This window comes from Cryptomeria japonica, chromosome 6 (genome assembly GCF_030272615.1).
Source record: "Cryptomeria japonica chromosome 6, Sugi_1.0, whole genome shotgun sequence".
Taxonomy (NCBI): Eukaryota; Viridiplantae; Streptophyta; class Pinopsida; order Cupressales; family Cupressaceae; genus Cryptomeria; species Cryptomeria japonica.
Genome location: NC_081410.1, coordinates 26,898,796 through 26,970,884, shown reverse-complemented (window position 1 = coordinate 26,970,884; position 72,089 = coordinate 26,898,796).

Below are 72,089 nucleotides of genomic sequence, written 5' to 3'. Positions count from 1 at the left end.
CTTGGGATTTTGGGACATAAGAGCCCAAAATGGATGATGAAGGTGATGGAGGAATAGATTTGAGAGGTTTGGATGGAGGAATAGCAATTTTAGATGCCAATTTTGATGCTTCTTTAGGCCTTTGTACTTCAAGGGGCCGCTTAGGGATCCACATGGTTTTTGATTTTTTATGCTTTTGTGGTTCCTTGGAGTGCATTGCTTGCATAAGGGATTTAGGAACCCATATATATTTTGACTTTACTTTATTTTGCTTAGTGGGCCTTTGTGGCCTTTTGGATATATTTTTTTCTTTATAGATCATATTGTTCTTTGTTTTGACATGTCGATTATATTGGACATGTTGATCATTGAATACATGTGGATTTCTAGACTTATGATGTTTATACTTGGCATCCAAATTGCTTGGAGGGGGAAAGGAATGCATGGATGGATATGAATGAAATGGACTTCTTTTGGATTGATGAAATTTACTCAAGGATGTGTGCCTTTACTGACCTTTCATAAAGGATGAAGGGATATAAGGACCTAAGATGGATGGAAAGTATGATGGGGAAGGTGTATGTTTTGATTTTGATGGAGGGATACCAACATCTTGAGAGTGAGTTGTGTAGACATGACCCTTAAGATCTTCTTTGATATGGAGGGGTTCTTTCTCATGAAGGTCTACTCCTTTGCCTTTATGAATATCTTGACTTGTAGGATACTCTTTTCTTTGGGAAGAAGATGCGAGTCCATTATGAGGTGGATATGATATGAGAGAAATAATGAGATCTTGAAGTGGATTGGATTGCACCAAAGTGGAAGAACCCATTATGCATGTCGAGGGTTCATGAACATCTTTCACTGACACATTAGAATCATGAAGGGGATTAGGATCATGAGGGGGACTAGGATTGTGTGGTGGACATGGTTCAATGACAAGCTCTTCAAGAGATGGAATGGGAGAAATAATGGGATCATCAAAATAAATGAGACCTTGGAGTGTATATGGAGTATTAGGACAAGGAGATGGAGAAACAAAAGGATGTTGTAGAGGATTTAAAGGAATAATTTGATCTTGACAAGGAGGAAGATCATTGGAATCCTCTTTAAAGGTGCTTTGCTCTTGACTTTTAATGGGATCATCAGAAAGGATGGAAGGGATATCTTGATCTTTCTTAGGAAGTGGAATGTCAATGGGATTTGAAAGGACATTGTGCTCTTGGATAGAATTGACAGGAATAAGTGAATCATTGCGAGTGTCTGGGGAAATTGGATCTTGGTCAAGAATTGGATGGGATGATAAGGTTTCAAGATCTTGATCTTCATCTATTTCAAGACATGTTTCTTCATGCTTTAAATTATCCTCTTGACATGGGGTTGGACTTTGGATATGCATGGGGGATTTTGGCAAGGGATTAATGCTTTGGCACGAAGGGGATGGAATTTGAATGGGACTCTCTAAAAGAGAAGCATTTGATGGCATTAACTCTTGCATTTCCAAATAGTGCAAAGGATTTGTATAAATGAATTGATTAGCATATATTTCTGTGGCAAACAATCCTTGGGAGGATGGTGTAAATTGCTCTTGTGAAACTTCAAAATATGATGGAATGGGAGGGGAAGTGGAGGCAAATTGAGGGTGTTGTTGATATTGCACAGACATCAATTGTGGTTGCGAAGTATGATAATTTGTTTGTCTTGGCACATATTGAGGCACATGTTGTTGTTGATGCTAATGAATCAGAATTTGCTGACTTTGTGCCAATTGTTGTTTTCTTGATGTAAATCCCATCATTTGCAAAAAACTTTGTTTGGGAGGATTTTGTTGTATCTCCTTGAGATGGGGTATGGCACTTGCATTGACTTGCTGTGTTGTTTGTCCAATCCATTATGGTGGTTACAAGTTTGAATTAACTTGTAATGGTGTAGAAGACACTACAATGTGTTGTTGAATGCGATATTGTTGTTGTTGTGCATTGCTTGTTTGCACATTCGATTGTGCCTTTTGTGTATTACTCAATTGTTGTAACACTTGTTGTTGGTGCAAACCACTATTTGTGTCTCTTTGTGTTGCCATTATTGAAGGATCTATCACAATATTTTGCACAACAGGTACTTGAGTATTTGGCAAATATATTGAACTTAATGGGACATAGGAACTTTGCTGCATTGTGGAATTGTTTTGGACATTGGTAAGATTAGGCATTCCAGTAGCTTTCTTGCATCTTAGATTTTGATCCACTTGTAATTATTTGAGGAATCATTTCTTGTTGAGGGACAACTATCAATATTTGTGTGGCCCTTATTTGATCTTGTGTTAAAGGTGTTGTATTATATAATTGATTGTTTATTGTTTCAAATGATGACTTTTGAGGATTAGTCACTGTCAACATTTTTGAGGCATGTTTACTCATCAAGGTGTGTTGAGTTTCTTGTTGCACATTTTCTTCGTTTGGATGTGGAGAGAAACTTAACAGTTCACCACCTTGTTATTTTTGCACCTGAAGTTGCTCACTTGAGGAGGTCACATTACTCATCATGTCAAGATATTTTTGTGGGAACATCTTAAAGACCTTATTCAAGAATTTATCCATCTTTTTTGTCAACTTTGGATCTTTAAGGAACATATCAACATCATCGGAAGCATCAGAATCTAATGAAGAATCTAGTAAAACATTTGGATTTATTTCTTGTTGAACACCTTGATCTGAACCAAATCCTTGTGAAAGAGTTTGTTCCTCATGTAATGTTTGAATTTCATGTTGTAGGTTCGGTTGATTCCAGTCAAAAGGTACATTTTCTCTTGGTGTTGGTGGAACACTCCCATATCCCAGTTTCATGGGTACAGACAATGGCTCATATAATGGAGGCGGTCCAGGTTGAACCATTCCATATGGTGGTAATGATGTGTTTGACGAACCTTCAATTTGTAATGTTTGAGTGGGTTGAAACTATGAGTTTGATATGTTGGTTCACCCATCTTCTTAGACTTTGACCTTGTTTCAACAGGCATATCACTATGCAAATGCAATATTTTTGGGGATTTTTTGATTTTAAAAGAATGATGTATGATATGCAACCTAAATAAATGAAAATGCAATCTATGGCAAGAATGCAACCTATGTTTTTGTTGTTTTTCAAGATTTGGACAAACTTTTGGAATGCAAACCTAAAGACTCAACCTTGGGAAGTTGAAATGAAGCCAAGACCTTGAAGGACAAAGGACCAAATGACAATAGTACAAATTGACAATGTCTCACCTATATGCTTGGATACTAAGCTAGGTTTTACGAAAATGATATTAATGAAAAGACAAATTTTAGACAAGGTCAAGACTCCCTAACAACAACTTAGGGTATTATCTAAAGTGTTTGATTTTTTAAGTTTGACAAACCCAATTTTTGAGACTAAATACAAGAAGGCAATGATTATGACAATGACTTAGGATATCATAATGAAATGCAAACTTAATTAAATGATCTTGGACCTAAGTGCAAAATGAGGACGCTTGCAATGAAAAGGACTAAAATGAAAGGAGATGACAATATGCCCTAGGACCTAAGTTGGACTATGCAAAACCTAGCCTAAAGTGACATGAATGTTGAGACAAAGTTTTTTATTTCAATGAGTTTGAAATCCATGTTTTGAAAATGTTTTGAATTTTGTTGGATGAATGTTCTCCTTTTACAACCTTGTTTGGACAATGTTTTGACTTGTTTGACAAATGATGTTTTGTGACAATTGTATAATTCAACTTTTGACAATCACAAAAGACAAGATGTTTGGACTTAGAGCCAAGACAATCATGCTCATTCACAACAAATCCTATGGCTGGCAAGGGCAATATCTATTGAATCCTCTAACCATAAAATACAACACTTAGCTGGATAGCTAGATGCTTGGTAGCACTGGCTCCCCCTTACAATGCACTCACTTCTTAGGCATACCAAGCTTTGAGTTCAAGGGGCATCACTTCCCAAGAACTTGCTATCTCTAACTAAGGAGTACATGAGAGGTGTCTTCGGCATGCGCGTATCACAATGCCTGAGCCAACAGATAGAAGGATTTTGGCCTCTAAAAACAAGAGATTCTAGTAAGGGCATCTGTTCAGGTGGGTATTGATCCGGCTAATAAATTGTTGCAATACCATTCCAACACCCATTGTCTACAACTTTCATTGCATCCACAGTTATTTAGAGTGGTTCAAAAGAGCTTGGTTTTAGCCTGTCACCACTTTGGGTCGTTCCCTCTCACCAATGCCTGTGCGAAGTGCCAAGCAAATCAGGAGGCAAGCCCAACTCTAAGGCTTAAAACATACAATCAAATTGAAAACAAACAAAGCATGCATGGTGTTCATTATCCTTTAAGAAACAAAATGTGCAACTACATTAAAAATCACATGCAAGATGTTTTTAATAAAAGTCTTTGACTGTGTCCTGCATAAGATTTGTTACTAGTTTCATTTTCAGTCTTCGTCACATGTAATGCCAAGGTGCTGCACATAGAATCAGTACCAAAGAAAAACCAAAATATAAGAACAGAATGAAGACAAAATAATTTGCAAGTAAAAACACTAGTTTCACCTCTATTTCTGGCCTTACACAAGTACAAAATGTCTCAATACAGGTGCAAAATGCCTTGACACAGGTACAGAATGCCTTGACATAGGTGCAGATCTCTTTGACATAGGTGCAGATCTCCTTAACACAAGTGTAGATCCCTCCTACACAGGCGTAGAAGTGTCCAGAAAGCCCTGAGTTGCCCTGTTTCTTGGGTTTTCACCTACAAATCAGCTCAAAAGCACTCAAAAACATGGTTAAGGGGTTAGTTCACACCGGGTTCACCAAAAAATGTAGATAGGAATTTGGAAACCATCAAAGAAAATAGATATTAAACTAGCTCAATCACAAAAACTAGATTGCAATGATAAGAAATCCTAAAAACATTCAATAGAGATATGAAGACAAGATAATCAAACCAAATGCAAACCATTACAAACATGAATATCTCCTCCATAATTCTCCATTGTCCTTCTTTCTCCTTCAAATTACTTTGTTTGTGCATCTCACCTACAAGTGCAAAAGCATAGTATGAAAGCAAGATTGACAAGATGAAATGGCAGCGTAAGGATACTAGAAGCGTGATTGATTCTATTGAAGAAAATCATCCAATTTATAGACAAATTGGAGAGAGGACAAGATTAGCATGAAGAGATTTGAAAGGAAATTTCAAATCAAGAATGTCAAATATGACAAATTATGACAAAATTGACACTTTCTATGCAAGATTGATTGATTGACAAATTAACAAAATTGAAATGCCATTCCCATGAAATTAGGAGAAATATTAGAAAAATTGAAGAAAATAGGAGAAATAGAAAATTAGGAATTAGGAGCAATTAATAAATAAGGTTAGAAATGATGAATTGGAAATTAGGAAATTAGAAATTGATGAAATTAGAAAATTAGGTGAATTAATTAATAATTTTTCATTCATTAATTAATTCACAAAAAGAGGGGGAATTAATTAGCCAATTAAATAAATATTTAATTGTGAGAAGAAGACCTAGGATAAATAAATAAATTATTTAACCTAGAGGGAAAATGACAATCAAGATGAAATGAATAAATCATAAAATCCTAGAAATAAGAGGACAAGGAATTAGGTCAAGACAACAAGAAATTAATGTCAATTCGATCATGATTTTGATTGACAAAGGACCAATGTTGATCAATGATTGAGATTGGTTGACAAATTGACCAAGATTGATAAAGAGACCAAATTGATAGGTTCCAATTGATGAGTAACAATGACTAATTGATCCAAATTGACACTATTGAAAAGGACAACGATCGATCACAAAATGACAAGATTGACAAGGTCGAGGATAGATGACGAATTGATCGCAAAATGACAAGATTGACAAGAGGACAAAACCCTAATTCGAAAGCGATAAAAATGAGGAATGCAGAAGAAGGACTCAATGCTCACAAATGATAAAGACCAAGTGCGCAACATAGAAGAAATGTTAATGCGATGCAAGAACCCTAAAATAAGGCAATGCGCGAATGTTAAAGTATGACTCCATAAGCGTTGACCATTTTTAGACATCTACAAAACTATTAGAGAATTTGAACAAAATCAAAGGTGATAAGAATGGAACCTTCAAATTTGGAAGTCTGATAGTATGTTTAATTCTTCACTTTTCAAAAGAGATTCCTAGTATAGGACACAAGGATTTTGCCTATGATATTTCTGTTGGAAAATAGATAAAGGAGGCAATCATTGGTATAGGATTTAATGGTGATTAGTTGGTTAAATACTATTTCAATAATTTCCAAACTAAAATGAGACAAAGGGAAAGGATTCCCCAAAGCATTGTGGATAAATATGATAAACAGATATGCTTTGTAGTGAAAAGAGATGAAATTTGGATGGAGGCACTTAGACCCAGAACCATCTAGATTACTGAAATGGGATATGAGGTGGATTCTCATATCTTAGATTCATATGCTAAAATACTCCTAGATTCTCCACTGGAACCAACAAAGGAGATATTTGGTAATGCTGAAACCATTGAAAGTTGTGTTGCTATGATAAAGTAGAGGAAGAAAAGAGATAAATTTATGAAAGATGTTTCTAAGATGGTAAAGGATGTTACAGAAGGATTGATGAATCTTGGTGTTATTACTTCTAGTGTGAATGTAAGTTAATTAGAGAAAAAACCGGTAGCTCACATTTCCCCTATGACTACTTCATTTGATTCTGACAGTGACAGGGCAGCTAAATTCAAGAGAGTGGATAGGAAGAAAAGAAAACCCTCACCAATGCTTGCTCCATCTCCCAAGAGGTCAAGGATACAAAGAAAGAAACAATAAGCTCTAAGAGAGCCTAGTGGTCTGAAGAAGAAAGTGACTCCAAAGAAGAAACCAAAACATAAGGCACCAGATACTCTTTCACCAGAAGAGTTGATCAATGAAATCACGCAAGATGGTAACCTTGGTAATGTCGATAAATTTTATCATTCTTTCAAGGATTTAGATAAGGAAACCATAGAAGAAAGTATTATTTTATTCCTAGAAATATACAAGAAAGTTCTTATTGAGGTTGTAGATGTTTTGCCAAATGATTTGTACTTAAGGTTAGAGGCTAAGTGGATGTCTATAAAGGAGTTAGACAATAAATTAAAGATATAAGCTCTACTTGATGTGCATCCTATTAAATCCAAGCAGGAAATTGATGATTTAATATCAAAGGCAAATAGAATATTTTTTGTGAGTGGTCACCGACCAGTTAGTCTTATGGCCGACAAAGTTAAGGAAATTGCAGAAGAGACAACAAATAAGTGGGATATTTTTTTTGTTGAAAGAGAAAAAAGAAGAGAAGGATAGATAGAAAATGGATGTCTTTTGCTAAGGTATATCAAAAAGATAAAGGTAAAGGGAAAATTGGAAGTGTACATGATATCACAATCAAGGATAACCTTCCTCCATCGGCACAGGACACCCCACCAATAACTACAGAGGCACCGACACAAACTGATAGTCAATCTGAAGAGAAGGTAGAGGAAATGGCAAGAGATGACACTAATCCAGAGTCTGACATTCTTTTTACCATGAATGGGGACACTTAGGACTTTAACGTTGTCATGGATAAGGAAACAACTGAAGTTAAGAAAACTGAAACCATCCCTGATGATACTCATCTTAACATTGAGAAACCAGTAGAAGCAGAAGTAGAAGCATAAAATGAATCTGGAATAGGGCATGAACAAAGTATATCTGAACCGCCAATCAGTAAGGATAATAGTAAGGATGAAAATAAAGTTGAAAAATAGAGTGAGCATAAGGAAGAAACAATGAATAAAGAAGAGGTTAATGATGGAACCAAGATAGCATAATTGGTTAAGGAATCCAGAGATGAGAAGAAACCAACTGCAGAACCTCACACTCTGCCTAGCACTTCCACCATGGATTAAAGACCTACTAATGTGATAGATGTACTTTTAGATTCCATAAAGAAGATCACTGAATGCAATTCCTTAGCATTTAAGGCCATTGATGATACTTTACCTATTTTTTAACTGATTGCACCAAATTGTAAGATAGATCATATTTATGTATCTTTAGGTAAACTGGACACATTGTCCAAATTCATTGCTTCAAATACTTTAACCGTAGATAAAATTAATGAAGATACTATTAAGGAAAGGGTGAATAAGGAGAAAGGGTGATAAGACTATTAAGGACTGTACAAAGCATATTGATTCTTTATTACCGACACTTAATTCCACTATTTTGGAATATAAAGAATTGTATAAGGAAGCATGCAAGCCTCACCACCTAACATAGGATATTGATGAGGAGATAAGGAAAACACAAAAGTAGATTGATGATATAGAAGATAACATGATAGGTTCTTTGGAACTTCAATTTTGGATCAAGAAATGGCAGCTTTTGAAGAAACAATTGAAAAATTAGAAAAGAAAAAAGCAAGGATAAAAATGAAGGCCTAGGAGTTGAAAAAAAACTTGGTCCTAGATTGGAAAACCTTCTAACATAATGTTTTGAGCTATCTAAAGCAACCATTCAAGGAGAAAGATCACCAAAGCAATAGATGCGTTATCTGACTGAGATGATCAAACAGACTGAAATGATTATTTTTGACACCACTAAATTTATGCAGTCTTAATCTAATTTTAGCGGATATCTTTCAGATTGTACATAATTGGTTCCAAGCTTTAAGGTAGAATTTTGAATTCTTTGATTCTTTTTGACATTGTTTGTCATTTATGTCAAGGGGGGAGTAGTAGTGTGGGAGAAAAATGTACAAAAGGGATCATTTTCTCAGGGGGAGCACTCTTATTCTTGGATCAGTTTTGGACTTCATTTTTGGATATCAGCTTTTGGATTTTTCTCATGAGTGTTACCATTAATGCCAAAGGGGGAGATTGTTGGCATTATACACTCAGATGAGAATAGTTGATGTTGTCATTGATGGCAACCAACTGGTGACATGGTTCACATGTTACACTGGAAAGTGACATCATCTACCGACACTGATAGGCACTACAAGTCTATTCTCATTGGCATCCAACCTACACCGATAGAAGATCTTATCGACACTCCTAGCCGACATGGAAATTATATTGTTTTATATTGTAATATTATTTGTATAGCTGACATGATGTATTGAAAAGACTCATATATGTATGAGATCTTTTAGATCATTTTAAAATGTAATTAGGTAATGAATGCAAGTGGTATATGAGAGCGAATAACTATATATGCATTATGATGAAACTATTTTATGAGTGAATAAGAGCAGAGCAAAGTGAAGCAAGGTTTATGGCAGAGGTATTTGACAAAGCTTAAACTGGTACTAAATCTAACATTGGAGATGCTATTTTGAGTAGTACATTGTCATTGTATTTAACCATCCAATCGTAGTTAGTGGGACTCCATTTTTGTTGTTGAGCAATGAGCTCTAGGTTGTTGGCCTTCCTGTATGTGCAAGCCCCTATTGTATAAGTAATATTTATTCATATTGGACAGTGAGTAAATATTGTGGGTCACAAATTCTACCGGGGTTTTTCCCCTACTGGGTTTCCTCGCCAAAAGTATTTGTGTTACGGTGTTTATTGAAGGTTATACTTCTGTTTCTCTTTACTACATTATTATTTTCTTACCACTATATTAATTTGGGTTATAAAGTTGCAAACAAGTTTAAATATTTTGTTTACTGGTTAGACAATGATTCACCCCCCTTCTCAGTGTCTTTGGGACTGATCAATTATCTAATAGACCCACATCATCCTTGAGCAATCATCAGTGAAGATCATAAAATATCTGTCACCTTGAATACTTTTTGTTCTTATTGGTCCACAAAGATCCGTATGAACCAAATATAACAAATGTTCTGTTGAAAAGGATTTTCTCTTGAAAGTTGAGGATGTCATCTTTCCCAACTGACATTCTTTGCACAGAGCATTAACCGGTTTGTCTAACTGAGGCAAACCTCTCACTATATTGGACTTACTCACTTTAACAATGTTATCAAAGTTTATATGAAAAAATATCCTATGCCAAATCCAAGTATCATCTATCTTTGCAATTAAATAGTTGTTGACTTTAGGATTAAGGTGAAACAAGTTACCTTTAGTTTTCTTCCCAGTTGCAATCAATTCACCTTTGTTGTTATAGATTTTGTACATACCATTTTTAAACTCTAATGGGTATCCTTTGTCATTGAGTTGTGCCACACTCAAAAGATTATGCTTTAAACCTTCAACCTAGTAGACATTATCTGCATTTCTCTTTCCATTAAGAGAAATAGTTCTCTTACCTTTAATCATGTAGGGTGATTCATTACCAAATCTTATAACTTTGCCATCAAATTCCTTTAGAGATAGAAATTTGCTCCGATCATTGGTCATGTGATGTGAACAACCACTATCAATGATCCAATCATCAGTCATGTGATGTGAACAACCACTATCAATGATCCAATCATCATAATTATCCATCCTGGATACTAATGCCTTCCAATTTGACATCTCTTCTTTAATGTCTACAAACACAATGTCTTCATTAGCATCACCATAATATTCCTCATCAGTGATACCACAATTAACAACAATAAGACAATCTCTCTTGCCTTTACCCTTATGTTTCTTTAATTTCTCTCGTTTGTGCTCATTATCACCATTAGGACAATGAGCAGCAATGTGTCCAATCTTGTTGTATGAAAAAACATTTCAAAGTTAATTTACCTCTATATTTACCTATACCTCTAGGAAACCTCTCGGCCAAAAATGCTTCAAGCTCAACTAAAATTTCTTCATCATAAGCTTCTCTAATAGATCTAGATTCATAACTATGACTGTCATCTCTACTTTTCCTCACAGATGGGTTAGAAATAGAATCTCTAAATGTAGACTCAGATTTCTGTACACTACCATCATAACCATTTAATTCAAAATCAGTAAGCTTGCCAATGATGGAGTCAAGAGTTACCTTAGTTTTGTCAATGGACTTCAGCTCCTGAATAGCTGCAACTCAAATAGCGTAGACTAGTAGCAGGGTTCTCAGTACCTTACTGATCACTATGGAATCTTCCACTTTACCTCATGCACTCTTAATTTCACTGACTATCTCTTTTATTCTTTGACCATACTACTGGATATTCTCACCTTCATCCATCCGCATGTCATCAAACTTTCCTCTTAGACTCTCTTCTTTAGAAATATTAACATGTTCATCACCACTATAAATCTCTTCAAGTTTTTTCCATACCTTATATGCAGTTTCAAGACCATGAACATCTACATACTCTACATAAAACAAGAATTGATAATAGCCTCCAATGCTTGATGTTTTTCTTGTTTCTCTTTCTTCTGATCATCAGTCAACATCCCAGTAGGTGCAACATACTTAGTATTGACATGTTCCCAATACTAGCTTCCCAAACTCTTGATATAAATTTTCATTCTGTCACTCCATATTATGTAGTTCTCTCTATTAAAATTTGGACCTTCCTTCTTCATCATGATTTGTAAGATCTTTACCTTAACCTGTTAGTCTTAGACCCTAGAGGACCTGAAATGCTTCGATACCAATTGATGGTATGATGAAAGAATAAGTATCTGGTCAACTATTGAGAGGGGGTGAATCAGTAGATAGAAAAACTGATACAAACTTCACCGATCTCAAAAATCAACCTCTCAAATTAAATTTATAACTAACAATGTGATACCTTTGTCAAGATAAAAACTCATCAGATAAACTGGTTCACTGTTACAATAAATTAACAGTAAACAACTTCTTCATTTCTCAATGCTTCCAGTTATCATGAATTATAAAAATAGATAAGTAGTTAAGTAAATCAACCATGAAAACATAACCACAAAAAAATTCACCACTTGACACAAATATTTTTGACGTAGAAACCAAAATAGGTAAAAATGACGGTGAGATAAGACTCACAAGATAACTATCTAAACTCTTCTGAAGTTCGCCCTGTTAGGAGCCTAGCCTGTTAAAGCTTTACAAAATGTCCTATTAAGAACTAATCCTATTAGGAATCTCTTGATTAAAGGATTGACTACAAATGCCTTGTTAGAAGCAATACCCTATAAGGAGTAACCTTGGTAGAGGATTTGAAAGTCCAATCTAATGGATCACCTTGTTAGAGGATTTGAATAACACCAAGCTTGTTAGAGCTTACTTAGTTAGGGGATTTCAATTATGCTATAAATGTTAGAAAATAATAGGAGTTTGTTGATCTATTTGAATAGAAATATACTTGCTTGATCAGATCCATTTCATGCTCCTATCTGCCTTTATTCAAACTATAGATACATCATCTGGTTCGACAACCACACACTCAATTGATCTGTGACAACTCTTTGCAAACTCATTGAACTAAACAACTTCATCGACCTTATAAACAAATCAATCAGGTCGGTAACACAATAAAAACCTAATTCTCATAAAGATTACAAACAAATCGGTTCAAGCATGGCCATTGGATTACATAGCAATCTCTACACATCAATCATGAAAACATTGATCGCTCTTTGATCACCGCTTCATCAAACTTAGTAACTCATCACGCGCTTTGCATTAGATGCAATACATTTTCTCATTCCCTAGACAAAAACTGTTACAACAACTCACCAAAATATCTTGGAATTGTCTTCATACAATAATCATACATGTCATAATCAATACCACTCATCATCAGATCAGAAACCAATATAACCAATTCACCAAACTTAATTGGTTAGGGTTGATAAAAAATAATAGGTAGGGTTTACTAGTTACATCAATAGATAAGGTTTACACTGGTTACCAGTTCACTCCAGAAATTATTCCTACCGGTTAAGGTAACAATATTACAACAATATCATTATCGGTTAATTGGCATCAATGACAACATAACATATCATTAATGCAATCTTCATGCAAATACCAGTAGGCAGTTCAAGAGCAAATATCTAGATGAACTCTGTGAAAAATTCAAAATAAAACTATACTGGTCATCCATATACTACCCTCAAGGTAATGGACAAGCAGAAGCATCTAACAAGAATCTGTTGACTATCTTACATAGAACAGTAAATAAATCTAGAAAGGATTGGCGTCTGTAGCTCAATCTTGCACTATGAGCTTATAGAACAAGTATTAGAACACCTACTGGGGCTACACCTTTTTCTTTGGTGTATGGGTTTGAATTAGTCTTAGCTATTGAGGTGGAAATATCATCTTTAAGAGTTTCTTTGCAAGGTCTTGTTATTGATGAAGACTATAGAATATCTAGATTGCAAGAACTCGAGTTGTTGGATGAACGTCAGCAAGTGGCGTTTCACCGTCTGTGAGCATATCAAAAGAGAATGTCTAGAGGTTATAACAAAAAAGTTTGACAATGGGAGTTTCAAGTTCGTGACCTTGTTTTGAGAGAAAATCCTAAAAATCAACAATTTCGAGATAACAAAGGGAAGTTTGAACCCAACTGGATGGGTCCCTACATCGTTACTATAGTCTTTGGCTCTGGTGCCTATCAACTCTCAACATTGGAAAGAGAACAACTCTGTGAACCGATCAACACCATCCACTTGAAGAAATTATTCACTTAATATTTTCTTCTCTAGTAACCTGTACAACTAAAAAGTCCTGAAGAAATCCTTAAAATCATAAAAAGTCCGAAAAAAATCATAAAAATCATAAAATATCTTGAAAAAAAAAAAGAGAAAGGATCTTTGCCAAGCAGGTGAAAACCTGGTAAACAGACGCCTCTTGTATTCAAGTGCTCCATCTATCAATGAAATGTTGGCATTTCCCATTTTCATTCCCACTTTCCTGAATTTTTGTTTTTGCTTGTACGTATCTTTTGGTCACTTTCATAACATCCTGGTTCTTTTGGAACCCTCATGACTGGAAACCTCTCAATGTCCTAGCCTTAGGGTAATCGACTATGTAGTTTACATGTCCTAAGAAGTATCAACCAAATCATCTTTCAGTCAGTGGTACCCAGTCATCTACTCTGAGTCAGTCATCCGTCTCCAAACTACTGAAGAGTTTTATCACTGAGTATACAAGAAAAACAAGATTATTGAAAAACAATCACTAAACAGTTTGAGATATGCATGAAATTTTCTTTGTGTTTTGTCTTTTACATTGGCTTTTGCTTATTATTCCCTCTGAGTAACTCGTGGAAGTCTATCTTGACTAAGAGGAGCAACAATTGGGGCCATAATACTTTTCTTTGTTTTTTGCTTATAGGAATGAATCTGATGATTTGGAAACATCTAATTAGCTGGGTGTCTATGATATGTTCCTTCACATCAAGGTTAAATCGCCACACATACCTTGACTGCGTATTTGTATGCTACAGGGAGGTTGGAGTCATTTCTTTGTCTATTTTGAGGGAATTTTTTTAATGTGCAATCTGGATGCATGCGTAATCTGTCCAAGGATATAACGAAAAAAAAGTGTCATTATGGAAAAAATAATTAATATCACATGTATAAAGGAAGGAACTCTATTTTTCCTGCTATGTTTTTAAAAGCTCAGTGATGAAAATCAAGCATACCAAAATCCAGTGACTAGGTTTAGGTTGCATTCATTCTAAATTTTTTGCATTTCGAGTGATTTTGACATGATAACAATGACCTCTTTATCTTTTGAATAAGAGTTTGAAGCATCATCATTTCTCAACTAAGTGGACTCTTTTTCATCATCATTTCTATGATTGAGTACTTGTGTATTGAGATGTTAGCTGCATACATGAGCATCTTATATAGATCCATACATTTCATTATTACTCATTTTCATTCATATTATTGCATGAAGACAAATAAACATTTGTATTACTAGTTACTCATTTTCATCATCCATTTGCATATGAAAAAGAAACAAAAATAAACATCCATATTCATCTCCATTACATACATCCATACTGAAAATATATGCATACATATAGAATAAAGCATATAGAAAGACATCTCATAATCATTCAACACAAGTATGATGAAATCAAATGAAGATCTCATATATATTATCATAATCTCAATGTCTTAGAGTACAAATGATATCAACTATGAAATACAATGTCTCATTGGAGCAAGAATCATATAAGCTACAAAAAAAATGGGGTCTATAACAAAATCTAGGAGATATAAAAATGTAGCTCTCTGCCTCTCCCTCATCGCTAGGTGGAGGAGGTGGTGCCTGTTGACCGACATCCTATCTGGGTGCCCTAGCTCCCTCAAATCAAGCCATATATTATGAATATAGGACAACCTGCTGCGCTGCTAAGACCGCTACACTATAAGCTACAATATAATACGTTGCCCAGCTCGTTTGATGTAACACCTCTCACTGAAGTGCATCTCACTCTGCTCTAACTCTGCAAGCTATCAATCACGCTCTGATCTAATCTTAGTAAGTTGTAGATCATGCTCTACTCTGACCTCTACAAGTTGTCAGTCTCGCTTTGCTAGTTGCATATGTGCTACTATCAACTGTGACTGCAAGATTACCACCCTTGATCTCAATGACCGTGCTACAGCTGGTACCCCCTTCTCTCCACCTCCCTCTCTGCCTCCCTGCTCATCCCTCTGCTACCTCACCCACCTTGAAGCTTCTCTCTCCTCCTCACCTACACCCTCTACCACTTTGACATTGCCAGCCTCTAGAGATCCACACTCCCCTCTCTGTCGTTGTCTCACTCTAGCTGGTATCTTGCTGCTACTAGCCCCAGGATCACCTTCTTCCCACCTAGGTGCATCCACTCTTGGTCCTTGCACCTGTCCTCATCCCTACACCTTTCCTCATCCTTGTACCTGACTTGGTACTTGTACCTATGCTAGTGCCTCATCCTCGGCCTCCTCTATGAGAGGTACATGCTCTCCAGGATCAATGAATCTAGGAAATGGATGTCTCTGGAACCAATCCCTGTACTAGAGAAATACCCTCACATCTGTAACATCCTCCAAATAATCCCATCTTTGTCATTGTAAACTGACTAACTCCTGCACGCTTAGAGCATATGATAACCTCAAAGCCCATCCTCATCTCTCCTCTTCTCCATTACAAGCATCAGCTGTAAACTCCTGGGATACACCCTATGGTCTCCCATACTACCTCATCACCTTGGATACAACAAACCGCTCAATGATAGACACTGATCGGCTGATGAGAGGTCTAGTCATGAACATATCCTTCCTTTGCACTCTCAAATCATTTGACAGCTCCATACCCCTATACAATCTCCATACTACCACAATCAAATCATCCAGTTGTCTGTTAGGCCCAATATGGAAAGCTAATGTACTGAGAGGGGACGGGTGAATCAGTACTCCAAAATTTTTCTTGAATAATAACTTTACTGTTATGCATAAACAGAATAGTGCAGTAACATAAAATAAAGTTAAAACAAATAGATAACAATCATACATGATTCACTCCATAACACATATATTTTGGTTACGTAGAAACTCTTGGTTAGAGAGAAAAATTGTGGTGGGGATGGCACCCACAACTTCACTACTGCAATAATAAAAAGTGCTCAGTTAGAGCTACATATTAGCTATTTCTGATAGCTTACCCTGTTAGGAGTAATAAGATCTGTTAGATCTACCTTGCTAAAGGATTTTAAAACATTTATTCTAAATGCTACACTTGATTAGAGGCTTTACAATTTATAGACTTAATTAGAGTCTTTTACCCTATTTCTCTTACAACTTCACAATATTACAATCATTACAAATATCTACAACTTTACATCAGAAATGTTATAGCAGATTCTATGTGCTCAAAATAGATTACCTTGCTTATAGAATACCTCGGTAACCCATATAGTAACTCAATAAATCCTTCTGTTTACTCTGTTCTTCGACTGTTCTCTGAAAACTTTCTCGGTGACCTGTGTGTCTCTGTAATAGTCTTCTTACACTCATACATACACCCTTAACTCATGTTGTATAAATAGATCTCTTAAGACGGTGATCTACTTCATTGCTTTGATCTTACAAACAAGATTCCTCGAATGAATAACTTTACAAAATATTTCATTGGTTAGATTGATCTCAAAATCATACACAATCTTCTAGTGCAATTTCCAATGTGATAATGGTTAGATGTGCCTCGATCTTGTAACACGTTTTCATATGCATGTCTAGGTTCAATGTATTTGGTAACATTTTTCACTCGGTGTATATCAACTCGGTGTGTCATCTTTGCTGCTCGGTAGCTATAAAAAGATATTCGATAGACAGCTCAGTGTATACTACGTTCTATGACTGCTTTCTTCTATAACTGACTAGACTGTGCATACCGACTTCTCTGTGTATACTGACTACATGATTCTATAGTGTTAATCGGCTAGAGTATATAGTATGACTTTGAATATAAAAACTAATGGCAACTTGATAAGTAGTAAGTATCTCCCCTTTTGACATTAGTTGAGATGTTTGACAAAAACTACTTTCAAAGTCATAATTCAAAAAATCTATATACTTTGCAAAATGACTATACTTGACAGTATATATAATAGTCAATGAACTAGTATATTTAGATATACTCCCCTTATCATTATACTATATATAACTCTGATTTTGCATGCTCGGTTTTGTGCTTGTGTGCTTTGCTTACTCTACATACTCTACTTGGTATACTCCCCCTGTATAGAATACTCTGAATACTATATCAAAACTATATCACCAAAACTGTATCACTCTCAAGATTATCATATTACTCCCCCTTTTTGACAAATATCAAAAACTTAATTTCCATCCAGGGGCAGGTAACTGGTCAAAAATAGATTTGTACTTTGTCTTAGCATCGGTGAGTGCGACAGAGAGGGCATCTTTTACACTTTCCATTAAAGAATTTTGTGCTTGAATATCAGCCAATAGGGATATTAAGCCATCAAGGGTGCTTCCCTCTTGTGTAGTAGATAGGCATGTGGCTTGGTTAATCTATTCTTGAACTGATGAAAGATGAGGAAGGAATAATGTCTAGAGTGTCATTATATCCATCTTGATCTGGTGTTCTTCATTTCTTAGTTCCAATTGTTGAGCCACGAGCTGTTGAAGCTTGGTATAAAAATTATGAACTGAATTGGGCTCTAGAGTCAACTTATTTGAGAGATTGGTGATCTCTTTCTCAATTGCATCAGTTTTATTCTTGATATCTTTAATGAATATAGAAAATGTACAAAGTTTCTGAAATAAATAAAGAATATGCTTGAGTTGAGGGGACAACTCAACAATGAATTTGACAAGTTTGACTTTGCCAATAGCTAGAGCTTTTTGTACCTCTTCTATCATTTTTGTAGTAAGCTCCTTGTCTTTTAGCTTGCTCAAATACTTAGATGCATCAACTCCGAATGTTTCTATTTGATTAAGGAGTTCATCCAGTTGAATGTAGATGGCTGCATCGGTTGACACTATAGCTGTAGGTAGCATATCTGATAGTAGTATCTTCACCTTCTGAAGTACTTTATTCTTCTTTTGTATGGCCATCTATTTTTCTTATTTGGCCTTTGCTTTGCATAGTTCACCAAAATCAATGAGTGACTGCCCCTTTAATTTTGATATATCCACATTGGGCAACACTATTGGTTTAGATAAATCAACTTTGAAACTATGCTTTTTCACCTTCTTCTCTTTACCTTTGGCTGGCTATACCAAGACAATAGCTTGTGAGGCTTGCTGAGCCTTGGTAGGCTGCTTGGTAGAGGCAACACTTTGGTCGGTTCCTGTAGCCACTATGGTGTCCTTTGGTGTCTCAGTACTGGATGTCTTAGTTGCAACATTTGCAGTGCTCGAAGGTGCTCGAGAGATTTGTTCTAGAGTAGTATCTTCTCTTGTTGTAGACTTATGACCTTAGGTTCCTTGTGCTATATCCTAAGGAGCTTCGGTAGAGATTGGTGGATTGATTAGTGGATAAGGTTGAACTTTTTCTAAAATAGATTCACTAGATACAAGTTTTGCATATGTAGTGCCTTCTATCATTTCCTGCTCCTGTTCCTCTATATCCATGACATCTTCATCAATTTGAATAGTGTCAGTCGGGTCTTGCTCGGTAGCAACAGAACCTTGCTCGGTGACATCAATGATTTCAACTGTAGATTGTTCACCGACATCTTTGATTTTGAAGATTTCCTACCATTTTGCTTTTGTCTCATTCTCTATGTCAATGTATAGCCCATTGATTAGTTTTAAGGCTCTCTGTTTGACAAGAAATTTTGAATTATAGGTTGTTAAATGTTCCTTTATTTCTACTACTAACATATCAGGAAATAGATGGACTAGACTTCTTTCTCTGAGTCCATTGCATACTTCCACCTATTATCAATATGCAAGTAAAGTTCGTTTGGAAATGACTTTACTAGTTCTAATGGAGTTAGCCGAAACTTTAGAAGTGTGCAGATGAAAGCTTCTTCAATTTGTCTCTTCTCATCATTATTTCTAGTTTCATACTTGACATATCGAAATGAACCAAATCCACCATATTCTTTTAGATTGGCACAGAAGTTTTCAACACTATGTATATTTACCTTCTTGCTCTTGACAATCTGGAATTTGTTTGCATCCTCAGATTCTGTATCACTAGACTCTTTTGCCAAAATGAGTCTTTGAGTAGATTTCTTGTATGTCTTGGTTACCTTGGGAACAATAACACTCTTTTGTTTCTTACTCGGTGATGCTGCTAATGCTCTTGTATTAGGTCTCTTTGTTGGAGGAGTCAGTAGGGCCTTTGAAGTGTCCAGTTTCTTTCTTTTCAACACTTTACCCTTAGGCAATTCGGTGCTTAGTGTTATAGCTACCTCTTGAGCTTCTGATTCCTCTTCGGTGATAGCAAGAGTGCCTTTGATGGGTGTGGAGGAAGAATCTTCTCTGAATTTCTCCATTAAACCCTCTATCATCTTTGTTGATTTTCTTGTAGCTTTGGGTACTACGATGCTCATTTTTACTTTTCCCTTCACATCTTCATAGGTTCCATACCTTAGCTCAGTAGCATGCCTTGGTAATGTAAGATATGCATCAATTTGTTGTTGTGTGATATCAAAGTCAATATCATAACCCATAGGTGGCAAAGATTGAGTTCTTGGTTCCACAACATTCACATAACAGTAATCAGTGTCTACCTCAAAGCATATGTCATCTTTATATTTCTCCACTAGCTGGGGTGGAATCCAGTCTCTGTTGTGCATTTTCTCCTAAAATTTACTGAAATAATCATCCATTATACCATTGAAATTATCACCTAGCTTCTTGAAAAAGTCATTAATCCGATGGGTGATTGGTCGGTGTAGCTCCCAAACTACTTTACCGATTGATGGAAAGAATTTTTCAAAGTAGAAAAACATGCATACAAGAAGTGAACCAAACTATAGTGTATTTGCTGAGTTGTTCTTCTTCGGCTTCCTTATTTTGTTTAGATTCTCAAACAGGTTCTTCAATAACACTTCACATAAGTCAATTTTCATTCCCTTTTTCACAATTTTATAAGCTATGTCAACTGTTGCACAGGGTACACTATTTTCCCTTGCTGATTGGAAGAAACAGTAACTGATTACTCTAATGGAAAACTTAAGTTCTGCATCAGTGACATTGTTCAGTTTTAGTCCTTTGTAATCAAATTCTACTCTGGTTAAACTGATTAATTCCTTCTGTGATATCATCTTTTGAGCTTGTGCATGATCATAGATAGGATAATCAGTGATCACATGAATGATTTCCTTGGTGATTTTAAATGGTTTATCTTCTAGCCACATGAAATCATCATGAACTCTGCTCAAAAGAAACTTGACCCATTGGGGCTTGAACACACGAGGATAGGTTAGGGCTTCAGTCAATCCTTTGATTTTGATGTGTTCATACTTGTTGTTTAATACACCATCGGTACATAGTTCATCATAGGTGTCTCTTATTTCAACATGACCGAGTTCTTCAACATGACATTTGGTGAAGAATCTCACATCTTCGACTAACAAGACTCGATCCAGGATGAGTGAAAAGGTGGTTTTGTCATCCAGTTCAAAGGCAACTTTAGGAGTCAAAGAGTATTTTAGTGAGGGCTTCTCTACATTCTTGACAACTATGGGATCTTGGATCTTGGGAACCATTGAAGATTTTAGGTAAAAACTTAGAAAACTATACTTAGGGTTTGACGGTTTACAAATGGTAGATGCTTCACACTTAGCAGATAATAACAATTTGATAAGATCGGTAAGCTAGCTTAACAATGCGATGAGATTTGATGTAAATACCTTGAATTCGCTTTGAATGAGGTTTGATCACCTTGATTCGCTCTGCTTTGCTCTTTCAAAAACTTGGTAAGTGTAAATGACTGCAAAAATACTTTTAAGTACACAAAATACCTTATTGGGCTCTGTGCAGGTTAGGTCAAAATCATTAAATGCGCTTAGTTCACCTTTAACCAATTTACTCTCTTTTTATTCGTTTTAACCGAGTAACCAAATTTTCTTCATTTACCGACTTGATAGGCTTCCTCTATTCACTGACTTGATAGGTTTCATGTAAAGTACTTTTGATAGAATTTCAAACTTACTAATGCATCTTGACTATGCAGATTTTGAATTTAGTACATAATAGAATAGGAACTGTTATGATTTTAACCTTCAGAGAATGCAGTCCCTTAATACCTTTTCTGATTAATTTGGAATAGGTGCACCTAACTCGGTAGGTAAGGTGATTTCTTCATTTGACATGATTTCCTTCTTTTTTCCAAATCATCTTTAATTTCTCTTTTATTTCTTCAGTGTCTCCTCTAGGTTGATCTCTACAATCTCCAGCTAAATGTCCAAATTTGTGACAATGAAAACATGCCATACCAGGATTTCTCCATGATCTTTAGTTGTTCATTCCAAACCTTATAAAATAGTTGGCACTAATATGTCCATATCTTCCACAACATTCGCACCATATCCTTATATTGTAATCCCATGGTATTGCTACATATTGTCGGTAAGGATCTGTATAAGTTCGGTAACCTTTAGTGTTTGCTCAGTGTGCAGACCACATGTAGTTCTTTTACTTAAGCCAGCACTTCTCGATACTATGTCCATATCTATTGTAGTTTCTACAAAACCCTTTGAATTTTGCCTTCTGATAGTTGTTAACAAACTTTGTCCTACATTGATTAGATGTGTGACCATATTTATTGCAATTGTAAAAATAACCATTGGAATTAGTGACATTCGATTGCTTACCTTTTCTGATTTGGCACATGTTGGCAGTATGACCTTGATTTCCACAGTAGTAGCAAATAGGCTTGTTTCTTTTGATTTTATTCTTGTTTCCAGCTTGCTTTGATGATTCTCGTCTCTCAGTAGTATGAATTCCTTTCTCGGTAGAGTCTTTTCCTTTGTAACTGAGTCCTGCATCTTTGTTGGGTCTTCTTGTATTCAGTTGCTCATCCAACATCTTTGATGCTTCATAACTCTTCTTCAGTATTTCTTTGGATTTCTTCTCTATTACAAGCTCATTGGTCAACCTTGATACTTCAAGTTTCAATGCTTGATTTTCATCATTCTTCAGAATTGCTTCATGATGTGCATAACCTAGTTGATCTCTCATATTTTGTTGAATCCCAGTCAACCTTATGATTTCATCATTCATATCAGATACTAAGACTTCAAGTTGTTGTTTCTCTATTTCTAGATCTCTTATTTTATCCTCAGCTGTCCTTAATGCATCTAGATTTGTAGTCATCTGTGTGCTGAAATGTTCATGTTCTCTTTTCATTGCTTTTAGTTGATTAGCCAATGCTTTGTTCTTTTCTTTCAATACTCCAATCATTTCTTCAGTCTCTTCAAATATACTTTTCTCAGATGATGTCTCAATTTGTTCCAGTAACTCTTGAGAATCCTGCAAGTCATCAGATAATCTTCTTCTTACTTTCAGAGATTTTTGCATTTGCCTTTGCATGTCTGCAATCACTTGATTAGCATGATCTATCTTTTCTTGCAGATACACAATCCTCCAAGATTGGTTGTAGCCTTCCATTGATAAGATCTTTCTCTTTAGGTAGTTAAACCCTTTTCCAAGATTCAAGCTCTGATACCAATTGTTAGGCCCAATATGGAAAGCTAATGTACTAAGAGGGGAAGGGTGAACCAGTACTCCAAACTTTTCTTGAATAATAACTTTACTATTATGCATAAACAGAATAGTGCAGTAACATAAAATAAAGTTAAAACAAATAGATAACAATCATACATGATTCACTCCATAACACATATTTTGGTTACACAGAAACTCTTGGTTAGAGAGAAAAACTGTGGTGGGGATGGCACCCACAACTTCACTACTGCAATAATAAAGAGTGCTTGGTTAGAGCTACATATTAGCTATTTCTGATAGCTTACCTTGTTAGGAGTAACAAGATCTATTAGATCAACCTTGCTAAAGGATTTTATAACATTTATTCTGAATGTTGCACCTGGTTAGAGGCTTTACAATTTATAGACTTGATTAGAGTCTTTTACCCTGTTAAAGGTTTCTCTTACAACTTCACAATATTACAATCATTACAAATATCTGCAACTTTACATTAGAAATGTTATAGCAGATTCTATGTGCTCAGGATTGATTACCTTGCTTATAGAATACCTCGGTAACCCATATAGTAACTCAGTAAACCCTTCTGTTTACTCTGTTCTTTGACTGTTCTCTGAAATCTTTCTCGATGACCTCTGTGTCTCTATAATAGTCTTCTTACACTCATACATACACCCTTAACTCATGCTATATAAATAGATCTCTTAAGATGGTGATCTACTTCATTGCTTCAATCTTACGAACAAGATTCCTCGAATGAATAACTATACAAAATATTTCATTGGTTAGATTAATCTCAAAATCATACACAATCTTCTAGTGCAATTTCCAATGTGATAATGGTTAGATGTGCCTTGATCTTGTAACATGTTTTCATATGCATGTCTAGGTTCAATGTATCTAGTAACACATTTCACTCAGTGTATATCAACTCGGTGTGTCATCTTTGCTGCTCGGTAGCTATAAAAGATACTTGGTAGATAGCTCGGTGTATACTGCAGTCTATGACTGCTTTCTTCTATAACCGACTAGACTTTACATACGAACTTCTTTGTGTATACTGATTGCATGATTCTGTAGTGTTAACCGACTAGAGTATATAGTATGACTTTGAATATAAAAACTAATGGCAACTTGATAATTAGTAACATTGTCTCCTCTAGTAGTCCATCTTTCCTAGATGAGGCTGAGTAACATAACCTGAATAGCAATAAACAATGGGCTGGTGTGGCTCTCTAGAATCATCTACTATCGGCCTGCATACTGGGATGTGCTCCCATGCCCATATCTACAAAACTAACACCATTGCTGCCTTGATCTTACCCTCTTTATACAAAACCTCATGCATCTCATAATACATATGGGCCAGTAAACAAGATCCCCACCCTAATCTCTCAGGATGAGTTAACAGCCTCTCAAGCATCATAGCCCAACCACACAGAAACCCCTATTGTCCCCTATCCAGCATAACAAAACAACCAAGGGTACCTACTAAAATGCATGCCAGTGGATACTGCTCACTATACCTGCTCATCAGAACATCCCATGCGATAGACTGCTCAAGGATAGTCTCATCATGGAATATCCATCTTAATGCTAAGATACCTGACAGTTGAGCAGAATCATAATCGACCTTGTCACCAAAAAATGGAATCCTGAGAATTTGATATACATCCTCTGGTGTGATCGTCATCTCTCCTACATGTAGATGGAAGGTGTTATACTCTGAATGAAACCACTCTACTTATGTAGTTAGCATCCCATGATTCACATGGATATCCAACATCTGAAGAAGGTATTCAAACCCGCACAAATCAATATGTGCCCTATCTGCATCCGATAAACCATGAACTAACCCCATCATAGGCAGATAAACACATCAAAACAAGATATCTGGCAACCAAATCTGCAAAATCAAACATAAACACTGTCAGTACATGATCCAACTTGCATTAAAAAATGCTAAACATGCTTGCAAATCCAATTATACAAAATGCAAAATCAAAATTTGATGTTTTGACCCTCAAACATGCTTGTTGTTTTTCATACGAGTTTTTCATATGAATCAGGATCACACCTAGCACAAAAAACTATCACCATACGATAAAACATGATACATTGCATGATAAAATGGGCACTCAAGAACACTTTCGTATGAGACGTGGGCCCACATCAGACAACAAACCCTATATTCCCATATGACAAACCATTAAAGAGATAGCTTATCATACAAAAAATGGTCTTAGCCCGCATGATAAATTGAGGCACACGACTTTAAATGACTCTAAAATGCAAAAAAATCAACCCAAATTCAAAATTTAAGAAATCAAATAGGCTTAAGATGGATCACTTACTATTGGGTCGTAGTTCCGCGATCGATTATGTCATCTCTGGCACTCACAACGATGCTCCTATATTAGAATGGCCATTTTTCTTCGCAAAGGGATTTTAAAATTTTTAACTTGGAGAGGTTAAAATGAATTGAAAATGACACATGGACCCCTTATATAGCCAAAACCCTAATTTTTCAACTTGCTCTGATGGATGTGAAAACTGTACCCTAAGATAATTTGCCTGTCTTGATTCCATTTTCGAGACTGAAATCGAAATCTAAGATCATCTTCCTAGTCATTTTCGCACAACTGAGACCACTTAGCGCTTTCATCAAATTCTCATTCTTTTCTTAAATTTGCACTCAACTCTGAATCTTAATTTTAATTCTCAAACCAACTCTAATTTTAATCTTCAACATTAATCTTTGTGCTCAAATAACTTATCATCGCTCAAAAAATTACTTGAAATCACTGTGTAACCTTCGCTATCTTTCGATTTCGCTCCCAAGGGGGCATACTCATGACATCATCATCAGTGATTATCATCCTCAAAGTCAAGAATTTCTATCAAAATCTTCATTACAAGTCGAGCAACTAAGCTTCATCAAAACAAGACCTTATTGCTAGGGACATCTCAGCTTCATTGCTTTATATCAAGTTGAGATTTCTTGATCATCTAAGTCAAATCAATCTCTAGGGGCATATTAGTTTTGTTGCATCAAATCAAGTTGATATTGTCTTCCTCTGAAATAGTCTCTTAACGTTAATCAATTTCAGCACTTTTCATCAAGCTTATTATTCATTTAAACTCAATCAAGGGTTTAAAGAGTATCTTTGATCACATGCCCAATCTAAGTAGGTGTTCAGTTTCATCACATCAAATTAAGCTAAACAATTTATCTTCGCTCATCGTGTATTGATCCATCAAGTTCAAGATCAATTTTATCTCTACTCATTGTGTCTAGTTCAGTCAAGTCCTAGATCAGCAAGATCCACTTCTTGATCCATCAAGTTCAAGTTCGGTATCTTTTCTCTTTATTGGTCCTAGTTCAATCAATTTTAGGATCAGTATCGCTTTTATCAACTCTAGTTAGTTTCATCACTTCAAAACAAACCAAATACCTCACTCTTCATCTGGTTCGTGATCAATCAAGTTCAGAACTAGTATCTCCTAGACATCAACTATTCTCTGAACCAATGCGTTGCTCGCACATTAATTCAAAGAGGGGCAAATGTAATACCCTAAAAATGGTCATCTAAACCATGGGCCCCTAATCTTGACAACATCACCAATGTCCTAACCAAAGGCAATTAAAATTAATCTTGAGCACACAATTAATTTCTTAAATCATTAATGTCACATGGCAAATTAATCACACTAAATTAATTAAATAAATATTTAATTAATTGATCATTTCAAGTTAATCATTTTTAAACAATTATCCTATTTATTTTATTAAATATCCCAACATATTTAATTAAATAAATCAATTTGCCATTAAATCATCAAAAAAGAAATTTATTGGGAAAAAATAATTAAAAATTGAAGAAAAATATCAAAGAAAGCAATTAAAAGAATTAAATATCAAAATTGAATAAAATAGAGAATAAATCAGTTTTTTCTAATTTCATCTTAATTTTACTTCAATTTCTTTTAAAACTAAGAAAAACAGCCAATCACATCAATTCACCTGGATTGTACTTCCTCTCGGAAAATCTTGACCACTCACCATCATTTGATCTCAGTCGTTGGTTTCTTTCTAAATTTTCTATAAATTCAGGCTCTCATCTCTCATTCAAGGATCCTAGAGAATATATTGTTATCATATGGGTTTTTCTCTAGGTTCACTAAGATTTCACATTAAGATATTACATATTAGTTATTGCATCCTTATTAAATCATGTAGCTTAATATTGCTTAAATCATGTTAGATTAATCATGCATATCTAGCTTAAATCTTGCATTCATCTAGCTTAATATTGCATTCATTTAGCTCAAATTCATGCTCATATAGATTAAAATCCTTCGTTTAGGTGTTGTCTAGTCATTGGTATCACATATGAAATCTGAGAGCAAGACTAAACTCACATCTACTAGAAGGCAATAGGTCGCTTTGTAATGGTTTATTGTTCATTATTGATTATTGATTTATTAACCATGCATCTAATGACTTAATTGAAGTGTTGTGTATTCAGATACAACTTACACATACAGGTCCACTTTTCACACACATAGAATGTTATTATCAACACATCTCCATTTCAGATATTGAGTATGGGTTTTGTTTATTTCATGTAGTGCTTGATGAAAAGGTTCAGATAAATGGATAGTGCACTAAGATAAAGGTTATTTATGACATACTAAGGAAGGAAAATTTATATATCAGTGATGTCTCTAGACTGTTCAAGATGCAATGTGATCATAAGTACATTTTTTGACAAAGGAAAACATTGGTTGATATTGACAGATGGCATTGGGCCATTACATGTGGATTGACCCTGCAGGCCACAAGTAATTTGGGGTAGATAAAGTTTTATGAATCTACGCCTAATGGAATGATTAATAAATTTCCTCTTGAATTGCCTATTCATGGAAAATTTTTGAGGTTCTACTTTTCCTTAAAGTAGTTGTTATCCATGAGCATTAGTTAGGTTTTCTTTGGTAGTGTAGTTTCCTTTTCTAGTGAAGTTACCCTGTCTAGGTAATTTCTTTTTGGTACGCCCTACAATTTGTCTGCTTCACCAAAGATTCTGGTTTCTCACCTCACTCCTATGAAATGAGCATCCCCAACTAGAGCCACTGATAGCCCTGAAAAATTGATTGCATAAGAATTTTTACTTTTGACCTTAAATAATGATCTTTCTCATTTTATTTGTATCCTCTATCAAATTTCAAGGTCTAGGGTTTAGGGTTTATCAAAATTTCTTATGTATTGTGAAGAAAACCTTAGCAATGATATATCTCATCATTACTTTTTCCCACTTAAGGCTGATGGTTGTATTCTATTGGCGGGGCCATTTTATTCCCTAAGTGCTAAGTTGTAGTGGACCGGCTTTAGAAATGATTTTCCTAAAGTTGTGTGCAAATATTTCCCTATAGTCGATCTCTTTTAATATTTATGCCTACATCCACATTTTTCCTAAGTGTAAATTCCTAAGTATTTCGATCAGTTGATAAAAGAAGAACAAATCTGACGATTTGTGCTTCCCATGGTTAAAAGTGTAGTGAAGATAAAGACAATATGCAAACTTGTCTAATACTAGCTTTGATGCTGATGAGTTTGAAGTTTTGAATGTCGACTCAAACTCGCATACTCTGATGAATAGGATGCAAACTTGTCGACTTAGGATTGATGTTGATGAGTTTGAAGTTTTGAATGTCGACTCACCCTTGAGGAAGCTTGTGCGAGGTCCTTGTTGGGTAAAGGACTGATTAGACTAAGGATTATATCTCAGAGATGTGAAAGGATCAGGATAAGCTTCATGTTTAGATATGATGGATCACGTGTTCTTTGATGACTTTAGAGATTTGCTTGTTGATAGGAATGCTGAAGCAAAAGATTGTACACTCAATAAGGAATAAGATCATAACAAAATCATTCACGCAAGGTGAACATATGCAGGTGGAAATGGAGTGATGGCCTTGAAATGACAGTGACCTAAGTTGTAGGCATCATTGTTGGAATCCATAGCTAGCAAGATGAGCATAGAATATCAGGATGGTGATTCTTCACATGGATTAGCACCACCACTTTGAGTGGAATTATGATTATAAACTCACTAGGTTGGTGATAGAATGGGTAGAAACGGATACAAGAGTCTTCATTTTTCAGAGAATAATTTTTCATCAGTAAGAAGATGGTGTTTGAATAAAATTTTATGTATGGAGTCATGGCATGTTTTGGGACACTAGATGGATGTTTTTTCTCTAGTATGAGGTTTCTCATTATCAGAGGGGTTGTGAAAGATCACAGGATTGTCAGAGGGATGGTGAAAGCTTTTTCTTATCAGGAAAAGCCACCCAGGACATCTCCTTTTTTCTTACTCTGCAATTTGTTGGTAGAGTATTCCAAGAGGGAGCTCACAGGGAACTAAAAGAAGGATTTGTTTGAGTAAGGATTGGCAGCCAGTCATCTCTACAATGACATAGAAGCTACAACGCCTTCTCAACAAATTATATTTACCCCCATTTTCCTTTGATGAATAATGATGATCAGTAAATGCTAAATAGATATTGAGAGGGGGGTGAATCAGTATAGACCAAAACTTCCTTAAACCACTTTGACTGTAAAGACTGCACTAATTGGTAAACAGTAACATTGATCTAGAATAGGGAACTACCGGTAAAACATTGTGAGACTATGAAACACATAAATCAGTAACACTTAGATCTTCACAAAACCTAATAACTCATTTCTAGTTCACCCATATGCATAAGAAAGTAATACATCATTAGAAATATAATGACCATTGGATCAGCATGCTTTACCACTTGATAGAAAACGCTAATCATCAATGAAAAAGCATCACACATGACACACTTATTTTTCACATGGAAACCCAACTGGGAAAAACCACAGTGGGGATGAATACCCACAAGTTGTTCATTGAACTCTTTTGAAGTCCGCTCTATTAGGAGCCTTGTCTAGTTAAGGACTTTACAATAGGTTCTGCTAGGAACCGATCCTGCTAGGGATGGCTAAATACCCAGTTAAAGGTTAGAACCCTGTTAAAGGATTAATAGAAAGTTGGTTAAAGCTACCGGGTTAAGGGATTTTCCAACTGCTAAAATGGTTAGAAGTCAACAGGTAAAACACTGATCTGATAATAGCACTCAATGCCAAGACAGATCCATTTCAGTTCCTTTACTTCTACAATCACACTCTGTAGGTATTAGCACACTTCTTCGGTCTGGCAAGAATCAAGTACCTCTTCACTTGGATACACACATATCATTTGCTAACAACTTTACAATGCAAATAATCATCGACCTTATAGACAACAATTAGGTCGATAGCATAAACCCTAAACCCTAAGCATCCAGGTTAACAATACAATCGGTCCAATCTTGACCATTTAATCACATTATATAGAGTAAAATAATATAGAACAGATCTAAAGATGTTCTCCATCATTCATTCTTTGCCTCTTTTGGAAGCTGATAACCCATCATGCACTTTCCACCATTTACTAAGACTTCACACATTCTCGAGGTAGATAGGATCAATCTTCTTCATGCAAGATCCTCAAGGAAATCCTTTGTGTGCACAAGGCTAATGTGGCAACATGATCTGATCTTCATTTCAATGCTAACTCATCATAGAATGTCATCGGTCGAATCACACAGACTTGAAATGCATCAACCAGAAAACCTAAAGCTGAGACTACCAACCGATAGTCATACCAAATGAAAACCCCGATACAAAACTTTCCATATACTGGTTCACATTCCAGCATACTAGTTCACTTGAATCAACATACCGCTTCACTTTTTCACATATACTGGTTCACATCATCATATCAGTTCTCTTGCTAGTTTGCTCACTTCAATATACCAGTTCATACTTCAGCATATTGACATCAATGACAACATACAATATCATCATGTCATCACACTCTCCACATATGCCAACAATCTCCCCCTTTGGCATTGATGGCAATATACAAAGATATCTCTCTGCTTCACATCTTCTCCCCAATACTGCAAATATCTTCTTCCCAATATTGCAGATATCTTCTCCGCTTCACATCTACCCCCCCTTTGACAACAATGCCAAAGTGGAGGCATAAACATCCATGTTCCATTATGTTGCTCCCCCTAAGGAGTAGCATCCTTCAACACACCAATCTTAAAAATATTTGACAATGCAAGACCTGACTGATGTGGAGCACATACCTTTAGTTCACCTCTTGAAGGGGCAGCACCCCTAATTCAGCTCTGAAATAGGTAAATGTAGCCTTCGGTAGAGGCTTGGTGAATATGTTTGCTAACTTCTCCTTACTTGAAACATGTTCTAGTACAACCTCTTTGTTCTTAACTATCTCCCTCAATAAATGATACTTGAGCTCGAAGTGCTTAGTTCTATTATGCAATACCAGATTCTTGGAAATATTAATTGCACTTGTGTTATCACAAAATATAATCACCAGTTCAGATACAGGGACTTTGAAACCACTTAATACATGCTTCATCCAAATTGTCTAAGTATAGTTCATAAATGCTGCTACATATTCTGCTTCTATTGTAGACTGAGAGATACAACTCTACTTCTTACTCATCCATGACACTAGTCTACCACTAAGAAAGAAGGCACCACTGGTTGTTCTCTTTCGGTCGTCCACATTACCAGCCCAATCAGCATCTATAAACACTTTGAGATTGAAATCATTACTGTAAGGATACCACAATCCATAATCTATAGTTCCCTTCAGATATCTAAGAATCCATTTGACTGTTAACAAGTGGGATTCTCTTGTACTTTTCTGGAAACGTGTAGCAATACCCACTACATGCGCAATATCTGGTCTGCTATGTACTACATAATGCAACTTACTAATCATTGATCCATATTCCTTCTCATTCACCAACACTAAGTACTCTTCTTTTGACAATTTACAATCGGTCACCATCGATGTACAAACCAGTTTGCGGTCTTCCATGCCAAAGGTCTTCAACACCTCTTTGACATACTTGGACTGAGTGATAATGATACCATCTTTCATTTTTTATATCTGTAGTCCAATGCAGAACTTAATCTCTCCGATTAGTGACATCTCAAATTCCTTCTTCATTTCATCTGCAAATACATGGCTCATCTTGTCATCTCCACCAATAATTATGTCATCATCAAATACTTCACATATCAGAATTTGATCTCCTTCTAACTTCAGATAGATATTTCTATCTTCACTTGTTCTTTCAAATCTAATCTTCACAAGATAGGAGTGTAAACGTTCATACCATGCTCTAGGTGCCTGCTTCAATCCATACAAGGCTTTATGTAGCCTACACACCATATCACTATCTTCTGATAGGGCAAACCCACCTTGTTTCTCTATATACACTTCCTCTTCAAGTATTCCATTTAGGAATGTATATTTTACATCCATCTGATACACTTTCAATCCCTTGAAGGCTGCATATGCAAGAAGCATTCGAACTCCTTCCAATCTAGCTACTGGAGCAAAAGTTTCTTTATAGTCTTCTCCTTCTTCTTGAGCATATCCCTTACATACTAGTCTGGCTTTGTTTCTTACCAATGTACCATCTTCATCTAGCTTGTTTCTAAAAACCCATTTGGTACCAATAGCATTTTTGTGCTCAGGTCTGGGTACCAAAGACCATGTACCATTATTTTCTATCTGGTCAAGTTCCTCTTCTATAGCCTTGATCTAGTATTCATCTTTATGTACCTCTTTAAATGCTTTAGGCTCAAATTTAGAGATCATGCAAGAATTTTCTTTGACCTTTCTTCTTGTAAGAATTCATGCATCCTTATCTCTTATGATCTGCTTTGGATCATGATGTAGCTTTACATACCTAGGAATGATCTTGGTTGATTCCTCTTGCTTTTCCTCTTCATCCTCATCTTCATCTACATCAACATCTACCAATGTAGGAGTATTGTTGCTTGTTCTTGGTTGTTTTGCAACTAGTTCCTAGAAGGTTACAATCAGTTCATCTACTGCTTGCTCACTACCAGTTTCCTTAGGTTTCTCAGAGGTTTCATCAACTCTTACATTGATACTTTCAACAATTCTCTGAGTCCTATTTTTAAACACTTGAGAGCTTTTCTCTTGGTGGAATATCCTAGGAATATTCCCTCATCACATTTTGCATCAAACTTGCTCTGGTGTTCACTCCTCTTGATATAACATTTTCTACCAAACACTCTAAAGTAGCTTACTACAGGAGTCCTACTGGTCCAATACTCATAAGGAGTTCTATCCCTACCTTTCTTGATGAGTACCTAGTTCATAGTGTAGACTGCAGTGCTCACTAATTCTCTCCAAAAAGTGTGAGTAACCTTCCCTTGAATCGGCATTGTTCTGGCTGCTTCAACTATAGTTCAGTTGTTTCTTTCTGCAAGGCCATTCTGTTGTGGAGTCCGGGGGCAGACAGTTGCCTCTTGATGCCATTTTCTTCATAGTACTTATTGAATTGTCTAGAGGTGAACTCACCTCCTTGATTGGTTCTAAGGCATTTGATCCTCTTACCGCTTCCCTTTTCGACTAGTGCTCTGAAGGCTTTAAACTTTCCAAAAGCTTCAGACTTCTCTTTCAAGAATGTGACCCACATCATTCTTGAGAAATCATCAGTAAGAATCATAAAGTACCTATCTCCCTAAACACTCCTAGTTTTCATAGGACCACACAAATCAGTATGCACAAGATCAAGTAAATTATCTGTTGTGAAAGATTTACCTTTGAAGGTTGAGGAAGACATTTTCCCTAGTTGACATTCTCTACACAAAGGATTCTCTAGTTTGTTCAGCACAAGCAATCCTCTAACTACCTTGATCTTACTAGCCTTCACAATGTTATCAAAATTTACATGGCATAGTCTCCTATACCATATCCAACTATCATCATACTTAGCCATTAGATATTGACTGATATTTGCATTTAACTGAAATAAGTTACCTTTGGTCTACATACCGGTGGCCATCAGTTCACCACTCTTTCCTTTTATTTTGCATACTCCATCTTTGAATTCCAGAATGAGTCCATTGTCATTCAGTTGAGCAACACTTAAGAGGTTATGCCTGAGACCTTCTACCCAGTACACATTATTAGCACTGCTTTTTCCATTTAAAGAAATGGACCCTTCACCTTTTACCATACAAGGTGCATCATTACCAAATCGGACTAAACATCCATCATACTCTTCCAGAGACAAAAAATTTATCCAGTCACCAGTCATGTGGTGAGAAAACTGGCTGTCAATAATCCACTCATTGGAATTATCAAAGCGGGAGACAAGAGCCTTCTTGTCTAACACATCTTCCTTAACAACTACAAATACTATGTCTTCACTTTCTTCATCTTCTGATTCATCATCAGTGACACCTTCATCAACTACAACAAGGCAGTTTCTCCTATTTCCTCCTTTGAATTTTTTGAACCTCTTCGGTTTGTCCTTATTATCACTATTAAGATAGTTTCCAACAATGTGTCCTATCCTATTGCAAGAAAAGCATTCCAAAGGGAGCTTACCTCTGTATTTTCTAGCTCCCTTAGGAAGTCTCTTGGCCAAAAGAGCTTCAAATTCCATCAGGATCTCCTCAACATCCATATCTCTGCTTTGTCTAGGTTCACAGCTAGTACTAGCTTCTTTACCCTTTCTAGATAGTGCAACATATGCTTTAAAGGCTAAATCAGTTTTTTGAACATTGTCATCATAATTGTTTAGCTCATATGTGGTCAACTTAGCAATGATAGAATCAAGGGACACCTTTTTCTTGTCAATAGATCTCAACTCCTGAATAGCAGCAACCCGTATTGCATAGACTGGTAATAAAGTTCTCAACACTTTGATAACAATGGTAGAGTCATCCATTGTACCTCCTACACTCTTGATGTCTCCAACAACCATTTTAGTCCTTATCCCATATTGTTGAATGGTCTCTCCTTCAACCATCTGCATGTCTTCAAAATTTCCTCTAAGGCTTTCTTCTTTAGCTTGCTTCACATGCTCATCACCACCATAGATAGACTCCAGAGTATCCCATACATCTTTGGGATTATCTTTTTCCTGAACATATATAAACTCAACATCAAATAGGCTACTGATAAGAGCTTCCATTACTTGCCCTTTCTCTTGAATTTCTCTTCTTTGATCATCGGTGATAGTATCGGTAGGGACAACATAAGTATTCTCAACATAGCTCCAGTGTTGAGCACCTATGCTTTTAATGTATATCTTTATTCTATCCTTCCTTATCTTAAAGTTATCTCTATTGAACTTATGACCTTCCCTCTTCATCATTAGAATAGGATATTTTCCTCAAGCAGTTAAGCTTACAACATAGAGGACTTGGAGGATGCTCTGATACCAATTGATGAATAATGATGATCAGTAAATGCTCAAAAGATACTGAGAGGGGGGGGTTAGTCAGTATAGACAAAAACTTCCTTAAACCACTTTGACTGTAAAGACTGTACTAACTTGTAAACTGTATCATCGATCAAAAATAGGGCACTACCAGTAAAACACAGTGAGACTATGAAACACATAAACTAGTAATACTTAGATCTTCACAAAACCTAATAACTCATTTCCACTTCACCCATATGCATAAGCAAGTAATACATCATCAGAAATATAATGACCACTGGATCAGCATGCTTTACCACTTGATAGAAAACACTCATCATCACATGAAAAAGCATCACACATGACGCACTTATTTTTCACGTGGAAACCCAACTGGGAAAAACCACGGTGAGGATGAATACCCACAAGTTGTTCTTTGAACTCTTCTGAAGTCTACTTTGTTAGGAGCCTTATCTGGTTAAGGACTTTACAACAAGTTCTGCTAGGAAACGATCTTTCTAGGGATCACCCAGTTAAGGGATGGCTAAATACCCGGTTAAAGGCTACCTAGCAAGATGATTTGAAGAACTCAATTATTTTGAGTCACTCTATTAAAGGATTTATAGAAAGCTAGTTAAAGCTACCCAGTTAAGGGATTTTCCAACTGCTCAAATGGTTGGAAGTCAATAGGTAAAACATTGATCTGATAACAACACTCAATGCAAAGACAGATCCATTTCAACCCCTTAACTTCTGCAATCACACTCTGCAGGTATCAACACACTTCTCTGATCTGGCAAGAATCAAGTATCTCTTCACTTGGATACACACAACATTTGCTAACAACTTTACAATGCAAATCAACATCGACCTTATAGACAACAATTAGGTTGGTAGCATAAACCCTAAACCCTAAGCATCTGGGTTAACAATATAATTGGTCCAATCATGACCGTTTCATCACATTGCATAGAGTAAAATAATCTAGAACAAATCTCAAGATGTTCTCCATTGTTCCTTCTTTGTCGCTTTTGGAAGTTGATAACCCATCATGCGCTCTCCACTATTTACTGAGACTTCGCACATTCCTGAGGTAGATAGGATCAATATTCTTCATGCAAGATCCTCAAGGAAATCCTTCATGTGCATACAGATGATGTGGCAACACGATTTGATCTTCATTTCAATGCTAACTCATCACAGAATATCGTCAGTCGAATCACACAAACTCGAAATGCATCAACCAAAAACCTTGAAGCTAAGACTACCAACTGGTAGTCATACCAAATGAAAACCCCGATACAAAACTTTCCATTTACTAGTTCACATTCCAACATACCGGTTCACTTGAACCAACATACCACTTCACTTTTGCACATATACCGGTTCTCTTGCCAGTTTGCTTACTTCAATATATTGGTTCATACTTTAGTATATTGACATCAATGACAACATACAATATCATCACGTCATCACACTCTGCACATATGCCAACATCCTCTAATTTGTGGGAAATCTTATTTCTTGTTGGGATCTATTTTCCTTTTCAAGAAGGGAAATGTTGTGAAGAGAAGATTGAGCATCTCAAGGTCCATCTAGAAGTGTCTGGGTGATATCAGCATGGCTCAAGTGATTTCATTTCTACCGATAATCAGTTGAATATTTTGGTTCCCCCTCATCACAAGCACTAGCATGTGGATAAGAAATATTTTGTAATAGAATTGTGTACAACCTCTCTAGCTTGGTTTTGGTGACAAGTGTCTTTTGGCTTGAAGCTTGTCGCTCCCTTGCTTTCTATAAAAGGGAAATCAAGGCCAGAAGTTAAGGTTCTGAATATTCTGGGAAGGATCTCTGTAAAAGTAGGTCTATTCTTTAGGGTTAGGTTTCATATAGTTTTAGAGTCATATAAAATGGTAGGAACTGTAATGTCATTTTGCGAAGCAGAAGTGATGAAGAAGTTAAAAGTTCCCTTTTCAAATGGGTTATTCTGTAATTTGAAATTGTCGTCTATTATCTGATAGAAGATAGCTTATGATATTAATACAAATATATTCTCTAATCTTTACTCTCCTGTGTGCAATTTCATCTTCTTTTGAGCAAATGGGATCAAGGGTTTCATTTGTTTATTACATTGTTATTATGTATGTTGTATTCTATTCTATGCTTTAGTCCAAGGGGTTAATTAAAATGCATGAATGAAATTATAGAGAAATAAGACTTATACCAAGATTTGATAAGTAGTCCGGGTAAGGGATTGTAGACAAAACAATATTGTAAGGCAATATTGTTCAAGACTAAATAAGCTATTAGATAAGTTTTTATCAGATTTGAACAACGTTTCATAGACTCTATAGCCCAAATGAACAAGGCACTGGTATTTGCTAGCAAATGCTATTAGGTTTTTCAGTTTCTAGTCTGTTTTGTTTGTGGTTCCTCAAAACGAATCTTTAAACATTAGAATATCATTGTTAAATTTTTCATGTATTTTCTAAAAGTTGTCCCACCCATCTCATGCTCTAGCCTCAGGTTGAGGATCACTGAAGGATTTTCCATCATTGAGAATTCTCCCTTTCTATTGAGTCCTTTTATGAGATAATCTACTTTTTTTTTCAGTAAATTTCTGAGTATTGTTGCAGAGATCAGGAAGTTCGTTGAAGAGATTACCCTCCTGGGTTTTGCAGAGCTCGAAGTGTAGAAGGATCTTGTATCCTTGTTGAAGTTGGTCCAAGCCTAATGGATTTTGATAGTTGGAAGTGGCTTTCCATAGGTATTTGGAGGAATCAGCTTGGTCTTTGCCCTATGGCAGTGTAAACCCATTTATTTTGGGAACCAACACCATCTTGGGACATAGTGATAAAACTATGAACCCATAACCATCTATGAAGACCACCATGAGGGTTGAGATGAGCTCTCTCAACCAGCAACACAAACTGCAATAGCCAACATGCTCCTCCACACCTATTATCCACCTCAATAGGAGAAAGGGCCACCTCAATAGGACAAGAAGGGACACAAGTCTACAAGAAAGTGGGTTTTACAAGGCTCCCACAACTTGTTGAGGCCCAAACAATAACATCTTGTCCTAAAAGTGAAATCTGGCCAAGAGGGTTTTTACAGGCTCCCACAAATACCAAACCATTCTGGGAAATAGGGGAAAAACCATAAACCCAGAACCATCTGTGAAGAAAAACATGAGGGTTTTGACTAGCTCCCTCAACCAACAATGCAAACAACAACAACCGAGAAACTCTCTGACACCTACTCTCTACCTCAATAGGATAATAAAGAGAGAAGCATGATTTTCTAGACAACTGAAACACAACCCAGAACTCATGTCACCACTCCACCTCCATAGGAAAGAAAAACAGCTCATATAGAGATCTATGAGAACTGACAGGAAGAGAATAAAAAACCCTTACCAAGGAATAAACCAGGAGAAAATAGAGGTTCCATACAAAAAAACCAATGAATAGAAGCAATAGGCCATCCAAAATAGCCAAACCATCCACAAGAGTGGAAGCCCCACAAAACCTAAGGAGAGAAAAACCCATAGCATAGCAACCATAGAAATAGAAAACCCCAACCCCAAAAGACTGGGGCTTCCATCTCCAAAGATGCAAAGAGTTTAGCTCACACCCAAAGCCAAGAGCACCCACCAACATAGTTGTACCTTCCTGTAACAAGACATAGCCTTGCTTCAAGCACCCAAAAAAATCTTGCAATCCCTAACCCTTACCAAGGAGGTCAAGGGAAAATAGGAGGAAAAGATCACCTGCTTCCCTGCCGTAGACAACCTATATCTTTAGAAAACTACAACCAAAAGAAAAACTGGCACACAAGGCTAATCGACAAGAATTGGCTGAAAGGAAAAGACCTTCACCCAGCCCATCTGCATCATTGTCCTCATCCTCTTCACCCGAGTCTTCACCCATAGAAACCCTATATTGTCTGTTCCTAGTAGCTCGCCCATTCCTTCCCATCTTTCTGTCAGTGCTCAACTAAGGATGCTTTGTTGAGCACCCTAACTAATTCTGAAATGACTATTGTGATGGATTTGTAGACTACTCATGAGATCTAGAAGAAGTTGGAGACTTTGTATGAAGGTGACAACGATGTGAAAGATGCTAAGTTTAAAAGCTTGAAGGGAAAGTATGAGTTGTTGAAGATGGACGAAGATGAGAATATTACCTCTTTAATGTAGAAAGTGAATGAGCTTGTGTTGAATATCAGATGTGTCGGTGGAGTATTGGAAGAATCAGAGATTGTAGCTAAAGTGATGAGATCCTTGCCTCCTTCCTACAAGCACAAGGATACTTCTATTGAGGAAATCCAAACAGTGACAAATGTGACAAGAGACATGCTGATTGGAAAGCTTGTTGCTTTTGAGTTGAGAAAATTTTGTGAAACTCTTCCTAAGTCAGAATCTGCATTCAAAGCTACTATTTTTGGGAAGCAAAATTATGATCTAGAAGAAATTTCTATGAGAGTATCTAGATATGAGAAGGAGGTGAGAGATATTGAAGAAGAAGAAAGAGAGCTTGAGGATCTGGAAGCCTTGATTGCCAGAAGATTGCTTAAAAGAGTCAGTAAGGATTAACAAAAATTGTCTCTTAAAATGTTTTTCATGCAATAAGATATGACATTTTGCCTCAAGGTGTTCAAAAAGAGTTCCTAGATTGAAATCATACAAGACTAAATATCAAAGAAATACTATTATGCTACTGATGAAGGTGTCATAGATGATGATTCTGATAAGATAAATTCAAGAGATTAATGGGTGTTTATTGCTATCAAGGAAGATGATTTGGTGATTATTGATTCTACTAGCTACATTAATGAGGAGAAAGCTTTGGCTGCTAAAGTTGAAGAGAAAGATAAATGGGTTATTGATAGTGGGCTCTCTCATCATATGGTAGGTGATAAGAGTAAGTTTGTGAGTATGGAAAAATATGGAGGTGGTGTAGTAAGATTTGGAGATGACAAAGCTGGTATAATCTATGGTAGAGGTTCTATTTCTCTTGATGGTAAGCATAACACTAATAATATCTTATATGTTGAAGTTTTAAAGAATAATATTTTGAGTGTTGGGAAGATGGTTGATAAGGGATATGATTTGCAATTCAAGAGTGAAAAATGTAAGATCTTGAGTAGTTTCAGGATTGAGATTGCATCAGGTACAAAGACTAAAGGTAATATATTTTCACTTGAATGCTAGTGGTAAAAGTTGTTTGGTTGCTCATTTTGATGAAAGTTGGCTATGGAATAGAAGGTTGTGTCATCCAAATTTTGATTGCATGGTTAAGATAAGTTCTACTCAAGTATTGAGAGATCTTCTTAAGTTGGTAAAGCCTACTAATACGGTTTGCAAGGAATGTCAATTAGGGAGGCAGACAAGAGTTACTTTTAAAAGAAAACAATATATTTCTAATAGAATATTGGATCTTGTGCATACTAATTTGTGTGGTCCTTCTAGAGTGAGAAGCTTGTAGGGAGACAACTATTTCATGTTGTTGATTGATGACTACTCAAGGATGATGTGGGTTACTTTCTTGAGGGAGAAGTCTAAAGCATTGGATAAGTTAAAGATTTTCAAAACTATGGTTGAGACTAAGACTGGACTAAAGCCGAAGTGTCTAAGATCTGATAGAGGTGGTGCATACACTTTCAGTGAGTTCAATACATTTTCTGAAGAGCATAGGATGAAGAGATAACTATCTACTCCACAGACCCCTCAACAGAATGGTGTTGTGCAGAGAAAGAACATAATGATTTAGGAAGATACTAGAACCATGATGATTGAAGTAAATGTTCTGCATATCCATTGGAAAGAACCTGTGATTACTATTGTATACACTTTTAACTGGGTGCATATCAAAAGTGATGCCGGTAAGACTCCTTATGAGTTGTGGTTTGGTCATGTTCCTACAATTAGATATTTCATAATTTTTGGAAGTAAATGCTATATGAGAAGAGATGAATATCTAGGGAAGTTTGATGCTAGATGTGATGAAGGAATTTTTCTTGGTTATTATACTAAGAGTAAGGCCTACTGGTATTATAATATGAGATTGAGGAAGATAGTTCAAAGTGCTAATGTGAAAGTTGATGAAGGAAATGAGAGATAAATCAGATCTTGTGGATATGATTCAAATGATCAGGATGTTAGTTCAGATAAAGGAAAAAATGTGTAGATCTAGAACCTAACTCTAATTGTTCTGGGAAAGCCTGAGAATGAAGGAGAAACAAGTGTTGGTGCAAAAGAAAGAGTTCAAGAGTCTAGAAATTAGGAAAATCCTAAGACTCCTAGGTATGTAAGATCGAATCATTTAGAAAACTAGATTGTAGGAGATAAGAATAGAGGTGTGATGACTAGGAGAAGAATTGTTGAAGAATATTGCTTGATTTCTAGGATTGAACCAAAGGATGTTAGTGAAGCATGCAAAGATGAAAATCAGGTTCAAGCAATGAAAGAAGATTTGAACTACATTGAAAAGAATAACACATGGACTCTTGTTCCTACACCTAGGATAAAAATATAATTGGAACTAAATGGGTGTTTTGGAATAAATTGGATGAAAAAGGTGAAGTTAGGAATAAAGAAAGACTTGTTTGTACGGGTTATTATCAGATGGAGGGAATTGATTTTGAGGACACTTTTGCTCCAATAGCTAGAATTGAAGTTGTTATATTGTTTCTTGCTTATGTTGCTTACAAAGATTTCAAAGTTTATCAGATGGATGTCAAGTCATCCTTTCTTAATGGTGAGTTGGAAGAAGAAGTATATATTGAGCAACTGGATCAAGGAGATATGATTTGCAGATTGAAAAAAGCATTGTATCAATTGAAGCAAGCCTGAAGAGCTTGGTATGCCAGATTGGATAAGTATTTGATGAAGATTTAAATCAATAAAGGTACTGCTGATAGCAATATATACTTTAAGATTGATCATGATAACATATTGATTATTGAGGTATTTTTTGTTGATATTATTTTTGGTGGATATGATGGTTTATGCAAGAAGTTTACTGATATGCAAAATGAGTTTGAGATGTCTATGATTGGTGAGATGAAATTATTTTTGGGATTGCAAATTATTCAGTTAGATAAAGGTATTTTTATCTCATAGTCTAAGTATGTGAAGGAATTGTTGAAGAAGTTTGGTTTAGATGATTCAAAGCCAATTGGTACACCTATGGTGACCAGATGTAAGTGTTGGAATCAAGGATCACTAAGAGGGGGGGGGTGATTCAGTGATCTACTGGTATAGGAATTCTCTAGCTTAACTTCAAACCACTTGAATCATATGCAAGAAAGTAAAATGATGAAACATAAGATAAGCAACCATAAGATCATAGCAACAAGATTTTTACATGGAAACCCAAATGGGAAAAACCATGGTGGGATTTGAACCCACAATGTTATTCCACTATGGCTAGTAGCAAAACAATATTACAAAAGGGAATGTACTTTGCATTCAGGCACACTGCCTAGAGCTTACAACTCAATTACAATAAGGGCTACAACCCCAGAAGGCTCACTATCTTACAAATTATTTATAATGATGAATTACAATGAATGAACTCCAAAATAGCATCTAACAATGTTTGGATGAGTTCCAGTTAAATACAAAACTCTGACTGTATTTCCTCTGCAACCCTCCTCTATTTTCTCTCAGTCAGCTACTAGATCAAGAATGCGCACATGAAACTATACCAAAAGGGATTCTTGATCACTATTTGCTCATATTACTTCATACCGTACATCAAAAAGATCTTCTGCATAAGTCTTATTTATCCGCAATCACAAAATAAATAATTATCAAGTCGACATGTAGTGTAATGTGTAATCATGAGTCAGCTTGAACTGGATCATCAAAACATATGTGGATCCATCAAATGATATTAAAATTACTTCCACAAGTCATCTATATCACCCCATACATGAATCTCACCACTGCAATCATCGAAAAGCTTCTGAACCAAAACTGCACTACTTGTCTTGAAATACTGGAGCCAGATTACCAATTACCGAACCATAATAAGTTTTGCATATCAAAATCCGTGATTACCAGATAGGATTTATAAGGATATTTTCCATCAATGACAACCCTAAACCATTAATCAAGCATCGATATCCACTAGATGAGTGTCAATTGCCAACAATCTCCCCCTTTGGCATTTATGGCAACACTCATGAAAAATGACTAAGTGTTGAAACCTGTACACTGGATCAAAAGAATTTATAAGGATCCCCCTTAGATCAAGACCTCAAATACTTGTAACATTTTTTATACATTTTTCACTCCACTCTCCCCCTTTGATAGCAATGCCAAAGTAGGGGTGCTATCCCAAAAAATTATGTACAAGGGCATCTACTAGATATACTATACATACTTGAAGATATCTGCAAAACTGGTCTTCAAAAATCCTAGGTGAGTGTCCCACCCACTCTTCAAGTTATGCAAAACTATGATGAATGCATTGAAAACATAGGCATGAATCTCCACATCATTCAATTCACTCGGAACAAGTTCTGCCATAGCCTTCATACAATCTACTTTATTACTCAACATAGTGTCCATCTGGATGGTAATTGTTAGTTTTGATACTTAATGTAAAGTACAGATGCTTATAGCTAACAAGATGAGAGGGGGGGTGAATCATACAAACTTAAACTTCCATAAAATCAACAGATTCAACCTCGGTAACTTATACTTCAACAACTTAACCAAAAACTGCTAAACATGCAAACTTATGAACACATAATCATAATAACACTCACAACACCAGATTTAACGTGGAAACCCAAATAGGGAAAAACCACTGTGGGATTTTGGACCCACTAAGAAATATACTCTTCTAGAGTATGCTCAGTTAAAAGAAAATACTATTAAAGATTACAAACACATTGCTAGATGTGACCCAGTTAAGGGATTTCCCTCAGATCTGTTAGGATCTTCACTTTGTTAGAAGTGACCTTGTCAAAGGATTTCAAACACTCATTTAGAATGTTAAGTTGCTAGAGGGTTTACATATAAGACTGTTAAGTCCACTCAGTTAAGAGATTTTCTATCACTTACAAAATAACAGTAATAAAAATCTATCTGCAACTTCACATCTAAAATGCTAAAGAAGATTCTTATTTGCTCAAAACAATCTAGTCATAGGACTTATCGTGTCCCTCTATTGGGCTCTATACTCTTTTATTCATACAGGCCTTCAAGCTTCTGTGCTCGGTAATCACTATGTAGCATCCCTGTGCATACACTTTCCCACATACATTGTTTATTAACAATTCCTTATTTATAAAAAATTGCTAACCGCTAAATCTCCTTGATCACATTTCCCATGATCAATCTTAGCCATCAAATCTTCAAACTTGACTAGGTTCAATGTATCCTTCCGATTTGAAAAAGTTTTACCTTACCTTAGGACTTGCATTCCCTTCTTGGAACTTTCACAAGGTTATTGTGGTTCAATCTGCACTGTAGATCTTCCTGCCACTTTTCCTTTGCCATAGATCCTTAATAAACTTCATACAAGGCATACCAATCATTTATACATTTCTAGCTAATCATTGTCCTTCATTAAATAATGCTTTTATCCATCCAATGTGCACTGTCATAACTTAGTTGCAACTCGGTAAATACTAAGCTTTACTCGGTAGACCTTTCACCTTCATTAACCGATATCAATAACCTTAGGGTTTACCGACTAGGTTCTTTGTTTGATTGCATAGTATAGTATTAACCTTACAATCAACAACATATGTAGGATATCAAAACAATCTAAGCATCATGATCTCATCATTGTCTAACTCGGTAATAGTTGCCTGTTGAATAACTTATTCCTCCCTTTATTCATCACATTCCTTCTGTGTCTTTTACCGACATCTTAATTCTCTTCTAATCAATCTTCTCAAGATATGGCAACATCATACTGAATCAGATAATCAATTTCTTGACATCAATGATAAAATAATGTTATAAAGATAATTATCATCCTTCTTCAGTTATATCAATAATCTTCAACTATCTTTCTTACTGTAATTCCAATAGTCCCCCCCTTTGGCATTGATGGCAAAACTAACAATTAAATGGTATTACCAACAAGATATTCAAATTGATTCGGATTCAGATTTTTGTTAGACTTCTCCTATTATCCTTGATCTGTTGTCTTCTAAAGTCTTCTCCATTTGTCATTAGGCTTATGAGTTGTTGACTTGCATTTAGTCTTCTCCATTTTTGCAATCTACTCCCCTTGTCATTAGTCTTCTGTTATTTCCATCATTCAGATCTTTACCATGCAGTCAATCATTTAGTCTTTCAACCATTTAGTCTTCTCCCCCAAAAATGGGCCTCGAATCTCATCTTAGATGAATCCTTCTTCATTTCTGCGCCAGTATGGACACGCCTCTCGGATCTCCTGCTTGAATACTGGAACAAGGAAGTTTTCAAGGGCATTGCAAAATCCTTTGGAGAACTCTTATCGATTGACATGATGACGGTAGCTAAATCAAGGTTAGTCCTTTCTCGCATTTGCATAAATGTTAACCAAATGACAAATATGCCTCAATCCATAGATAACATATCTAAACTAGGAAAATGGTCCCAAGCTATTGAATATGAATCTCTACCATTTGCCTGTTTCCACTGCAAAAAATCAGGGCATTGGGCAAAATCTTGTCCGCTCAAGAAAGGCAAGGAACCCAAGACAGATAGTATCTCTAAGAACAAAAAGATCTAGAAAATGACAAAAAAAAAAGTAGATTCATCAATATCCGAGAGTAATCAAAAAAAGGATGCAATGAAACATATGAATGTAGTCAAGAGGACTGGGAGTAGCAACAATGATAAACAAGATTGTGTTTTCTCCAGCAACCCACCAGAGAGCTCTAAAAAAGCAGAGCCAGGAACTGAGTTGATCAACAAAGAAAGCCTAGAAGCCCAGGAGAATGAAACTATAAGCCAGGAGAAGGATGAATCCATTCTGGACCAGAAGGATAGATCAACTAGCCAAGAGAAGGAAGAAACATTTCTAGCCTCTTCACTCTATAATCGACCAACACAAACTTTAATGACTTTAATGAAGCCCAAGACCCTTTTGATTCTGAGCCCTTATTGCTCTTAACTAATGGAAGCCCAAAGCCTCTCCTCTATAAAACCCCTTCCCAAAGTGTACTTATGGTGGATGAAACCCTTCGGATTCCTGGGTCGAGAGAAGGAAAATTGAACAAGGAGGAACTCAAGGAAGGAATCTCAACTAGAAACAAGATTAAGAAAAAGGCAGATGTTGGAAGCCAAAACAAAAAGAAGGGAAGGCCATCCCTAAAACATCAAAGGAAATAGGAAAGCTGGAAGAACTGTGCTGATGGAACATAGTGTTCCATCGAGTCAGCCCTATCCCTAAATAAAATATGAAGATTATATCTTGGAATATCAGAGGGCTAAATGCCCCCCATAAGAAGGATGTGTTATGAAATGTCATCAGAGATCATAAACCAAATGTGGTCCTTATTCAGGAAACCAAGATGTCTAAAGAAAAAGTTGAAAGGATAAAAATTTTCAAAGAAAATGGAGTCATAGGAACTAACTCGGAGGGTGCCTCTGGAGGAACTATGATCTTTTGGAACAAAAATACTATAATAGGAAAGGAAATCATCTCAACCTTTAATAGGAACTCAGTTTTGCTCGAGCATATTAAGGACAACTTTGTTTGGGTGTTATCTAATGTCTATGCTCCTAACTCTAAATCTGGGAGAGCTAAATTCTAGAAAAGCCTTGCGGCTGATAGACTCTAGTTTACTGATCAAAGTTGGATTATCATGGGAGACTTCAATACCCTACTCAGAGATAAAGATAAGATGGGAGGAATCCCCTTACATCTTGATGGAAAACAAGACCTTATGGATTTCATTAATGACCAAGCTCTCATTGATGTTGATCTCCAAGGCATCAAATACACCTGGACCAATAGAAGAACCGGAGCTGATTTGATTCAAGTTAGGCTTGACAGATCTTTAATTTCTCCTCACTGGCTTTCTAAGTATAGTTGTTCCCTTGGTTTTGTTATCAAAATTGGTTCAGACCATTTCCCTATCTCATTTTCTGCCAACTCTTTTTCAGCTAAGAGAAACTTCCCTTTTAGATTTGAAAAAGCTTGGCTCTCCCATCCTTCTCTGGAAGCCTGCATTACTGAATGATGGAACTCTAAAGTGGAGGGTAAGGCTCTTTTCAGAATTTCTAAAAATCTCAACATCATAAAAGCCAAAATTAAAACTTGGAACAAGGAGATCTTTGGGGACATATTCAAGAATAAAACTCAAGTTAAAGCTGAACTAAAGCTTGTTCAAGATAGAATCCAAGAGGTGGGGTTGACCGAAGAACTTAGGATGGCTGAAAATGATCTATTATCTAAATACCACTCCATCATTTCTAACGAAGAGACTTTCTGGAGACAAAGATCTAGAGCTCTGTTCCTGAAGGAAGGCGATAAAAACACTCGCTTCTTTCGCTTAACCACCCTTAAGGATAGGGCAACCAATAGAATATCTAGACTTACTTGTAATAAAGGTGTCCTAATAGAGGATTGTGACATTAGGAAGGAAGCTCTCGAGCATTTCAGTACCTTGCTAGGTGAAGTGGACAACCTGGACCACAATAAGCAAAACACTCTTTTACAAGCCATTCCTTCTATCCTATCAGAAGCTGACAATCACCTCTTATCTCTTATTACCACTAATCTTGAAATCAGAAAGGTGGTGTTTTCCTTTCAGGGTGATAAATCCCCTAGCCTGGATGGCTTTCCCATGTTTTTCTTCCAAAAATTTTGGCACATTGTTGAGGCAGACATATGCAATGGTGTTAAAGAGTTCTTTGGCTCTAGAAGACTTCTTAAGGAACTGAATGCTACTTTCATTGTCCTTGTCCCGAAGATACTTGGAGCTGATTCTCTCAACAAGTTTAAAGCCATCAGCTTGTGCAACTCTATCTACAAGATCCTTTCCAAGGTTTTGACTTCCAGGTTGCTTGATCTTCTCCCAAGGATTATCTCTATCCAACAGAATGGCTTTGTCCCCAGAAGACAGATTTTGGACTCCATTATCTTTGTTCATGAAAATATCCACTCCCTGAAAGTGGCGAGTAAATAGGGATTCTTCCTTAAGTTAGACATGGCTAAAGCTTTTGATAGAGTGAACTGGCAGTTTCTCCTCAGGATTATGGAATCATTTGGTTTTGGTGACAAAGTTATCCAGCTCTATTTTCAACTCATGGGAACCTCCTCCTCTGTTGTTATTGGCAATGGCTCCCTGTCTAATTTCTTCAAAAGTTCCAGAGGTCTCAGATAGGAAGACCCCATCTCCCCCATCCTGTTTACTATTCTTGCTGAATGCCTAGGTAGATTCATCCTTAAAAATGTGGAAGAAGGCAATCTTAAGGGTCTGAAACCCTCTTCTTCCAATGTTGTTTTCTCTCATGAACAATTTGTTGATGATTCTATCACAATGGGGGAATCCACCATCTTGAAAGCCAAAAACATGAAAATCATTTTGAATACCTATGAATCAACTGGGATAAAAGCTCTTTGTTTTTCCTTGGCCCAAAGGCAAATTAGGATTGGCAGGATTCTTGGTTGTAACATATCTGAGTTTCCTTCTACCTATTTGGGGCTTTCTCTCTGTCTCAAGCCTGAGGATTCCTTCTAGAATAAGTTAATTGATAGACTCAACTTGAAACTCGCTGGCTAGAAAGGGGCTATTCTTAGTCAAGCTGGTAAAGTCACTCTGCTCAAAGCCACTCTCCAAAATCTTCCTATGTATGCTCTTAGCTTGTTCAAAATCCCCTCAAAATTTGCAGAGGCTATTGAAAGAATCCAAAAAAATTTCCTTTGGTCGGGAGTGGAAGCTAAAAATAGAATCCCCCTTATAGCCTGGAATAACATTTGTACCCCTAAGGCCTTAGGTGGACTGGGCTTAAAGAGCATTAGCTCCATGAATAAAGCTTTATTAGCCAAAAAAATTTGGATATTCAAAGGGGAGGAAAGAGAATGGAACTCTATTTGGAAAAACAAATACCTCTATATGCAACCTTCTGAGGAAGAATTATTTGACAATTATTTCTTTGTTGATGGATCTGCCATTTGGAATGCAGTGCAATTTGCTAAAGGCTAGGCAGTTGCTGGCAGAACCTGGAACCTTGGGAATGGGAGAAAAATTAGATTTTGGGAAGATAGATGGATTCTGGATAAACCTCTGGAGGATATCGCTATCATCAAAGATTGGAAAGATAGCTTCAAATGCAGGTATGGTGAAATGGTAAGAGATTACTAGAAAAATGAGGACTGTATTGACTTTAGCCAGCAGAGCCCGGATCTCAAGTTCCTTCAGATTGCTCTTTCTGCTAAAATCCCTAGAGACAACAAAGATGATATTCTAATATGGGGGAAAACTCTTGATGGGAAATACTTTGTTTCCTTTGCTGTAGCTATTCATAATGTCCCAGAGGAAGCCACTCCCATCTAGGCTAAAGTCTAGAATAAGAATTTAGTTCCCAAAATCAACATCTTCTTTTGGATTTCCATCCAAAATAAGATATTAACCTTGGATAATCTTCATAAAAGAGGCATCATTTTTCCTAACATGTGTTCTCTTTGTTGCAGGGAAGAAGAGACAACTAGCCATATTCTCAATCAATGCTCTTTTAGCCATGACATCTAGAAAATCATCCTGACCAGGTGGAACCTAAGCTGGGTCTTCCCGAATTCTCTTGGTGACACTTGGCTTCAATGGCATTGTCCTAACTCTAATCCTAAAATTGTGGAGATTTGGAGACTTACTCTACCAATTGTTATCTGGAATATTTGGAAAGAGAGAAACAACAGGATTTTCAAAGATAAAAGGGCTATTCCTAAAGTGGTTGCAGACAAAATCTATAGGAGTATTTTTGAATGCCTCTATGGCACTGATCAAGGAATTGCTGCTAAAGAGGATTTCAAAGATAGATGGAACCTTTCCACCACCACTACTAGTAAGGAGAAAGGCAGAGAAGGTCTTGTCTAGTGTTTCCCCCCATAGGGATGGATTAAGGCCAACTTTGATGGGGCTTCTAAAGGAAATCCGGGTAAAGTTGGATATGGGGGCATAATCAAGAATTTTGCTGGAAGTTGCCTTAAGTCTATGGCTGGTCCTCTGGGGAATCAAACTAGCCATTTTGCTGAAGCTTCCACTGCCTTGCATACTTTAATTATAGCCAAAAATCTCAATTATGATAAAATATGGCTTGAGGGGGATTCACTTAATATTATTAAGTTCTTAAAGGGGGAATCGGAGCCTTCTTGGTCCATTAAGAATATCATCATGAAAGCTAGAGAGATTATCGCCAGTTTCAAAGAAATTATTATATGACACACCTACAGAGAGGAAAACAGTGTTGCTGACTATTTAGCAAATGCTGGAGTTAATTTTGACATTCAAATGATTTGGCACGAGGATGATCTCAATTTAAACATTAAAAAGATTCTCAGAAAGGACTATTATACGGGGAGAGAAGGACAATTAAATCATGACAAGTAAAAAGCACCACTCGTGCCTCACTAGAAAGGCCATCATTACCTAGCATTGCAGTAGATCTCCTACTATTTCCAAAAAATTGTTGCATGCTTTGTGGGTTACTCAGGGCGATAATTTGAGTTGCAAAGGGAAAGAAGTTCTAAATTTGCAGAGAAACAGAGTCAACATCCTGCATCCAAAAATGGGAGGAGATCTAAGACGTGAAGAACCTGACAACATGTCAACCTGGAAAGCAATACCTAAAGTTTGGACAAAGCTGGAGAAGGGCCATCTCACCAGCTTCATGGAAAAACTTGACGACTATGACAAAGGTAGGGTCAACCTAGCTATTTCCAAGATTTATGAAAACTGGTCTAATGGCTCTTTTAAACTTTACGGAGTTAAATTTAAGTTGGATGATGGGCTTATTTCCACTGTAACTGGTATGCCCCACTTTGGGCTCAACTTCTTTCGAGACCTCAAGGTCTCCAACAATGCAGTTACCCTGTTCCCACGAAAAGAGAAAGAGTGGGCCAAAATCAGCAAGGCTACCAGGGGCTACTACGATGCTGCAAACATCAAGAAGTTGTGGGGCTGGGTCCTGAATGCAATCATGGAGTACATTATAGTTGAAGGTCATTTCTCTAGGGCCCACACTTACCACTCCGTGCTCTTGAACCATTTCAGACATGACAAAAAAGTGTCTTTGCCCTACTACCTTTTTTGATCCCTCTCCAGGTCCCTGAACAAGCACATGACGAACCCTTCTAGGTCGATTCTCCACTACGAGCTCCTACTGCTCATCTACGAGCATTTAAAAACCCTCACTTTGTAGGAAAATAAGCAAATTCATGCCTCCCCTGGTAAAAGGAGGATGGAAGAGGGAGATACTAGCAAGGGGAAGACATCATCTAGCAAGAAAAGGAAAAGCTCCCCCGGGTTGGAAACTGAGGACATTGTCAAGGAAAGCAGTGGTATGGAGACAGATGACTCTAATGGAGAAGACAGCTGGAAGGAAGAGGAACTAGGCAACAAGGAAGAATGTGGAGATTTCGAGCCTGGTCATGATAGCCCTATTCCAAGTGATCACCCTGGTACGGACAATAGCCATCTGATGGAGGAGACAGCTCCCAAGGATAATGAGGAAACCAAAGTTAATTCTGAGAAGGAAACAAACAAATGCTCTGAGAAGAACCTAGCTAAGGAAGGGGATATCAAGGCTAAGGATAGTGTTGGTGAGGGGCTTATCCTGGATAATCTCAAGAAGCTCTCAGAGGCTAGAATGAATTTTGACAGATGGACTTATGAAACCCTGAAAAAATTGGAGAAGCAAGGGATATATTCGGATAAAAAGAGGGAGGATGAAAACAAAGAGCATACTAACTAGAAGCAAGAAATGGAGAATAAGGTAAAATCACTGGAAGAGGGAAAAGAAGCGATGAAAAATTTGATGGGAATTATCCCAAGTATCCTCTCTACTATCACCAAAACCTAGAAGACATTGCCAAGGTCTTTGACCATACTCCTAAACTAGTTGTGGACCTTGACTTGGAGGAGGAGACCATCCAGACTGGAAGTGGTGGTGATGCTACCCCGGTGGGTGGAACTACTAAGAGAACCAGGGCCAGTATCAAGAAAGTTGTGGCTGTTGCGGCCAAGGACCCTCCCAACCTCAAAGACAACATCAAAGAGCTGCAAGAAATTAGCAACACCCTAGCTAAAGCCCTGTATAAAATCTAATTCCTAGATGGCCTGCTGGCTTTTAGGGGCTTCTATGGGTTATTCTCAGTTTTCCGCTGGTTTTCTCCTTTTGTTCTATTTCTCTCTATTTCTCATGGCTTTGTTGTTTTAATCTTGCTTGTATAGGGTTTCGGGGCCCCTTCAAAGCTTGCTTTTTCATTAATAAAAAACAATGCCAAAAAGTAAAAGAACTAAATCATGATTTCTTCCTCTGTGAAGTGATTTACCTTGCTATATAACATCGCAGTCTCAGTCAGATCAACTTGTCTCTATTCACTTTTTCCTACACAACTTTAGGTGACCTCCTAAAGTGTGTAAATCAACATCAATCCACACATAATATTCTATAGATTCATCAAATTGATGCTTTCACCGAAGTCGGTCAGTGAGTAGAAGATAGGGGTAGGACCCCTAACTTGCTTCTGAGATACTCAAAAGTGTCCCTTGACAGTGGCTTTGTGAAAATGTCTGCTAATTGCTCCTTTGAACTGATATATTCCAGCACAACTTTCTTCTCTTGAACTTCTTCTCTGAGATAGTGATACTTTATAAATATATGCTTTGCCTTAGAGTGCATCACTGGATTCTTTGAAATGTTAATGGCACTAGTATTATCACAGAATATAGTTACTGGCTCGATAACTTTCTCATTTATACCTTCCAACAGTGTTTTGATCCATGCTATAATGGTACAATTCAATGCTGCAGCAACATATTCAGCTTCTACTATAGACTGAGAAATACATCCTTGTTTCTTGCTAAGCCAACTTACTAGTCTTTCTCCCAAAAAGAAAGCTCCACCACTTGTTCTTTTCCTGTCATCTATGTTGCCTGCCCAATCAGCATCAGTATAAACTTTTAAATCAAAATTATTCCATTTTTCATATACTAAGCCATAATATTCAATGCCTCTCAGGTATCTGAAAAATTATCTTGATTGCTGTCATATGGCTTTCCTTGGGATCTACAAAGAATCTTGCTACAATACCTACTGCATGTGCTATATCCGGTCTACTATGCACAACATATTGCAATTTTACAATCATAGATTGGTAAAGTGTCTCATGAACAGATGCAGATTCATCATTCTTTGATAATTTACAGTTAGTAGTCATAGGAGTACTTACTAGTTTAGAATCCTCCATTCCAAATTTCTTCAAAATTTCCTTAATGTACTTGGATTGAGTAATGAAAATCTCATATTTCATTTGCAATATTTGTAAACCTATAAAATACTTTATCTCATCGATTAGTGACATCTCAAATTCTTTGCACATTTCATTTCCAAAGTTTTTTCATAAGGAGTCATTACCACAAAATATAATGTCATCAACAAATATGGCTGAGATCAGTATTCCATTGTCCTCATCTTTCTTCATGTACATATTGTTGTTTTCACTTGTCCTTATAAAACCAATCTTGATTAAATAAGAGTGCAATCTTTTATACCATGCTCTAGGTGCTTGTTTTAGACCATATAAGGCTTTGTTTAGTTTGCATACCTGATCTTTACTCCTATCTTCAACAAATCCTTTAGGTCATTCAATGAAAACTTCTTCTTCTAGTATACCATTCAAAAATGCAGATTTAACATCCATTTGATATACCTTGAAATTTTTGAAAGCAGCACATGCCAAAAATGTTCTTACTTCCTCAAGTCTAGTCATAGGTGCAAAAGTCTCACCATAATCTATTCTTTCTTCTTGAGCATAACCTTTGCAAACTAGTCTTGCTTTATTGCAAATGACCTCACCTTTTTCATTTAGCCTGTTTTTGAAAATCCACTTAGTACCGATTACATATTTGTCCTTTGGTCTTGGGATTATTGTCCATGTGTCATTCTTCTTGATTTGATCAATTTCTTATGTCATAGCATTTACCCAATCTTCACTATTCTCGGTTCAAATTTAGAAATCAGACATGTGTTCTGTCTCAGTTTGTTTCTTTTCATCACTGGATCATCTTTATCTCCTATAATCTGACTTGATGCATGATATCTTCTAACATATTTGGCTAATATAGGCTCAGTAGGTTTTGTATGATCTTCTTCATCACTCGGTTTCTAGACATTATCCTCATTTTCTTCAACATCTTTCTCGGTAGGACTTCTCGGTTGAACATAAACAAATTCTTCATAATCTTCTGGTTCTTTGAAATTTCCTTCATCATTTCTTTTTGCAAATTCATCAATTTTCACATTTGCACTTTCCACTATTTTGTTAGATGATTTGATTAGACATTTAAATGCTTTACTTCTAGAAGAATAACTAAGAAATGTTCCTTCTTCACTTTTCTAATCAAACTTTCCATTTCTGTCATCTTTGTGAACATAGCATCCACTTCCAAAGATTTTAAATTAATTTACATTAGGTTTCTTGTCATACCAAATTTCATATGGTGTCTTCATAGTTCCTTTCTTCAGTTGAACTTGGTTCAGGGTGTAAACTATAGTGCTGATTGCTTCTCTCCAAAATGTTTGAGGTACCCTCTTTTCTATCATTAGGGTTCTTGCACAATCCACAATTGATTTGTTTCTTCTCTCAGCTATCCCATTTTGTTGAGGTGTTCTCGGTGCAGATACTTGCCTTTTTATACCATGATCATTGTAGTATAAGTTAAATTCATCAGAAGTGAATTCTCCTCCTGTATCAGATCTAAGACATTTCAATTGTCTTCCTATTTGATTTTCAACTCTTGCCTTGTACCATTTGAACATTTGAAAAGCTTCTATTTGTCTTTTAAAAACATGTCAGACATCATCCTTGAGTAATCATCCACAGATAATATGAAATATTTATCACCATAATAACTTTGAACTTTCATAGGACCACAAAGATCTATGTGTACTATATCTAAAATTTCTTTAGAAGTGTAGGACTTACTTGTAAAGCTTGATCTTGTCATCTTACCCATCTGGCATCCTCGACACAGCATTCTCAGGTTTTTCAAGACTCGGTAGACCTCTTACTCGGTGCTTCTTACTTATTTTGATCAGATTATCAAAATTTACATGACAAAACCTTTTATGCCATAACCAGGTATCATCTATCTTTGCATAAAGACACTTGTTCCGAGTTGAGTCAAGATGAAATGTATTACCTTTAGTTTGTGTCCTGGTAGTAGCTAACTTTCCATGCTTGTCATGAACTTTGACAATTCCTTTCTGAAATTCTATTCAGTATCCTGTATTGTTTAGCTGTGCTACACTCAACAAATTGTATTTCAAACCTTCAACCCAGTATACATCATCACACTTAGCATTGTCAAGAAGTGTTATAGATTCTTTACCTTTTACCGGACATGGTGCATCATTACCAAATCTTACATAGCCTCCATCATAGTCTTCTAATTTAAAAACTTGTGTTTATCACCTGTCATATGATGTGAGCATCCAGTGTCTATGATCCAAGAATCATTATTATTTATGTGAGATATTAGGGCTTTTTCTTCATAACTTTCTTCATCAAATCCATATTTAATAGCCACATAAACAACTTCCTCAATATCAGTTTCATCAAATTTGTCATCATTGGATTCCTCATCTGCTACTAGACATGTCTTTCTATCTCTCCTTCTGAAGTCTCGGTGTCCTCTATATTGGTTATCTTTTTGCCTGTTATCTCGGTATTCTCTCTTTTCACCAAATTCTTTGTCAGGGCAGTTAGAAGCCATATGTCCTATTTTATCACAATTGAAACATTTTAAAGGTAGATTTCCTTTATACTTACCTTTTCCTCTCGGTAACCTTCTGGCTAATAATGCTTCAAATTCTTCTTGCTTCTTGATTTCCTCATACAGTTTGTGCACTTTTTCCATGTTCATGCAAAATCTTTCACTTGCTCCACTGTGATCCCCTTCAGAGTACATACTCATTCTATCATTGTAATCATCAGATTCACCAATATGAAAAGAACTGAATGCAGATTCTACTTTATTTACTGAAGACCCACTATTATCAAAATTACTTAACTCAAATGCATGTAGCTTACCAATAGTAGCATCCAAAGAAACTAGCATGTTAGGTATAGACCTCAATTCATTGATTGCAAAGACTTGAATAACATAAGCTGGTAGAAGGGTTCTCAATAACTTACTTGTTATATCCTTTTCTTCAATAGTTCCACCTGCTCCTTTAATTTGATTGACAATCTCCTTTAGTCTTGTACTATATTGGGTTATGTTCTCACCTTCATTCATCCTTATGGATTCAAGTTGTCCTCTTAGACTACCTACTTTTGCTCTTTGAACATGTTCATCACCTCCATACATAGATATGAGCTTAGTCCACATTGCTTTTGCATCATTGCAGCCTTCTAGATCATTAAACTCTGAGTTGGTCAATGCTGATGTTATTTCAATCATAGCTTGCATATGTTCTTGCTTTGCCTTAATCTCTTCCAAGGTCATAGGGTTGGTGATCATTGCAATGTAATCATTCTCTAGATAATATGTTGCATATTCTCCAATTCCTAATAAATGTAGCTTTATCCTTTTCTTCCATGTGGAGAAACTTGACTTGTTCAGCTTCGGTGCATCCCTTTTATACATCTTTGGATCTTTGCCTCAAGTACCTTTAAACTTTTTCTTCCAGAGTCCAAAGCTCTAATACCAATTGTTAGTTCTAATACTTAATGTAAAGTATAGATGCCAATAGCTAACAAGATGAGAGGGGGTGGGGGGTAGATCATACAAACTTAAACTTCCATAAAATCAACAGATTCAACCTTGGTAACTTATACTTCAACAACTTAACCAAAAACTGCTAAACATGCAAACTTATGAACACATAATCATAATAACACTCATAACACCAGATTCAACATGGAAACACAAATAGGGAAAAACCACTGTGGGATTTTGGACCCACTAAGAAATATACTCTTCTAGAGTATGCTCGGTTAAAAGCAAATCCTGTTAAAGATTACAAACACATTGCTAGATGTGACCCAGTTAAGGAATTTCCCTCATATCTGTTAGGATCTTCACTGTGTTAGAAGTGACCTTTTCAAAGGATTTCAAACACTCATTTAGAATGTTACCTTGCTAAAGGGTTTACATATAAGACTGTTAAGTCCACTCGATTAAGAGATTTTTAGTCACTTACAAAATAACAGTAATAAAAATCTATCTACAACTTCACATCTAAAATGTTAAAGAAGATTCTTATTTGCTCAAAACAATCTAGTCATAGGACTTATCCTGTCCCTCTGCTGGGCTCTCTACTCTATTATTCAAATAGGTCTTCAAGCTTCTATTCTTGGTAATCACTATGTAGCATCCCTGTGCGTACACTTGCCCGCATACATTGTTTATTAACAATTCCTTATTTATAAACAATTGCTAACTGCTAAATCTCCTTGATCATATTTCCCATGATCAATCTTAGCCATCAGATCTTCAAACTTGACTAGGTTTAATGTATCCTTCCAATCTGAAAATGTTTTACCCTACCTCGGGACTTGCATTCCCTTCTTGGAACTTTCACAAGGTTATTGCAGTTCAATCTGCATTGTAGATCTTCTTGCCAATTTTCCTTTGCCATAGATCCTTAACAAACTTCATGCATGACATACCAATCATTTATTCATTTTCAGCTAATCATTGTCCTTCATTAAATAATGCTTTTATCCATCCAATGCGCACTGTCATAACTCGGTTGCAACTCGGTAAATACTAAACTTTACTCGATAGACATTTCGCCTTCATTAATTGATATCGATAACCTTAGGGTTTACCGACTAGGTTCCTTAGGGTTTACCGAATAGGTTCTTTGTTCAGTTGCATAGTATAGTATTAACCTTACAATCAACAACATATGTAGGATATCAAAACAATCTAAACATCATGATCTCATCATTGTCTAACTTGATAATAGTTGCCCATTGAATAACTTATTCCTCCCTTTATTCATCACATTCTTTCTGTGTCTTTTACCAACATCTTAATTCTCTTCTAATCAATCTTCTCAAGATATGGCAACATCATAGTGAATCAGATAATCAATTTCTTGACATCAATGACAAAATAATATTATAAAGATAATTATCATCCTTCTTCAGTTATATCAATAATCTTCAACAATCTTTCTTATTATAATGCCAACGGTAATCCGATTCTGGAGTTCACCAACTGTCCTCAAAATTATGTCTTTATCTGCATTAAGGCTCAAGATTTGATTATTTAGAGCCAATAATTTCCCTTCTATGTTGCTGGTTAGGGCTACATTTGAGTCAAATGACTATGAAATTCTAGCTAGCATGCCTTGATAGATACCAATCTGCTTGTCTATATCTATTGTGAAATTTGGCAAAATAAGTCAAGACTTGTATATCTTACCACCCTCAGTCAATGCCACAGAGATGGTCTAAAGACCCTTTTTTAATCAAACTCTATCATCCTCTATCATCTTTTGGAATGTATTCATTCTCATGTCCTTGAATCTATCTAATACCCACTTAGTGGTACACTTCTTCAAAGAATCAAAATTGGTATTTACATTATTAATCAATTGCAATAATTTACTAGAGGGGCTAGAATTAGGATCTAGTTTCAAACCCGATACAACCTTCTGCAACACATCCACTAACATCAAAATAAGCTTTTTGTCTTCATTCTCAGACTTGACCAGGTCTTGATTGGCTTGAGCTTGAATAGTAGCAGCAACCATCAACTTTTCAACTGGAGACATCTGACCAATATCCAAAGGGCTATCAAGATTAATAGAAATTTAGAGTAGGAAATTTTTCTCCTTGTCTTTTTGAGTGTCATTTTCTAGAGACTCTATAATTTTCTTTTCTTTATCCATTTTAGCTTCCTTAACCTCCTTATTTGTCTTCTTCGGTTCCCATTTCTCTACATCATCCCTATTTTCTTGAGCATCGATGTCACCACTTGGTGCAGTATTATCCTTTGGAACCTCTGGAATTTCTCCAATACTTCCTTCCACCAGAGGATTCTCACTGATCTCGACATCAAGAATTAAATTATATTGATCTCCTAGATGTGTCTCAGTCTAAGTTTTATCTTTTTGAGCATCTGGGACACTTGCCTAAACTTCTAGATGAGAAGTTTGAACTACATTACTATATAAAGGGTTGTTCTTTATGATCCTTCTCCAAATTTCTTTTGTTTCTTTTCTTACTTCTTCAACCCTGCCAATCATTAATCTATTTACCGTATTCCTACTTCTGAATTCCTTCTTATTTGCTTCCTCAATGAGTCTGTGGGCTTCTTCTTGAGAGATACAAGTGCTGAAATTTATCAGTTCTTGCTCTTTTATCTGTTTATCTACCTTGTTGGTGGTCAATCTCCTAGCATCAAGAATATTATACAAATCCTTTGGGATGCTACATTCCAATTCAATCAAGGATTTTCTGAAAATATGTAGATGCAAAACAACAACTTCCTCAACCTTCCATTGATAATTCTCAACCATATTCTCATAGTATGCTCCAATATTTTTGAGATTACCATCAACAATTATTTCATCAATCCATTGCTCTGTTGTCAATGGGGGAACAAAGGTATATTTACCTTGGACATTAACAAATTCAAGATCTTTATCAAACTCAGTTCTAAGCTTCCTTCCTCTCTTAGGTCTTCTAGTAGGGGTAGGTTCAGATTTAGCTTTCTTTCTCTATGGGGCTCCACCAGACTATGGTTTTGTTTTTACTCTAACAAAATCTCCTTTCTTCTTGGCATGTTCTGCTTCTTCATCTGATTCAGTCTTAGAAACAACAATGGATACAACTACATAAGCTCTCTTTGGTTTCTCCTTCTTCTTCAACACACCTTTTCCGGATGAACTATGACCTGAAGAGGACTTCACTAGAGTAGGGGAAAATTTAGTCACCTTAGCCTTTGATTGGGAGGGAACAGGTTCAGCCTTAGGCTTCTTTGACTCTCCCTTAGCCTCCATTTAAGCATTCTTCTCTCTTGCTTGCTTGACTACCTCTGTAGTAAATCCCATCTGCATAGCCACTTCTTGAGCCATTTTAGATACTTTTCTCTTTCTTGTAGGCTCGATGAACTTGTGCAACTCCATATGTTTCTCCTTGATGGTGCCAAACCTTGGTTCATTTGGATCCACTAGCTTGATCAAGAGGTGTTGAGCATAAACCTCAAGTGCTTGCACACCAACCTCATATCCCATCGAAAAAATCTATAAAAACCTAGGCTATACTTCTTTCATGTGGCATTAGTTCTTGTCGACCATGAAATAGATAGAGTTTTCATACTTCTCCACCACTTTGTTTGGAATCCTTTCCCTATCCTTCATTTTGACTTGGAAGATTTTGAAAAGGCTTCACAGGGCAGTAGTATGATTCTCCCTATTTCCCAATCTCTACATGCCTTGCCTGATTTGCGTGGACATCGGTAAGTCAAAAGCCCATTGAACTCTCTCCATTCCTAGAATCTCATTCATGAAATATAGTGAAAGATAGATGATCAGAGAACCAAATTTAAATAGATTCTTCTTTTCTGATTTAATCTTCTTCAGATTACTCATAAGCTCTTCAAGAAGGACTGAATAAAGATCATACTACATTTCCACTTTTACCATTTGATAGGCTGCATAAATTGTTGTACCAAAAACAAAATTCAATTTGATAGGCTGGTAAACCTTATATTTGATGATCATGGATGTAAATCTTAGACCATGTTCCAAAATATCATCAATTGTCATAGATCTATTATCAAATTTTGTGCTGGTTAGCTTTGTGATAGTAGGGTTCATTACCTTCCTCAAATTAGGTTTGTCACCAGTTTGATTTAGGCAAGTCACTACATGGATGGCATGCTTGGTCATCTTGTATAGTTTGTCTAGCCAGATAAACTCATCATGCACACATTTTAGAATATATCTTACCCATTTATCTTCATTGATCAACGGGAAGTGAACAAATTGCGTGAAACCCTTCCTCAACAATCGAGCATATTCTAGTTTGAGATTTCCATCTCTATCCCAAAGGTGTCTACTGTAAAGTGCTAAAATCGCCTCATTTCTAGTCTCCTCAATGTTGTAGTGAATGTAGGCTCTCACATCATCAACATGAAGAACTCCATTAGGTAAAAATGAGAAGGAACCATTTGGATCATCCTCAACTGACTTAAACAGGTGTTTCTTGAATTGCAACCTTTCTCTTTCTAAAACCTTAGCTACCAAAGGCATATTAATAGAATATGATACCATTTTGAGAAATTTAGGGTTCAAAAAAGATTTTGAAAATGCCTCTTATTCCTGATAGATGCACAATAACTTTTGTTGGGTTGCCTCAAAGGTTTTGATCTCCTTGGAAACTAGTTCGCCTAGCTCTGTTGCTTCAACTCTTTGCTTGCAATGTGAAAAATGACTCATATTTGCCCCGTTTAACCTTGCAAAGCCTAATTTTTAGTTGACATAAATGCATTGATAAGGTTCAACTAGATGCCCCATTCAACATAAACCATTCAACTGGATTCAAAGATTAGCATGAACAGTTTTGGATAATAATCTCCAAACATCTTGTTGGTAAGTGATCAAAATGAGATGTGGTTTGAAAGAAAGAAGGATGATCAAGTCTTCAAGTAGAATCCAACTCCACAGGATCTGGTGAGCCAAAACCAAGACACACAAAAAGGAAAACTAAAACTACAAACAAAAGAAAATGTTTTTGGTTGATGCAAGATTGTTGTGAACTGAGGATGCTCCTGTAGTAGACATTTGGGGTTAATGAAAAAGTGAGCCTCTCACTTTCCTGGGGTCAGAGGGAAACCAAGGCAGTCTACCTCTTCCTGAGAAATCCAAGATGAAACTTTGGCTGGTCTTCTCTTCCACTTCACAAGATATTCTTTGTACTAACTATTTCGGCTACTACGTTCAATCCTACTATCCAAAATCTCTTCAATCTAATCTGGTTCCTTCTATGGAAATTATTTCTCTAAGGTTTGTAACACTTTCCTCACTGAATTTTGGTTCATGGTACTCATGAAGATCTGCAATGTTGAATATAGGTGAAATTATTAGACTATCCGGTAGCCCTACTTCATATGCATTTCCAAAACTGAACTTCATCAAAATCTTACAGGGTCCAAACTTCTTCATCTACAACTTATTATAAGTTCCAACTGGGAATCTCTCTTTTGTCAAGTATACCATAACTTCATTGCCAACTTCAAATTCCCTATGTCTCCTCTTCTCATCTGCCTTCTCCTTATATTTTCTATTTATGTATTCCAAATATTGTTTAACCTGAATATGCAATGCTACCATGTGATCTACAAATTCTTCTACTTCTACACTCTTCCGGTCTTCATTGCTAATGTCTCTTAATTCTTATATTCCTCTAGGATGCATTTTGGTAACAATCTCAAAAGGTGTTTTTCCAGTACTTCTATTCACTGAATTGTTATAGGGAAACTCTTCTTGTGCAAGGATCAATTCCCAACTTTCGATTTTATCTCCTACTAAACATCTCAACAAGTTTCCTAAACTCCAGTTAACTACTTTTGTCTATCCATCAGTCTGTGGATGAAAAGTAGAACTGAACTTCATATTTGTCTTCAATGTCTTCCAAAGTATTCTCCAAAAATAGCCAACAAACTTAGTATCTCTATCTGAAACTATGCTCTTAGGTGATCCATGCAATCTCACCACTTCTTTGAAAAATAGGTCTGCTAAATGTAATGCATCTTGTGTCTTCTTACAAGGTATGAAATGAGCCATCTTAAAAAATGTATCCACTACCACAAATATAGAATCATTCCCTCTCAGTGTCTTAGGAAATCCAAGTACAAAATCCATGGTTATATCCTCCCAAGGTCTTACAGGTACTATCAAAGGTTTATACAATCCCACATTCTGACTACTACCTTTTGCAACTTGACAAAATCTACAACTCTGCACATATCTCTTAACATCCTTATGAATCTGGGGCCAAAAGTATTGTTCACTCACCAATGCAACTATTTTATCAATGCCAGTATGTCCAACTAAACCTCCACTATGTTTCTCTTTGATTAGGTTCTCTCTCATGGACTTAGGTATGCATAACTAAACTCCCTTGAATAACATCCCATCCTGAATGAAATAATCCAACCATTTTCTCCTATCAACCATAACCAGTTCTCTACATGATCTCCAAGGTTCTTCAAAATCCGGGTCTTCATCATACAAGGTCTTCAAATCTTCAAAGCCTAATATTGTCACTCTCATCTCTATCAGAAAATTACTTCTCCTACTCAATGCATCAGTAACTGTTACATTTCCCACTTCTATGCTTCAACACAAAGGTGTAACTCTACAAGAATTATACCCATTTCATATGCCTCTGATTCAATTTCTCCTGATTGTTCAAATACTGCAAAGCTTGATGATCTGTATACAACACAAACTCCTTAGGAAACAAGTAGTGTCTCCATTTATTCAAGGCTTGAACTATGACATAAAATTCATGATCATACACTTAATATCTCTTCTAGGCATCATTCAATTTCTCTGAAATAGGCTACTGCTCTCCCTTCTTGACTGAAAACTACTCCTATTGATGTTTCACTTGCATCACAGTCCACTTGAAACACCTTATTTAAATCCGGTAAAGAAAACAGAGGCTGCTCAGTCACTTTTTTCTTCAACAATTCAAAACTTTTGTTTGCTCCTATGGTGCACTTGAATTCCTTCCGATCTCCTCTCATGGCCTCAATCATAGGGTTAAAAACTGAAGTAGAATTTTTGATATACTTCTGGTAAAAATAGCTAATCCATGAAATGATCTTACCTCTCCAATGCTTTCTAGTGTAGGCCACTCAATAATGGCTTTCACTTTCTTAGGGTCCATCTTCAAACCATCCTCAGCTATCACAAATCCTAAATAGTCTAACTCATCCTTTATGAAAGTACACTTCTTGATATTGATCAACAAGTTTTCTTCTCTGAACCTCTTTAAAACTTGTCTTAACTATAACAAATGCTCCTCTTTTGTTCTACTAAAAATTAGAATGTCATCCATATACACAATAACAAACTTACCCAAGAATTTCTTCAATACCTCATTCATCAACCTCATGAAAGTGCTTAGTGAATTAGTCAATCCAAAAGGCATCACCAACCATTCATATAGTCCTTCATTTGTCTTAAATGTTGTCTTCCACTCATCACCTTCTCTGATCCTGATCTAATGATATCCAGTCCTCAAATCTATCTTTGTAAAGTATTTTGCTCTACTCAAACAGTTCATTATATCATCCATTCTAGGCAAAGGAAATTGATATTTCACTATGATCTTGTTTATTGCTCTTGATTGGTACACATCCTCCATTCTCCATTCTTCTTAGGTGCTAATACTACTAGTACTGTACAATGGCTCAAACTTTCCCTGATTAAACCTTTCTTCAACAACTCCAACACTTGTCTATTCAGTTCTTCATTTTCTGTCGATGTCAATCGACGTGCAACTTTGTTAGGAAAACTAGCTCTAAAAATCAAGTCCATGCAATGACTAATACTTCTAATAGGTGGCAATCCATCAGGTACATTATCTGAAATGATGTCCTCATATTCTGCCAGAAAATCTCTTATCTCTATCAGGTGTTCTCCTTCCGGTTCCAGTCTCTCAGTCTTCTTAGGAATTAAGGCAAAACACACATTCTCATGTCTTAGTCCATCCTTAAATTTTATTCCATCTATTAAATAGATTCTAGTATTTGTATAGACTTTACTCTTCAAAGGTTCCTCCAAAGGTAACAAGGTTTGCTTCATCCCATTGGCCACAATATTCTATGTATTCTTCCTCCCATCATGTATTTCCTATCTATCAAACTACCAAGGCTTTCCTAATAAAAGATGACAAATATCCATAGGCATAATATCACACAAAACTTCATCATGATAATTCCTGATTTTCAATTTTACCAGACACTATTTGTTAGGTCCCAGAGACAACTGAGAGGGGGGGGGGGGTGAATTAGTTGTCAAATAAATTCAAAACAAAAAAAACTTAACCAATATTGCTTAATACCGGTGGACAATTTTATCATATAATTGCAATACCGATAAAGATTAATTCATGAAACAAAAAGACAAAGTCATCCACAACACTTAACACCAATATTTGTACGTGGAAACCCTGTAAGGGGAAAAACCATGGTGGGAAACCTTACCCACAATTAGATGATACTACTGTAGATAGTAAGTGTATACAAATGGGGTCTACACATGCAGAAAGGCCAAGCACCTAGAGCTGACTGCTCAAACACAAAATAGGAGTCACACTGACTACAATTGGATGGTTAAATCCAATAAGGATGTACTGCTCAAAATAACATCTTCATATGCTAGATTCAGTACCGATGTAGTTCTAATATGCTTTCACAAAAACCTTTCTTCATCTTCAAATGATTTTTGTGTGTATAGCTCTGCTTAATCTCGCATATACCTTCACACAATTCTTCTTCGCATTCCACAACCGATCTTACAAATAAGATCTTACATTTATATCATAACCTAGGAGCAATTTTAGTAGGTCGGCTCTAAGAGATATTACAATAAAATCAATTTACAAATAAAATAATGCCTCATGCAATAACCGATTCAACATGTTGGCTTAATGCATTTACAATAATAATAAGTCATCTCTATAGTGTGCCATGTTGATTTGGAAAAGATAATCCTGCCGGTATATAACCTGGACCTATTTGCTGGTAACAACAAATATACAAATATTAACATACCAATAATCAAATCTTCCAAGACAAGGTGTCCAAATGATGTCTTCGACATAACCCAGTGTTTTCCATGCCATTCCAAGTGCTGATGATCATTATATCCTACCAGTGTACCAGATACCAGTGACTGTGCATAAGTCATTTCCTTGCCGGTGAATGTTCTTGATTCTCCAAAGTGCCAGAGTTGATAAGGTTTAGTAGGTGTTGACATCAATGAAAAAATAATACCAAAATACCAACAATCTCCCCCTTTGGCATTGATAGCAACACAAGATAGAAAAAACATCAAAGTGCCAAAAAATAAATGCCAAATACCAAAATACCAATAATTACCAAAATATAAGTAATCTTTCTCAAAGTAGCATTCTCTCCCCCTGAGAGTGACATGTGTTTCCTTGTGTTTTTCCATACCAATCTCTCCCCCTTTGACATCAAATGCCAAAGTTACTATAAAACCAAGTTCATATACAAAATACCAACCAATTTAGTATACCAACTACTCCCCCTGAGAAGTAGCTTCCTCATCAAGGCCGGAATAAAAAAATTTATTTATTAATTCTGTCAGTTGATGACAAACATCAACTCTCTAAGTATCTACTGGTGCGGGAATGACCCCAAGCTGATCTCTAAGATATTCAAAAGTCTCCTTAGGTAAAGGTTTAGTGAAAATATCTGCAATCTTCTCTTTAGTATTCACATAAACTAGTTTAATTTCTTTAGCTTCAACATTCTCCCTTAGAAAATTCAGTTTGATAGAAACATGTTTGGTTTTAGAATGTAGTACCGGATTCTTAGATATATCAATTACTGCAGTGTTGTCACAATAGATAGTAGTAGGTTCCTTGCATTTTACCATTATGTCTTTCAATATTTGTTTAAGCCATAGTACGTGTGTACAATTAGTTGTTGCTGAAACATATTTTGATTCTATTGTTGATAAGGATGTACAACTTTATTTCTTACTCAACGAAGAAACTAGTCTGTTTCCAAGAAAAAATTCTCCTCTGGTGGTTCTTTTTCTACCATCCACATCTCCTATCCAATTTGCATCTATGTATGCACATAATTCAAATTTTTCAACTCTAGGATACCATAATCCAAGATTTGTAGTGCCTTGTAAGTATCGAAAAATCCTTTTTACTACTGATTCATGATTTTCTCTAGGATTACTCTGAAATCTTGAAACAATACATACTACATTCATGATATCAGGTCTAGTCTGTGTCAAATATAGTAAACCTCCTATCATAGATTTGTACCTAGTTGGATTAACAGGTGTAGATTCATCCCTTAGTGATAGTTTGTCATTTGTAGTCATAGGTGTGCTTACCGGTTTAGAGTTCTCCATCCCAAATTTCTTTAGTAACTCCTTTAATTATTTGGATTGACTCAAGAATATACCTTTGTCAGTTTGTGAAATCTGCAATCCTAAATAAAATTTCATTTCTCCAATCATAGACATTTCAAATTCTTGCTGCATTTCAATAGAAAATTCTTTACATAGTCCATCTTCTCCTCCTAATATTATATCATCAACAAAAACTTCTATAACCAAGATGTCATCATTAGTCACTTTATAATATAAGTTTCTATCAGCATTACCTTTAGAAAAACCAATCTTCGAAAGATACTTATCCAATCTTGTATACCAAGCTCTTGGAGTTTGTTTCAATCCATACAAAGCTTTCCTTAACCTACAAACCATATCTTTGTTATCTATCAAAGAAAATCCATCCGGTTGTTCAATGTAAACTTCTTCTTCAAGATATAAATTCAGAAATGCACATTTAATATCCATTTGATACACTTTGTAGTTCTTATGTGCTGCAAAAGCCAAAAATAATCTGACTGCCTCAATTCTGGCTACCGGTGCAAAGGTCTCATTGTAATCAATTCCTTCTTTCTGAGAATATCTCTGACACACTAGTCTTGCTTTATTTCTGGTAACCTTACCATCTTCATCAAGTTTGTTTCTAAATACCCATTTGGTTCCAATTATATTTTTATCTTTAGGCCAAGGAACTAATGTCCAAGTGTTATTCTTCTCAATTTGTTTTAATTCTTCTTCCATAGCTTTAAGCCAGTGTTTATCTTCACATGCCTCATTAACTGATGATGGTTCAATTTGAGAAATAAGACATACCTCTTCATTTTCCAATCTTCCTCTTGTCATAACTCCTTTATACTTGTTTCCAATTATTTGATCTTCAGAATGATTCAATCTTATATATTGGGGTGTCTTTGTTTGTTGTTGTTCCTCAGTCACAGTAGAATTTTCATATGATACCAGTGTAACTAGATCTTCATTCTGTACCGGTGGGTTCAGTGTAGGTTCATTTGTTAGAATTTTTGTTGCTGGTTCAAAATCTATATACCTTGAAGTTCCTCTGAATTGTTCATCAATCTTCACATTTGTACTCTCAACAATTTTTTGCAATCTTTTGTTAAAACATCTATATGCTTTACTTTTAGATGAATAACCAAGAAATATTCCTTCATCACTTCTAGGATCAAATTTGCCAATATACTCATCTCTTCTAATATAGCATTTACTTCCAAATATTCTGAAATATTTAAGAGTAGGAGTAATACCAAACCATAGTTCATGAGGAGTATTACCAGTTTCACCTTTGATGTGAACTTTGTTGAATATATAGACCGTTGTACTTACTGCCTCTCTCCAATATACATGTGGTAGATTTTCTTTTGATAACATACTTCTAGCTGCATCCAAGATAGTTCCATTTTTCCTTTCAACAACTCCATTTTGCTGTGGTGTCTGAGGTGTTGATAGCTATCTTTTGATTCCATTCACTTCACATAATGCATTAAATTCCTTAGATGTAAATTCTCCTCCTTGATCTGATCTTAGACATTTGATTTTCTTACTAGTTTCATTTTCTACCATTGCTTTGAACAGTTTGAACTTCCCAAGTGCTTATGATTTTTCTCTTAGAAAAGTAACCCAACACATTCTAGAATAGTCATCAATGATTAGCATGAAATATCTATCACCTTGCAAGCTTTTGGTTCTAGTTGGACCACATAAGTCAATATGAATTAAGTCAAGAGCATTATTAGATTTTTCTGGAATACTTTTGAAGGTTGCTCTAACTTGTTTTCCAAATTGACATTCCTTACCTACTATATTGTGAGGTTTGACAATTTTAGGGAAATCTCTAACTACCTTAGTAGTACTGATTTTTACCATGCAATCAAACTTTACATGACAGAGTCTCTTATGCCATAGCCAACTTTCATCAATATGTGCAATCAAGCATGTCTTTTCACTATTATTCAAATGAAAGATATTACCTCTAGTTTGATTACCGGTTGCAATTTCTAAACTAGTTCTATTCATGATTTTGCATTTTCCATTTTTGAATTTTAACTGAAATCCTTTATCAAATAATTGACCAACACTCAAAAGATTATGCTTTAAACCTTCAACATAGTAAACATTTTCAGTATTATGCTTACCATCAAGAGACATTGTACCTTTACCTTTGATCAAACAAGCTTTATCATCTCCAAATCTCACTAGACCTCCATTATATTCTTGAAATATCAAGAATTTACCTTTATCACCTGACATGTGATGTGAGCATCCTTAATCAATGATCCATTCATCCTTTACTTCAAATTTAGCTGTCAAGGCCTGCTCTACTGGTTGGACTATAGGTGTCAGTTGATCTTCTGTTATAGCAACAAAACCCCATCCATTGTCTGCCGAATCCTCATCAAAATCATCAGTCACTCCTTCATCAGCAAGATAACAAGATTTATCTTTATTCTTCTTAAATTTGTATCTCTGATATTTAGGATTAGGTTTGTATGTTCTTCTAGCTTCTTCTCTCAGTCTAGCATGTCTATCAGGGCATCTTGAAGCCATGTGACCAATCTTATTATAGTTAAAGCATTTAAAGGGTGCTTTAGCTTCATACTTACTTCCAACTAGACCTTTAGGCATTTTCCTTGCAAATAGTGCTTCAAGTTCTTCATTTTCTTTCCTGCCTTCTTCAAGTTCTCTTGCATTAAAGGCTTTCCAATCAGATTTGTCAAATGATGATGCAGATGATGTTGATGCTTTAAAGGCTAAATCTGTCTTTATAGTACAAGACCAAATTCCTCAATTTCAAAGGCTAAAAGTTTTCCAATAGATGTATCTCTAGTTATTGATGTATTAGGCATTGTTCTTAACTCATTTATAGCAGTGACCTTCATTTTATATGCCAGTGGAAATCCTCTTAAAACTTTTGAAACAATTTCATCTTCACTTAAGGTTCCTCCACAACATTTAATACCCAAAACAATTTCATTTACTATTTCCATAAAAGCAGAAATCCTTTCATCTTCTTCTATTTTCAGATTTTCATACCTGACCATGAAGCTTTCAAGCTTTGCAATTTTGATTATGGAATCTCCTTCATTCAGTGTTTCCAAATGATCCCAAATAGCTTTAGCAGTTAATAAATCTAATGATCCCATGATTTGTTGATCTGTTAATGTGCTCAAAAGTGCTTCTCTTTCTTTGCAATCATTTTCTTCATCTTTAGTCAAGTTAGGTGGATTAGGCTGGCTTTGAGTAGGAGCAGTATAGCAATTCTTTGTAACATCCTAGATTTCCTTTCCAATGCAATTTAAATGTGTCTCCATACTGATCTTCCATATGCCATAGTTGGTTCCATCAAGTTTAGGACTGTCCTTCCTGAAATAGTTAGTAGACATTGGATCTCCTCAAGCTGTTAAACTTCTGCAAAAGAGGACTAGGTTCTGATACCAATTGTTAGGTCCCGTAGACAACTGAGAGGGGGGGGTGAATCAATTGTCAAATAAATTCAAAACAAAAACAACTTAACCAACTTACTGCTTAATACCAGTGAACCAGTCTTTTATACCGGTGGACAATTTTATTAGATAATTACAATACCGGTAAAGATTAATGCATGAAACAAAAAGACAAATTCATTCACAATACTTAACATGAATATTTGTACATGGAAACCCTCCAAGGGGAAACACCATAGTGGAAAACCTTACCCACAATTAGATGATACTACTATAGATAGTAAGTGTATACAAATGGGGTCTGCACATGCAGAAAGGCCAAGCGCCTAGAGCTCACTACTCAAACACAAAATAGGAGTCACACTGACTACAATTGGATGACTAAATCCAATAAGGATGTACTGCTCAAAATAGCATCTTCATATGCTGGATTTAGTACCGGTGTAGTTCTGATATGCTTTCACAAAAACCTTGCTTCACCTTCAAATGTTGTCTTCATGTATAGCTCTGCTTAATCTCGCATATACCTTCACATAATTCTTCTTTGCATTCCACAACTGATCTTACAAATAAGATCTTACATTTATATCACAACCTAGGACCAATTTTATTATGTTGGTTGTAAGAGATATTACAATAAAATCAATTTACAAATAAATTAATGCCTGATGAAATAACCGATTCAACATGTTGGCTTAATGCATTTACAACAATAATAAGTCATCTCCATAGCGTGCCATGCTGATCTAGAAAAGATAATCCTACTGGTGTATAACCTGGACCTATTTGCTGGTAACAACAAATATGCAAATATGAATATACCACTAATCAAATCTTCCAAGACAAGGTGTCCAAATGATGTCTTTGACAT